This window comes from Cetorhinus maximus, chromosome 3, assembly GCF_964194155.1.
Source record: "Cetorhinus maximus chromosome 3, sCetMax3.hap1.1, whole genome shotgun sequence".
Classification (NCBI taxonomy): Eukaryota; Metazoa; Chordata; class Chondrichthyes; order Lamniformes; family Cetorhinidae; genus Cetorhinus; species Cetorhinus maximus.
In genome coordinates this window covers 98,884,978-98,957,066 of record NC_135881.1, presented here as the reverse complement: position 1 = coordinate 98,957,066, position 72,089 = coordinate 98,884,978, and the positions used below count along the sequence as shown (strand labels likewise).

Genomic DNA, 72,089 nt, shown 5'->3' with positions numbered 1-72,089 from the left:
TGATTGAATTTTATATTCAGTTTGCGGGAGAGAAGACTGAGTCTAAGGCTAATATTTTAAGCTTAAGGGCAATTTCTAGGGCAGGAAAGCAGAGTTAGCGAAAGTGAATTGGCAATTTAGGTTAAGGGATTGGTCAATAGAGATACAGTGGCACAGATTTAAGGGGATATTTCAGAATAAATAGAATAGATATATTCCAACAAGACTGAAAAATTCCAAAGGGAGGATCCACCATCTGTGGTTCACTAAAAAAGTTAAAGATAGTATCAAACTTAAATAAAAAGCACATAATGGTGCAAAGATGGGTGGCAGGTCAGAAAATTGGACAGAATATAAAAAACAGCAAAGGATGACTAAAAGATTAATGAGGGAAACATTAAAATATGAGAGAAAGCTAGCTACAAATATAAAGACAGATAGTAAGAGTTTCTATAGACATTTAAAAAAGAAAAGTTAACAAAGAGAGCATTGAAAGTAAGTCTGGGGAATCAGTAATGGAAAATGAGGAGATGGCAGATGAATTGAACAGGTATTTTGCATCAGTCTTCGCAATAGAGGACACAAGTAACATCCCAGAAATAGCTGTAAATCAGGAAATGGAAGGGAGGGATGAACTCCAGGGGCAGAATAGTACGCTCAGCTTGCAGGCACATGCCCGACACGCATAAGCGTAAAATGATGCGTGATGAAGTCGGGCGTGCGTCATCGCGCAGTCTCGCGATATTTCATTCAGCGGGTACGCGCTGGAGTCAGCTGCACGCCGGCAATAATTAATAGGCCTATTAAAGCCATTAACAATCTAATTAAATTTAAATTTATGCTGCCCATCCATCGGGCAGGCGAAAATGCCAGCAGCCTTTACATTTTTTTAGGAAACCTCATCCACGAGCGGTATGAGGTTTCCTAAAGCAAGTAAACAATAAATAAAAACTTTATTTTTGAATTAAAAGCATGTCCCAGCTCATGTGACAGTCACATGAGGGGACATGTTTTATTAAATTTTTATTCTCTTCATTTTTTTAATGTAGCGCTTCCATCTCCCTAAGGCAGCTCCGTGCCTCAGGGGGTTTGAAGTGTTCTTTCTCGCACATGCGCAAACTGCCCTAGGCCAGGCTCTCCCTCTTCCCCCTACCTGCACAGGCAGTGCTCAGTGCTGTCATTCGCGATCCATGCAGGGCGGACCTTAGTTCCCAACCATCCCCGTCCACCCTCGCCAAGGGCAAAATCCTGCCCTTGAAAATTAGTATCACCAGGGAAGTGGTACTTAGCAAATTGTTGAAACTGCGGGTTGACAAGTCCCCAGGCCCTGGTGAATTTCATCTTGAGGGTATTAAAAGAAGTGACTAGTAAGATAGTTGATGCATTGGTTTTAATATTCCAAAATTCCCTATTATTAAAGGCGGTATAACAGGGCACTTAGATAAATTCAAGGTACTCAGGCAGAGTCAGCATGGCTTTGTGAAAGGGAAATCATGTTTAACCAATTTATTGGAGTTTCTTGAAGGAGTCATATGTGCTGTTGATAGAGGGGAACTGGTGGATGTCCTGTACTTAGATTTCCAGAAGGCATTTGACAGGGTGCATCATCAAAGGCTAATACGGAAAATAGAAGCTGATGGTCCAGGGGTTAACATATTGGCATGGATAGAAGATTGGCTCATTTTCTGGCTGGCAGGATGTGATGAATGATGTGCCACAGGAATCGGTGCTGGGGCCTCAACTCTTTACAATTCATATAAATGATTTGGATGGTATAGTTGCTAAATATACTGATGACCAAAGATAGATAATAAAGTAAGTTGTGAAGAGGGAGGCTACAAAGGGATATAGATTGGTTAGGTGGGTGGGCAAAAACCTGGCAAATGGAGTGTAATGTAGGAAAATGTGAGGTTGCCCATTTTGGCAGGATGAATAAAAAAGAGGCATATTAACTAAATGTTGAGATATTGCAGAGCTCTGAGATGCAGAGGGATCTGGGTATCTGAGTGCATGAATCGCAAAAGGTTAGTATGCAGGTACAGCAAGTAATTAGGAAAGCTAATAGAGTGTTATCATTTATTGCGAGGCAAATTGAATACAAGAATAAGGAGGTTATGCTTCAGTCATACAGGGCATTGGTGAGATTGCATCTGGAATAGTTATTTAATTATTATTGGTCTCCTTATTTAAAGAAGGATGTAAATGCATTAGAAACAATTCAGAGAAGTTTTACTAGATTAATACCTGGAATGGTTGGGTTGTCTTATGAGGAAAGGCTGGATAGGCTGGACTTGTATCCACTGGAGTTTAGAAGAATAAGAGGTGACTTGCTTGAGACATATAAGATCCTGAGAGGACTTGACAGAGTGGATGTGGAAAGGATGCTTCCTCTTTTGGTAGAATCTAGAATTTGGGGTCACTGTTTCAAAATAAGGGGTCACTCATTTGGGACAGAGATGAGGGTTTTTTTTCTCTTAGACGGGTGTGAGACTTTGGAATTCTCTTCCTCAAAAGGTGGTTGAGGCAGAGTCCTTCAATAGGGATTGATTGTGGCTCCAGTGGGTTAGTTTCAGTCCAGGCACTACGCCCCAACTTAATCCATTGGCAGGGCAATTACAACATTCGGGATCACATGAACTGCAAACACCTCCCCGCCCTCAGCCCTCAGCCCCCATCCCCCCCTAACTGATCCTACTACAATGAGAACAGGCACTTGGATCTGCAAGCATCCAATGAGGGAATGAGAGTATTTTAGACGGTGTGGGGATTTCCCATCTCTGAACCTGCCAGCTGCAAGGTTTAGACGTTCTGTGGACAATAGTCATCTGCAGCTTGTCCCCTTGTCCTTTGGGTCAGTCTACAACTGTGGATCTCCCGCAAATGGGTTATTGCAAGGAATTCAATTCATGGGACGATTCGTGATTAGTCTTGCATGAATGCACTTTAACAGTTGAGGCTCCTGATTCCCTCCATTGTCATTGAAATACTCCCAACATGTCTCAGCTGTAACTTCCTCTTCATTCGTGAATCCAGATTTCAGTTGGTGCCCCTTCAACCGGCTCACAAGGGCAGTGGTCCACTCCTCCCACAAGCCCAGAGAACCCTCCCCTGCAAAGTTTGTTATACTTTATTTTTCTACTGCAAAATAGCTTCAGGTTGGAAAATGGTGGTGCTGAGGTTAGACTGCCAGACCAACTTTGACCCTCCCTGTGTGACTGTGGAAGTCCCTCCCATCATCCTGGAGGAGCATAATGTTCAGGTTACTCTCCCTCCAATCACCCTCAGACCTACCCCTCTAATCCTTGACCCCATTGCCATAGTGCTGGTTATCTCTGTCTGACTTCCTGAACCCTTTGATGCTGATGTGCCAATGCCCCAGGTAGACCTGACCCCTCTGCTTCTTGAGGTCTATTGCACAGTCACATATAGAGACACACCCCATGAGACATCGAATGCCTGCCCCTATTAATGGTTCTACTATCTTTAACCCCGGGCAAGATAAGCCAATTCTCTCAAATTTATTGTTAGCTTAAAGTCTCAACTAAAAGAGATTTCTAAGTATTAAGGGAACATAGTCTTGGATCGGGTCCTCAAATACAAGTCCTCTCTTCCAGGAGTCTCAAAGCCCACAAAATTATCTTAGGATGGGACATACATTGAGGCATGTCTTAGCAGACCCACTTCTTTGAAAGTTTACCAATGCCAGCTGTTAGAAATCTAACTAAGATTTCAAGAGTAATGTGTTTATGTGGATTCTCGAGATAGAATACCTTAGTCTACACCTTTTATATGTTTCAAAGATACATGTCTTTTATTGAAGTCAATTATAGATTACAACTTATACAAAAGGTTATAGGTAGAGGTGGTAACTAAAGCTAATCAGAACATGTCAATAATGTAGTAAAGATACATGCAATTTTGATTCCACCTTATCAGCAAAGCTTATTGAAAGATATTCAAACAAATATATGAAAGAAAATTGATATTCACAAATTCCAATATAGTTAGAATAGTATCTCTGTCTCAAAACCCAGGGAGGGGGAATTCAACAAAGGAACTTGACCCCTTTGTGTCCCAAGATGGCGGAACGCTGACAGGTTCCTGCTAATAGTGTGTATTTTAAAGTCAGTTTAGCTGAGATGAAAAAATAGCTGGCTGAAAGTGTCAGTTTTAAAATTATCCCAGCTGAGCTCAGAAAAGGCTTTTATTATCCATTGCATTTGTGTTGGCGTAAACATTATATTATCTTATCTGAGAGTGACCTCATTCATAATGTTTCAAAAACGACTTTGTTTATGAATGTTAGACTCCAGGCATACATCTAGCTATTCTGGTTGTGTCCCAATTTTCACAGACTGAAGGACATCATGTTCACTTCATACATATTGGCAACAATTCAAATTGGCAGCCATTTTCATGGCAAGGTAGCTTTTATGTAAATTCTGCGATTTTATACTGCTAACCTGCCATTTTATAAAGCTAATTTAGGATTAACACCTGAAAATCTTAGATTCCCCATTATATTTGTGAGTTTCTTCACACCCTATATTATCTGTTCCCAATCCACAGGCTGCAGATGGCTCCCCCTGACTGTGACTGTGCCATCTGCAGCCCAATATTATGCAGAAGCACCCACCAGACTGACCTGTGTAAGGTCGTGACCATGTCCTGCACACATCATGTTGGCCACGATTGACACAGGAAAGCTAAGAATATTCAGAAATTTCCATATCAGCCAATTAAAAGTGTGCACAAGTGTCCTGAGACATGGATGCATAAATACTATACAAGGTTAAGTCACTATATTCACAAAACAGGTTATGCACATTTTTCTTTTCATTTCATTTGGCGCACTCACTTTCATTGTGTGGATATGGGAGCCTAGGCTCTGGTTTCAGGTTATAATGGATATGGTGACAAATTGTCTTAGAGGAATGTTCTCTATTGATAATTGGGCTGCATTATATATAATTTGTTATTCATATTTGTTTACAGGGTTGAGAAAAATAATTTATTATGAATAGAAACATGTGAATCTGAATTGCACTTTAGTATGATAAGACATGTTTTTATTCAGCTTGACAAACTATGTGCTCTATTCTTGTGGTTTAGATTTTCTGGATGTTCTGAATATTATTCTCTTAATAGCTGCTAGTTAACAACAGTCAGTGTTTAAGGAGCTTTCTGTTGCTACTTACTATCTTTGCTTTCACAATATGCATCAGCTTGTTAGGTCTATCAGCTCGTAATTATTATATTTTTCAGTTAGTTAGTATAATACTAGTCTAGTACCTCTGAGTCATTGCCAATGACACACTCCAGTTTTAAATGTAGGTAAGGCTTCTTGGTGTCTCACAGTGTCCTCCACTCTCACTTATGCCTCCAGGTAGCTGGTAATGCACACCAGCAGACATACCCTGGTACCTCACCTCAGCTGTCAAACTAAACTAAGTGAAGGGATCACCAGCTTTGTCTGGTGTAGATAAGGGACATCATCCCTTTAAGTGCATAAAGTCTGGAATGATGGAAAAGGCAGATGATCCTAGCAAGAGGACAATGGCTCAGAAGCTGGACACCATCATGTTGTGTGACACATCCAGGGCACCCCCTTGATGAAGCGGATATGTGGTCAGTCACCTCGGAAAAGATTGGGACCTTACCGTGTATCATCCCATAGTTTGCAATGAAATCTAGTCACAGAAATGCTATTGCTTATAGCAGAAGTGACTGGCACAAGCCCCTTGGCAAGAGGAAGAAACATGAAGAAAAAGAATAACATGATGGAAACATGGATTAAGACTTAGGTTTCCAACCAGGAGTTACTGCAATGCATGGTCTGGCTTCACAGTCTTAAACCACATTTAATTAAAAACAGCTTGATCAACAGCATAAGCAAGTGCAGCACAGCTAAAATTGTTAGTTAACCCTCAGCTCACCTCAGATAGTAAAGTCTGCAGAGCAATAACAATTTGCACTTAAATAGCGCCTTTAATGTAACAGAATGCCTCAAAGTGCTCCACAAGGTGGGAGTTGGACCTGAGTGGGAGATAAAAGAAGAGATTAATTGAAGGTTATGTCAAGGAAGTAGATTTGAGAGAGGCTGGGGAGAGATGCAACAAGATGGAGAAGGTTAAGAAGAGTATTCCTGAGTCTGTGAATGAGATAGCTCAAATCGATATGGGGTTGGGGGAAAGCAAATGCACTGAAAACCAGAGTGGCAAAAATGAAGGGTGCAAGAGGACTTGGAGCTGGAGAAGATTCAGGAGTAAACCAAAATAAAGCCATGGAAGGATTTGTAACTGAAAACAAAGCTTTTCAAATTAAAGTTTTGAGGCTTTGTTTATATATGCGGTGGGATCCAAGGAGTGGAATTCTGTCAGAAATGCAGTTTGTGTAAGGTGAAGATTTGGAAGCCTACTAGAGAAGAGTTTGTTCTCTTATCGAGGAATTATTATAACAGAGTTTCTGTTCACTTCATGAACATGGTGAAATTGCAATTTCCAAAGTAATTAAAAGGATGCCATTCATTATTTTTATTCTTACATTTTGGTATTCAGCATTTATTATAGTTTGTTCTAATTCTGTGAAAGCTAAATTCATAGACTCCTAAGAAGTGTTTTTGTTTTGAGTAACAAAATATACTTTCTTATTCTGTAATTCTTAAGTCTAAAGGTGATATAAAATCTTTCACATATTTAAAATAATGGTAATAAAATCAGACAAATGTCAAAACACAAAGTTAGCCAACGTTGGCTGTAACAATCTCAGCTGCTCTAGGCCTCATCGGATGAAATAACTCGTTAATTGGTTAGAATTCTCTAGGATCAGATCACACAGGGAAATATTGAAAGCCGTGAGGATAATTGCCAGGATAGCTGTCATATGAACTGCCACATAACTCTTAAATAAGACACAACTCAACAGGGGAGTAATAATTGTACCAATTTATGAAATAATTCCTTATTGAGTAAAATTGGTGAGGCGACCACATCTTATATTATTATATTCCGCAATCCCTATATATGCAGCTTCAAGAGAAACATATATCAATGTGAAGCCAAAATCATTCTGAACTATTAGAATAAAAGAGAATTATTCTCATCTCAAGTTGAAAGAAGATCATTTCAATTATGGACTGAGTGTGATGGGAAATTGTTGTAAGTATCTGAAGCTTTTCAGATGCAAAGGTGATATCCTGCTGATTGTACAATGTGAATCCTGTTGTGTTCCCTTACATGAGTGACTTTCAATTTTTTAATATAAATAGCAATGTGTTCTTGGCAAGATAATACCAAGATCAGGAAGTTGCTTTGCATGGACAGAATTCAGGTGGTTTCTCTGATGGCGGGAGTTCCCATTGTGGAATTTTACGTCCCGCGGGCGGGTGTGTATCCGACCTGATTGGGCGTAAAATCACACGCGATGACGTCACGGGTGGCGGACCGTTTCGTGGGCCCGTCCCTCGTGCCCACCCAATGACTGGAGATTCTTGGGATACCAGTTTGAAGCCATGCAGCTTAAATAAATGCATTTATTCATATACAAAAGCAAAATACTGCAGATGCTGGAAATCTGAAATAAAAACAGAAAATCCTGCAAATAACAGTTTTGGCAGTAGTGGAGAGAAGGAAAAAGAGTTAACATTTCAGGTCAAAGAAGTCCTGACAAATGTGATATAAAACTTTTACTCTGTTTTTCTCTCTACAGTTACTGCTTGACCTTCTGAGTGCTTCATTTATTTATATTTTTGTGTTTGTTACAGTTATGAGTTTAAGAATAATTAAGGTCTGATTCAGCAACTGGTAAGTCCCAGTGAGGGGCAATGCTGAGAGGGAGCAGAGGTCAATGTTTCATGGTCCATCAGCTTGAAGAACCATGATTGCCTGATGAGGTCTCCCAATGAACACAACTCCTCATTGGTAGCACCCAATTGTGGATTAAGTCCCTCAATTTGGCTAAAGTATGATTTCAAAGAATTCCATAGTTTTTAATTCCATAGTTTGTGTAATTTCAAGTGAGGTCAGCTGGAAGCTGGAAGCTGCAAGAATTCCCTGCAAGAATGACATGTTGACGTGATATGGGATTGCAATAGCGGAAGACCAATTTTCTTTCTCATATTTCTTCTGAAGCCTTCATCAAAGGAAAGATACCTATTTCTTAAATAAGATACCTTCTTAAATATTACATTTTGTTTATTTGTTCATGGGATGCGGGCATCGCTGGCTTGTTCAGAGGGCACTTAAGAGTCAACCACATGGTTGACCAATGCACTGAAAACCAGAGTGGCAAAAATGAAGGGTGCAAGAGGACTTAGAGCTGGAGAAGATTCAGCAGTAAACCAAAATAAAGCCATGGAAGGATTTGTAAATGAAAACAAAGGTTTTTAAATTAAAGTTTTGAGGGTTTTTTTATATATGAGGTGGGATCCAAGGAGTGGAGTTTTGTCAACCACATTGCTGTGGGTCGGGAGTCAAAGGTAGGCCAGGTGAGGACAGCAGATTTCCTTCCCTAAAGGACATTAGTGAACCAGATGGGTTTTTAACAACAATTGACAATGGTTTCATGGTCATCATTAGACTTTTTTTAATTCCAGATTTTTATCAAACTCAAGTATCACCTCCTGCCATGGTGGGATTCAAGCCCGGGTCCCCAGAGAATTATCTGGGGTATCTGGAATGCTAGTCCAGTGACAATACCACTATGTCATTGCCTCCCCTGATTACTATTACTATTCTTAAATTTATTCTTTCATGGGATGTGGGTGCCGTTGGCATGGCCAGCTTTTGTTGTCCATCCCTAATTGTCTGTGAAATGAACGGCTTGCCACACCACTTCAGAGGGCAGTTAAGAATTAACCACATTTCTGAACTATTGGCCAGAATATTGCCGTTGGTGTGCAGGGGCAGGCCCATCACGTCAACGCGTAAAATGACACGAGATGACATCAGGCATGCATCCCGAGGTCATCATGCGTCATTTCGATATTGTGTTCGGCAGGCACGTGCCGGATGTGGTTGTGCGACCGCTGAACTGTCAAAGGCTTAATAAGGCAATTAGGAAAGTAATTTAGCTCATTAACAGCGCTGCCTGTCCAACCCTAAGGTTGGCGGGCAGGCGAAGGGCCCAAGCGGCCTTCGTGTTTTTCAGTAAACCTCATCCACAGGTGGGATGAGGTTTCCTGAACGTTTAATAAAATAATTAAATAACATTTGCGAAATGCACAAACATGTCCCAGCTCATGTGACGATGTCACATAAGGGGACATGTTTAAATAATTTTTTACATCAGTTATTCAAAATTTTCATTACCAACTTAACCTCCCTGAGGCAGCTCCATGCCTCATGGAGATTTCTGCGCTCTTTTCCACGCATACGCGTAAGAGCGCAGACCCTAACCCTCACTCTTCCCTCCGCCCGCACAGGTAACGCAAAGCGCTACTGGCCATGTATTATGCTGGGCAGGCCTTAATAGTCCCACCCACGTAAAATGGCGGTGCACAGCCAACCGCGGGCGGCGATTGGCTCCGCGCCCGCCCCCACCCACTCCCGCCAAGCCCACCCAACATTGGTAAGATCCACAATTACCTGGAAAAACTCAGCAGGTCTGGCAGCATCGGTGGAGAAGAAATCAGTTAACGTTTCGGGTCTTCATGACCCTTTGGCAGAACTGAAGCATAGTTAGGAGAAAGGTGAAATATAAGCTGGTTTAAGGTGGGGTGGGGGGCGGGGGGAGAGAGAAGTTGAGGGTGTGGTGATTGTGGAGATAAAGACTAACAAAGTTTTAGTTTTAGATTTAAAAATAATGGAAATAGGTGGGAAAAGAAGAATCTATATAAATTATTGAAAAAAAAGGGAGGGGGGAGAAACGGAGTGGGGATGGGAGGAGGGGGAGTTGAGTTATTTTTTTTCAATAATTTATATAGATTCTTCTTTTCCCACCTATTTCCATTATTTTTAAATCTAAAACTAAAACTTTGTTAGTCTTTCCACCCCACCCCACTAGAGCTGTACCTTGAGAGTCCTGTCTTCCAATCTTAATTAGCACTTTTCTTAGACAATATCACCACCTTCAACACCTCTTTGATCCTTTTGCCTGTGACATCTTTTGATTATCTGCTCCTATCACTGCTTGCTTATCTCCACAATCACCATACCCTCAACTTCTCTCTCCCCCCTCCCCACCCACCTTAAACCAGCTTATATTTCACCTTTCTCCTAACTATGCTTCAGTTCTGCCGAAGGGTCATGAAGACCCGAAACGTTAACTGATTTCTTCTCCACCGATGCTGCCAGACCCGCTGAGTTTTTCCAGGTAATTCTGTTTTTGTTTTGGATTTCCAGCATCCGCAGTAGCTTTTAGCTTTTTGTTTTTATATAGGTAAGATCCAGCCCATTATTAACTATCAATAAACATATTAGTTGTTTTAGCCTACAAGATTGGAACCATGGTTAAGGTAATCTATCTTGAGTTCAATATTGTAGTATTCATTATCCAGAGAGTAGCTTACACCTAGTAACTTTTCACCCTCTGGTCATTTTTTTTTAATTGTTCATGGGATGTGGGTGTTACTGGCTAGGCCAGCATTTATTGCCCATCCCTCATTGCCCTTGTTCAGAGGGCAGTTAAGAGTCAACCATATTGCTGTGGATCTAGAGTCATATGTACACCAGTCCAGAGAAGAATGGCAGATTTCCTCCCCTAAACGGATTTAGTGAACCAGAGGGGTTTTTGCAACAATTGACAATAGTTTCATGGTCATCATTAGACTTTTAATTCCAGACTTTCATTGAATTCAAATTTCACCATCTGCTGTGGTGGGATTCTATCTTAGGGTCCCTGAGAATTACCCTGGGTCACTAGTCCAGTGACAATACCACTATGCCACCACCTCCCCATGCAACTCTTTGTAGGATAGATTATGAATGAATATGCTGCTTCCAGATTATAGGAAACAAGGGACTGAATTTTCACTCCTGTGTCGGCTCCGCAAACCTGGCTCCTGACAAAACTACCCTGGAAGTTCCAATTTTCATTCTGGGAGGGTGAAATGTAATGGGATTCGGGTCTGCCTCTAGCCCTCACCCCCCTCACAACCTCTCAACTCCCAGACAATCGCCATGTCCCATCCATGCCAATCCATGTAATACCATGCCCCTCTACCAATCCCCCCTGGCCCCTCATTCCTTCCATGCCAACTTAGTGCCAACTCATGCCAACCCATGTTCCCCACCCACAACTCTTTGCCCTTATACCCTCCATACCAACTCACCCAGTATCCACCATGGGCTGAAAGCAGGACCCGTGCTGAGAGGAAATAAAATTCTAGATGTCTATTGATAAATACACTATTTTAAAAAAACCTTATTGTTAAACCCCATACGCTACAGTTAAATTATTTCAACCACTTAACCCCTCATAACAACAGATATGTAAATTCATAGCCCCACTTCCAAGACTTTATAGGCACTTGGAGCTATTAATCAAACTGTGAACTGACAGGTACACCACTGTAATAATGATAAGTTGTGAAATCAGTCATGCAAAACTAATCCTATAATGATAGACCTCAGGTTTATGTCAACAGACAGAGTGAAATAGCAAACACTTTTTTTTTAATAACAGACAGCTTTTAAAAATATTTAAAGGGTAGATTTAAATGCTTGCTCAGCTCCCTTGACGGTTCCACTGAGTTTATCCACTTTGTATGCACATTTATGTCTACTTTTAATGCTACCAAAGGGCACTTGACCAGTCCCAAAGGGCAACATGCCTCTGCCAAAGTGCACAGTACCTCTCCCAAAGGGCACCATATATCTCCCATAGGTGTTCCAGGACTATATCAAAAATAGTACCCTCCCTCTCAAAAAGGCTATCCTACCTCTCCAAAGAACTCTGCTAACTTTAGACCTTCTCCTGATAAGTGTAAAGTGCCCAAGTGGTGTTTTAAACATCCCACTAATTAAAACTGGATCTGACTGAAGGCAGCTGAACTTTAACACTTGCAGCTGTCTCTGTGAGCCATGGATGTGCACTGTACAACTCGCCCTTGTTCCCTCACCTCCCCCTCTGCTCCCCGTCACCCCGCACCCCAACAAAAGTGGTGGGGGCTAGGTTCAGGTGAGGGACTTCCGGATTTGGGCCTTCTGTGCCACTTTGGATAAGCTGGAGACCATCTGAATCTGCACAAAAATTCAGGCAAATGTTAACATTGAGGTGAAAGTGAAATCATTAAGGACACTTCTCCAAAAGCAAAAATTGTAATACATGGTTATGAATGTTGTGCATAAGACATTTAGAACTGTTATCATATAACCTATAGAAATAAATACATTCACACATTACATCATTTGCTATTCATTCAATTTTATTATTTTAAGGTTTCAGTACATATAATGTTCCCTGCTTTATAGTTAAAGTTCACAACAGGGAGTTGCAATATAGAATTTATTCCACCTGGGCAATATCTTTGAAAGTTACCAGATTTCCCTTATTCAAAGAATAAATTCTAGTAATTCATATATCTTGAATGTATTCAACATATATTTTATTACTAAAAATAGCCTATTAAAATAATTCAGTAACCATTAAACAATTATAGGATTCAAAGTGAGTCTAACCATTTAAAGCAAAAATGTAAGCTTACCGACCAAAAACATCAATGGCTTTGCAAAGATTTTCCTTTTAGAGCAGAGCTCAAGTTTCCCTTGTATAACTCTGCTCACAAATGGCACTGATCTCTATGTCCTAGCTCTGTCAGTGTCAGTCACAAATAGCCTAAAGTCGAGGTTAGAACCATTCAAATATAGTAACAGAGTTAAATTGCTGGTGTTTCTGAATTGAAGAGATAATATGAGAGGAATAAATAAATCAGAAGTTTTATGTTTACATGAATTTAAATGAGTCACCAAAGACAAAACAAGATATGGACTACAATAATATCTTTTCCAATTAAATGATTAATTAAGGAAAAAAAGATGCACACATCTTGCAGCAAGATATTAACTAATATGATCCACATCTTAAATTCCTCCATTCTAAATGTTTAGGATCAGCCATCTAACAGCTTCTATTAGAATTATATAAAAAAGCATGGAATGAAAAATGTTCAGTTGGTGCATCAAATCATTCCTTTAATTTCCTTTCCTTTTTACGTTATTTTCTTAAACAAAATTTGTGACACCCAAATAAATGTAACAGAAGCATAATCTGAAGAGATCTCTACACTAAGAATACTTTGGGAGGCTTTGATGTCAATTGTATCGCCTCTTGTCATGTTTAAAATATACGGAGCAAAAGTTGACTTCATTCTAGATTTTTAATCAAGGTTTTAAAAAACTGTAAGAACTCTAGACCTGGAGCTTTTTGCTAAGAAAGTTAAGCATTTAATTATTCCTCTTCGGATTTCTTAAAAACTGCTTTCTTCGATTTGGTTTAATTTTCTTAAGTACTGCTGCTGCAGGAGCATTCTTGATTTTCACTGTTTTACTGTCAGCTGCAAAAAAGGAAACAAAATGTCAAGGAAAATGAACATATTTTGATGTCCTATACAGCTATTATATCCAACAATCCCATGACACAAATTAAGTGTATTCTGTTTAACACGGAACTGACTTTTTTACAATTCTGTTTTGATATAGAAGGAATGTTGTTTCTTTAAATAAATGCTTCGCTCAAAAAGAAAACACGTCCTAGCAAGCATGGAAGTACATGTATATAAATAGGTAGTGTAAATAGATAGCAAATAGGTAATGCTGTGAAGAGGACATAAAGAGGCTAGAAAGGGATATAGATAGTTTAAGCGAGTGGGCAAAGATCTGGCAAATGGATTATGAGGTGGGAAAATGTGAAATTGTCCATTTAGACCGACTGGATTCAGGGATGATGGCCAAAATTTTTCCCTCATCGGGCAGGCCCGGTTGGAGTGGTCAGGAAGCCGGCTGCAACTCGCAATCGGCTCTGCTCCGCTACTTCATGCGGGCAGGCCAATTAAGGCCCACCCTGCGTGGATCGTGAGCGACAGCACCAAGCACTGCCTGTGCAGGCAGGGGGAAGATCGAAAGCCGGGCCTAGCGCGCAGTTTGCGCATGTGCGAGAAAGAGCGCTTCAATCTCCCTGAGGCACGGAGCTGCCTCAGGGAGGTTGAAGCGCTTTTTAAAAAGATTAATAAAGACAAAAATTTAATAAAACATGTCCCATCTCATGTGACTGTGTCACATGAGTTGGGACATATTTTTAATTTAAAAGTAAAGTTTTTATTAAGTGTGTATTAGCTTTAGGAAACTTCATCCCGCTCGTGGATGAAGTTTCCTAAAAAACGTAAAGGCTGCTTGGCCTTTTTGCCTGCCCGCCAACTGTTAGGTTGGATGGGCAGCATAAATTTCAAGTTAATTACCTTGTTAATGGCCTTAATAGGCTTTTCAATTATTGGCGGGCACTCAGCTGACTCCAGTGCACATCCACCGAACGTAATATCACGTGAGTGCGCGGTAACGTCGGAATGCACGCCCGACGTCATTGCGCGTTATATCACACTCAGGTGTGTCGGGAGCGCACCAGCATGCTGAATGTAAAATTCTGGCCGATGTTTCTCTGGCTCCGAGGAGCAAGGGGGTCACAGTCTCAGGGTACAGGGTGGACCACTTAGGACTGAGATGAGGAGACATTTCTTCATTCAGAGAGTGGTGAATCTGTAGAATTCTCTACCACAGAAGACTATGGAGGCCAAGTCATTGAATATATTTAAGAAGGAAATAGATAGACTTCTAGATTCTAAAGGCATCAAGGGGTATGTGGAGAGAGTGGGAGTTTGGTGCTGAGTTGGAGGAGCCAGGATCATATTGAATGGCAGAACAGGCTCCTAGGGTCGAATGAACTACTCTTGCTCCTGTTTTCTATGCTTTTCTTCGATGTTTTTTGGCAAGAAGAATAGAAAAGAAGCAAATTATCTAAATTGTGAGAGATTGCAGAGCTCTGAGATGCAGAGGGATCTGGGTGTCCTAGTGCATGAATCACAAAAGGCTAATGTGCAGGTACAGCAAGTAATTATGAAAGCTAATAGAATGTTACAATTTATTGTTATGAGAATTGAATACAAAAGTAAGGAGGTTATGCTTCATTTATACAGGGCTTTGGCAAGACCACATATGAAGTACTGTGTACAGTTTGGTCTCCTTATTTAACGAAAGATGTAAGTATGTTGGAAGCAGTTCAGAGAAGATTTACTAAACAAATACCTGGAATGGGCGGTTTGTCCTATGAGGAAAAGTTGGACAGACTAGGCTTGTAAGTACTGGAGTTTAGAAGAGTAAGAGGAGACTTGATTGAAACATATAAGGCCTGAGGGGTCTTGACAGGGTAGATGTGGAGAGGATGTTTCCTCTTGTGGGAGAGCCCAGAACTAGGGTGGTCACTGTTCAAAAATAAGGGGTCACTCATTTAAGACAGAGGTGAGGAGAATTTTTTCTCGCAGAAGGTCGTGAGTCTTTGGAACTCTCTTCCTCAAAAAAGTGGCAGAAGCAGAGTCTTTGAACATTTTTAAGGAAGAATTAGATAGATTCTTGATAAGCAAGGGGGGTGAAAGGTTATCGGGGGTAGGTGGGAATGTGGAGCTGAGGTTACAATCAGATCAGCCATGATTTTATTGAATGGTGGAGCAGGCTTAATGGGCTGAGTGGCCTAATCCTGCTCCTAATTCATATGTTCATATGTTACAGATTTCAGTTATTTTATTTCATTAGGTATTCAAAGAGTGGTCCAAGCTATTTAATTCAAATGCAAACATTTTCTGGGATTTGTTTAAATAGGTGTTTGACTGGCAGATGGATAATCAGGCAAAGTGACTTGTTATGATCCTGTTTAGGGGCTTTTAGCATTAAAAGAACACCCATCAATTATTTGACAGATATAGGCAACAAGGTTTCACGATTTTTAACAAAAAACAACTTTATGGTTTGTATAAAGAGAAATTAAACAAAGCAAACACCACTAACTTAACATTATAACTTATAAAGACATATTCTATGAACTCAATTCTACTTTTTGCTTCCCCCAAAAGTTTCCTCACCTTACTAAATCTTGAAGGTTCATTCACTTTTCCTGGGGCCAACCCAAAAGGTATGCCACAGGCCTCTGGAATTTACATTGATGCTCCTTAGTATTCCAGTTATTCCTCTGAGGTAAGATTCTATGGGTGTCCTTCCATTAGCTGTTGGCTACGTGACCCTCAACCTTCTCCTTTACTAACCTCATGATTGTGGATGCCTCAGCTCCTTGTTTGGTTGCTGGCAGATATCCAACTGCATTGCCACAGCTTTCCAAACCAATCTACTGACTGCCATGTAGCTCTGTGGGGACCACTGTAGATTTCTTCTACTAGCTGCAAGCTAGAGCAAATCCTGCAGCTGCATTTCCCTCACAAAACCAAAATTGAACTATTTACTTCTGTCAGCAAACGCATACCAGATGAATTAAACAAAAGAAATGTCTAATCCCACATCCCATTTCCACGATGATGTGGCATGCTTTGGGATGATTCAAACAGAAATGCAAAAAAATTATTTTACCTTCAACATAATTCTTTGATTCTGTAACTCAAATGAATAATTTCTACCTCCAATGGAGTTTTATGGCCCTCTTTCCCAGAATTTCTGGCTTTTATCTTTGTTTTATGGAGATAATTTTCCACACCCCGGCTCTACCAAAAGGCCCAGAAATGGTCATCTATTGCTCAAGGTTTTTTCACTGTCAATTCTGACCTTGTAAGATTCATAATTTAGCTTTAAAGTGTAATTAACTACAAGCTTTTTTAAATTGCATTTACTTCAGTGTTGCTTATCAGGTTCTCAATCAGATTCCCCTATTTTTCTAAGTTATAACTTCAATTCCCTAACCAATTGTTATATTCCAAAACATTTGAACCACAAACTAGATAGTCACAACAGGTTTTAGTTGGCAGTGCTGAAGAAAAGATTGCCATGCAAGTCTACTTAGTTTATCACAAGAGACACAGTGATCAGTTATTTCCTACTTGACTTAAGTTGTTGACATAGTGATAGCTAACCAGACCTGACCTGATCAGTTTGCAAAATCGAAACAAATATTGGGTCAACTGAGGTGTGTTGTGAAAAGTGGGGATGATGAAAGAAGAGTGGCATTGTACATGATTGACGTACACAGGGTGGATTTCTGCCACAGCATAACCATGTTCAAGTTACGCTGAATTTAGGATGTTCCAACCAACATAAAATAATTGGGTTTGGCAATTACTTCTTGTATTTCATAAAGGAGTGTAATGGCCCATGTGCTTATTTGGAGGTTGGGGGGAACCCTATGGCCAGGATATTCAGTTCGGCGTGCAGGCACATACCCGACATGCCCAAACATGAAATGACGTTGGCCGAACAACCCAATGTCATCACGCACTCGCGTGATATTTTAGTCGGCAGGCGCGCACAAGAGTCGGCAGCGCACCCACTGACAATTAAGAGGCCTATTAAGGCCCTTAAGCTGGTAATTAAGTTGAATTTTTCACTGCCTGTCCAACCTTATGGTTGGCGGGCGGGTGAATAGGCCAGGCGGCCTTTGCATTTTTTGTGAAACCGCATCCACGAGCAGGATGAGGTTTCCAACAGTGAATAAAAAAGCAATAAAATGTTTTTAAACTCATTTTCAACATGTCCCTCCTCATGTGGGGACATGTTTATATTATTTATTATTATTATAATATTATTTGTTGATTCTTCATTTTTCATTTTAAAAAGCTTCAGCTCCCTGAGGCAGCTCTGTGCCTTTAGGGAGCTTCCAGAGAGCGCAACCCCACGAATGCGCAATTGTCAGCGCTCCTCCTGCCCCCAGTGCTGAGGCTCTCAGTGGCAGCCAGTGTGAAATCACGGTGGGAGCCTGATCGCAGGCGGCAGACCGTTTCGCGGCGACTCCTGGGCCCACCCGCCACACCCGCCTGACAGGGGGAAAATCCTGCCCAGTGTTTTATGTTGTGGTCTTGGTCCCTTCAATAACTAGGTTTCTCAGAATTTCTTATAAAAGCAGTTGCTTTCCAGTAATTAATCATGTGACCAAGTTGCCTGGGAGATAAACTATAGAAAAAGGGGTCAGAAATAAGTTAATTTTGGGGTAAGTAGATTGTGTGTATGGTTCTGTTTCTCACAGGTTTTTGGAACTTTACACAATCTGGCTGCAGAACAGGGAACATCTCTTTCTAGCAGAATTCAGTTGAAATTTTGTCTGCTGGCTTAAAGAGTTTAAAACTCTGGTGAATTGACAGATTCCTAACAGTCAGTTGAACTTCCAAAAATAGGCACACTGAGAAAAGACAGAGGGGGAGAGAGAGAGAATGGGCAGCGAGGAGTGAGGAGAGAAAGAGAGGAAGAGAGAGAGAGTTTTTGTTTTAAGACTCTAAAGTGAAAGAATAATAGAACCAGGAGAGTTCTGACCTGAGCGACGCCTGTGTTTATTAGACAGTCTAAAACTATGGCATGATTGGAGGAGATTTGAAGGGACAACTTGCCAGAAGTAAATGGGAGGCCCAATAAATCTCAGCCCTTCATAGGAATCTTTGAAACGCACCAAGTGGTTAATCTTCCAATTTTGCATAATTATCTGAATTGAGTTTTGGGAGTGTAATTCAAACAGGTGTAGAGGAAAGTTAAGTCAGGAAGTTTGGTTTAAAATATAAGTAATGTGTTCATTGCAGTTTTAATACATTTAGTGTAACTGACTATTTAAGGGAGTGTAGTTATTAGTATTCACGTTCTTTGATTTTTCTGTAGTAAATTTTTTTTGATTTAAACCAAGAACCTTGTGGCTTCATTCTTTTAGTAAAAACTTGCGATTTTGGATTCTAAAAAAAAACAAGTTACTGGTCAAGATCATAACAGCTGGAACTACGAAATTCTTCAATAAGCTTCTAAATTAAGAAAAATGTAAATGCTGGAGACAGGTCAGACAGCATCAATTAAGTGAAAAGCAAAACACTGCGGCTGTTGGAAGTCTGAAACAAAAACAGAAAATTCTAGAAAAACTCAGGAGGTCTAACAGCATCTATGGAGAGAAAAAAAACAAGAGTTAACATTTCGAGTCCATATGAATCTTCTTCAGAGTTAAAGCTTTAGCTCTGAAGAAGAGTCATACGGACTCGAAATGTTAATTCTGTTTTTTGTCTCTCCACAGATGCTGTTAGACCTCCTGAGTTTTTCCAGCATTTTCTGTTTCTGTTACGAGGACACAAGTTAGCTGATGTTTTGGGTTCTGAGGAAGGATCACATGTCTGAATTATCGACTGACTTGTGCTCTCTCTACAGGCGCTGCCTAACCTGCTGATTATCTCCAACTATTTCAATTTTTGTTTCAGATTTCCAGCATCTGCAGTATTTTTGCTTTTTGGTTGTAAAGAAAGCTGCATCTTGGATCTAGAGTAGTGAACAGATCGATGCCTGAAGAGAGTCAAAAAAGAATCCTTGCTTAGCAAGCCATGAATCCATTAAGGAAGCCTGTGTTGAGATAGGTTGTATCATTTTGTACCAAAAATGCAACAAAAACTTGTCAGGTTATAGCTTATATGACCAACACCTTGAGTGAAGTGGTGCAAAAGTGTTGCAGGGCTCTGATTCTCTCCATTCCTCACTTTTGTGTTCCCCCATTATTGGCAACCATAGCCTAGCCACCTAGGCCGATTGTTCTGTAAATCCCTACCCAAATCTCACCAGCACTCTTTCCTCCTTTAATGCCCTTATGAAAATCCAGCTCATCATCTACCTCCCTCTTGGAGGTCGAATTCAACCTTTTCTAACAACTCTGTGAAGCACCTTGGGACGTTTGCCTGTTAAAGGCACTAAATAACTGCAAATCATTATTATTAATACTCAGAATGTTCCTCCCCTAGAAATGGTGTTATCAGTGGCGGGTATCGAGCAGCCACTCGAGCTTGTTCCTACTGTGTAGAAAGACACTTATTTTCCCTGTGTAATGCAGGCGCAGTTAAACCCAAACTTGTGCTGTTCGAACAAGCTGCTGAACGGACCATCATGTGTTGTACACATATGTGTTGCCTGGTGGTGGTGAGGTGAGCAGTACAGTTTGATTTTCCGAGATTGTGCAGAAATTACACTTCACATAGGAGAGTGCAGTTTAAATTGCGGAGTATTGAGCACGGATATGACACTCAAACGGAATGCTATTGCTTCAGGTTTAATGGTATTATCAGGTTAATTGATATGTTCCCCTTGCAGTTTTTTGTTGGTTTGCTTTTCGGGGTCAGCCCTGCTGCTTTCAGAGCTTCGGTAAATCAAGAACCTTTTTTATTCTTACGTGCAGCATATAATTCATTGATTTTGGGGATAAGTTAAATGTTACAAACTGACCTTGTGATAACTTTCATTTCCAGCAAATACATGTTGCAACTTTTTTTTTACAGGAGCTTACTAATGCTTTTTTCCGTGTTTAATAAATGTGCGTATCTAACAAAGGACGTGAATTGATGTTACCCAGCGGTTCAGTGTGCGAACCGGATCTACATACATATACGCAATGTAGTATCTGATGGCTGGGGAAGTATAAATAGCTAGTGATTACTAATATCATTCTGGAGAATCTCATTTCACCTTGTGATGACGTCGCTCTGTTGCATTTTTTGCTGTTAAACTTTGTGATATTTTAATCAGAATGAGCGAGGGGAAAACAGACGTCACTGAGAGATGATATTCCAGGTCACTGGACTGAAACAGTGGCGATGCATGAAATATATGTCCAATGTTAAACAAATGGTTGATTTATCTTTTATTTGTTTGGCTACACTGGGGCTTGGCTTATGTTGTAGGTCTGCACATAATTTCAGGAAGAACAATATTAGATGTGGGTGTGTTAGACGTCAGTAGGAGCGACATGGGTGAAGGCTGAATATGACATTCTGATAACTTGAGATTTGGGGAAGATGTGTAGAAATGAAGTGCTTTATGTATCTTCTACCACCTAGTAGCAAAAATGTAATTTATTGTACTTACCTGCATTTAAAATATTAATTTGTATAATAGCTATAATAGCCATTGAGCGCATTCAATGCTCGCAACGTCCAAATAAACCCTCTGGATGGAATTTTACGGCAGCGGGATTTTACGGTCCAGCTGAAGTCAGTGGGGTTTAGAATGGCTCGTCGCATTTTATGCCCCGTCCCCGCTGCGACGGAGCAGTAAAATTCTGGCCAGAGAGTTCCGCAATTGGGGCACGGTGTACCTGGGCAGTTCCGCAATTGGGGCACGGTGTACCTGGGCAGTTCCGCAATTGGGGCACGGTGTACCTGGGCAGTTCCGCAATTGGGGCACGGTGTACCTGGGCAGTTCCGCAATTGGGGCACGGTGTACCTGGGCAGTTCCGCAATTGGGGCACGGTGTACCTGGGCAGTTCCACAATTGCGGCACGGTGTACCTGGGCAGTTCCGCAATTGGGGCACGGTGTACCTGGGCAGTTCCGCAATTGGGGCATGGTGTACCTGGGCAGTTCCACAATTGGGGCATGGTGTACCTGGGCAGTTCCGCAATTGGGGAGTATGCGCCTGTGCAATGATGGTGAATTGCCCATCATTCTATGAAAGTGACAAGTTCAAACTAAAGCCAAGTTTGAATTACTTTACTGAAACAGATCAGAGAGACCTTTGGCTGCCATGTGCTTATGTGAACGAACTCTGTGTGTTCTGAAAGGGAAACATAATTTGAACATGGATTGGCTTCACAAGGGTGAAATTTTACCCGACCAACCTTTTTACCGATGATCTCGGAATTTTCACTAAACTTATTATGGAGGTTCTTCTAGATACAGTTTTGTACGAAATAAACATTTTCGGGATGGAATTAGTAATCACATGGGAAAATATGGATTGATCAGGAAGAGCCAGCATGGATTTCTAAAGGGGAAATCATGTTTAACTAACTTGCTGGAGTTTTTTGAAGAGGGAACAGGAAAGGTCGACGAGGCTAATGCTGTTGATATGGTTTACATGGACTTTCAAAAGGCATTTGATACAGTACCACACCATCGAGTAGATGGGGAGAAGCTGATCCTGTTCGTAAAAGGATCAAGAATGAGAGGGCACAGATCAAACGTGATTTGCAAAAGAAGCAAATGTGACGCAAGAAAAAAGTTTTTCACGCAACGAGTGGTTCGAGTCTGGAATGCAGTGCCTGGGAGTGTGGTAGTGTGGTGGAGGCAGGTTCAATCGAGGCATTCAAGAGGGCATCAGATGATTATTTGAATTGAAACAATGTGCAGGGGTACGGGGAAAAGGCAGGGCAATGGCACTCGATCATAATGCTCATTTGGAGAGCCGGTGCAGACATGATGGGCTGAATGGCCTCCTCCTGAGACATTAAAATTCTGTGATTCTATGATTTTTTACGCATCTTTTGGAAACTGGTCAACAGAGAGGAATTCCTAAACCTCGCAATAGGTGTTTCTCCTTTCCTGAGTACATTGGGAGAAATGTACAACATAAGTTGTTCATTCATTCACATTAAAATGCAGCGCTCAGGAGCTCACATTCAATTGACACTCTTTAGCAATTCTTTGTATCATAGCTTTGCATAACTTTTTGCCTCAAGTAGTTAAATTTTTTTGATGTAGTTTTTGAATACATTTCATCCAGGGTGATGCATAGCTGAGGGGAGGGGCTGGGTAGGGGTATTGCAAGGCATGCGGTAGCACATCGAAGGTTCAGGTGGTATCATAAAACTGAGTACGTGAATTCTTAATATTTAAACACCATAGGTATGCTACTGCTTTATGGCAGTGTCATGTACTTTTGTATTCTTTACATACAATAGAAGCTAGTGTATTCACAATACTCGCCAGGAAAATAATTGGATGTGGCTGAGGTAGCTCAGCTGAGTAACAAAACATGTGCATATTTGCTATTGAAAGTGAAATGGCTTTCTCTTTAACACAGTTGAATACCAAGAATACAAAGAGCTGTGTATCTTAGAAAACAGATAATTTTCTGTTCAACAGAAATGGAACAATTTCCGACTTCCATTTCATGTTCAATATTAAATATTATCTTAATTAGTTTCATTTTCTAATCGTCGTTTGTTTTGAAATGCTTATTAATGTCTGCTAATTCTGTATGAGATATTTTTTAAAAGCCGTGAACAGGGCCCCACTAACTCTAAATCCGATACTGGCTATCCCTTGGCACACCTGAGCATGCATCTGAATGATGAATTATGCCAATAAGGTTAGACCTGAAATTTCAATGATATTAGTACTTGAGATTCCACTGAATCTTCTGCTATACAAACCAACCTGACTTCGACACTGAATCCACTCCAAAGTGTGCTACTTTCAGTTCAGCTGACAACCAAATGTAGTTAAAAAGTTCCGACCAATCTGGGCAGGCCCTTAGTTGTTAGTTGTCGCCACTGGTTAATCAATTAGAAATACCTATGACAAGTGGATTCATATTAATCAGTTAAAACTTTTATGAGCCAAAAGTTAGTCAGATGTTAGAAGAAACAAAGCAGATAGGGATATTAGTCATGCTGTTGCTGTTATAGATGGATCAACTTGACATGCCAGGGGAAGGCTCATGTCCAACCTACCCAAATTATTGAATGAATCAGCAACTGTGACACCCAGCCCTCCATCTGGACTCCTGCTATAGGAAATGCTGGGTACACTGATCACTGAATCAGTGTCCAAATGAAGCTACATTGTGCTCGACCCACAAGCCATCATTCACTGATATCAGCTTCCTACCAGAGGTTTTCATTTATCTTACATTTAAATTTCAAACTCCAAACTAAAAATTGTATTCCTAAAACATATAAAACATGAAGTTACATTTTTGCAACAATGAGGATTAGGGTTGAGTTACAATGGTGGATGGATGAATAGGGAAGTGATGAATTGGATAGAAAGTCAAATTGAGGGCCTGAAATTTTAGGTTGGCATGCGGGCGCGATTGGCGGGCCCGGGAGTGGCCAGGAAATGAGCTGCCAACCGCGATTTCACACTGGCAGGCTAATTAAGGCCCGCCCAACGTGAAATGTGGCTTCCCAATGGTTGGGAAGGGCCGGGCAGTGGCCTGTCTGCCGCTGGGTCCAATGGCGAATCGGCGGCCGGTTTATAAATGGCACAGGCAGCCCCTGGAAGGCTGCCAGCAATAAACACATCTTCAATGTTGCAACCATGAAGCTATGTCATCCAGTGCAGCTGCAGACACCAGGCGGGAGGGCAGGTTGTGTGGGCACACGGCTCCCCCGGTTTTCAGATGAGTGCCTCACGGTCCTCCTGGAGGAGGTGGCTGCCAGGAGGGACACCCTTGTCCCCAGGGATGGGAGAAGTAGGCCACAGCACCTTATCAAAAGAGCTTAGGCGGAGATGGTAGCACTGGTCAGCAGCCATGATGTTGCCCAGTGCCGCATGTAGTTTAACGACCTGCTGCGCTCAGGAAGGTTGTGTACCGTGTTGGCATGGATCAGTGTGTTGAAGTGTTAAGGGCCGGCCATCTCCCTGTGGAGCTCAGAGTCTGAGTGCCAACTGTCAGTGATGCCGGAGCTGGCCAAAGGGGGAGCCCTGGCTGCTTGGACTGAGTGTCTTGCGGCTCAAGGGCCACGACATCTTTGTGCTCTGCAAGGTGTTCCTCAGGTGTGGTTGGCCAGACACTAATGGCACTGCAGGTAGAGAGTGGACTAATCCATGCTCCTCTGTCCTTTCAGGAGAAGATGACCTATAACAACATTGAGAGGTCGCGGACAGACGGAGGCCCCCCAAAACTTCCTAATCCTAACGAGGTACGAGCAGGATGCCCTGGAGCTGGAGAGGCGTCAAGCACCTTGGCCAATTGGCCATGGAGAGGCGGGGGTGTCAGACGAAGGTAAAAGTGCAGTGCACAAAGGTGAATGTTTTGGATGGTGTAAACGTTCTTGTGTAGTCTCATCATTGATGGGAGCTTCAAAACTGGAGTCCCCATTGATCATTGAAAGATGATGGCACCATGATGCAGATCTCCATTGTCTCGCCAGGGTGCCTGGCATGCACAGTGACAGTGTGATGGCTTTAACTAATGACATTGTTACTCTCCCTTAGATTTGTCACCACGTATCCAACTGCCGGACCCTGAAGAGCCACTCCTGACGCCAGAGGACCACCAGGCTTCACATGCACTTGCGTCACATCCACTCCCTGAACCAGGCACCAACGCAGATACTAACATCTCAGTGGGCGTTAGATCGGTGGCTAGAATGTTGGTGGCATAGCAGTGAGGTCACTTCACACTCGCTTGAAGTGCAGGTGGAGATGGAGAGTGCCCAGGGCGCAGGCAGTCAGAGGACTGCTGGAGACCAGGACGATGCTCAGTCGAAGGCTGATGATGAGCCTCTGGAGTTGTCCATTAGGCGGCAGATGCTGGATTTCCAGTGGGATGTGTGGGAGGATCTGGCAGAGATCCATGAGGGTATGCGTGTCATGGTCCCAGTTATGGAGGAGTCCATGCAGAGCATCAGCACTGCGTTGACCCTCATGGCCGAGTGCACTGCCTCCTCCATTGAGAGTGGCAACTCTTATGGCGAGGCGGCTCCAGGAACAGAATCAGGGATTCCTGGGAATCAGACCTGCATGCCCTCATACAGGCACTGACCTCCGGTGGTCAATGTCAGTGTTGGAGATGGATGAGGCACCCAGTATCCCAGCTGGGTGCCCGTCCATCAGAAGTGAGCAGGGAGGTCCAGAGCGACCTCACGCTGGCGCATGAGCTGCTTGTAGTCTCTGCGAGCTCCTCTCAGGACACTCTGGATTACGGCAGCAGCTCCTCCACCCCTCTGCTAGTGACTGTGGCATCTGATGAGGCTGTGGTGACAAGGGAGATGCCAGCCATGGCACTGGCCACTCCCTCCCAGGCAGGGCCAACACAGGCTCCATTGGTCAGAGGTTGACCACCAAGGTCATCAAGGCCAACAGGACAGCAGAGTGAGCAGGCTGCCTCCAATGCTGCTGCCAGTGAGGGGGGAGCACCTGGATGTAGTATCCGCAAACGTAAGTTTAAGGCACCATAAGCACAAGAGGAACAGGTCACGGGTGATCTTCTGTTGTGCGATGCTTTGTTTATGTTTACTGGTCTTGGGTTGAAGACCAGAGAAGGTTCTGTTAATTTGCTTAGATTGTCAAGATGAGATAAATTTTTTTGTTGTGATGGCCTGAGTGCACTTCACCTTTTATTTTTGGTGCAGGGTACACCAGCATATAGCACTGGACGTGCCTAGCTCTAAATTTTATTGCACAGGCACTGAGTGGACTTTGGGTTCAAATGAAAGGGTCATTTCAGAATCTCACGTTGGAGGTGGCAGCCCTGGGATGAGGTGGGACTGGTTCTTTGGCAGCCTAGCTGAAGGAATTTTGGATCAAGATGTCACTGCCTCCCTAGAGGTTACCGAGGTCTGGCTGCATACCCTCAGCATTTTCCTCACCGTGCTTCTCTTCAGACTCATTACTGGATTCATTCTCTGTGGCCTGTGGAGCTGCGTCAAGGTCCTCTTCCTCCAGTGGGTTCCCCCTTGCCTGTGCCAGATTGTGGAGAGCGCAGCATGCAACCACCATCAGGGACACCCGCGCTGGAGGGTATTGTAGTGCACCCCCTGAATGGTCCAGACATTGGAAGCACATCTTCGCACTCGCTTGAGATGCAGGTGGAGGTAGAGTCTCCTATTATAATGCTGATCTGCTACTGTTCTTGGGTGCCAGAGTGGCGTCATAAGCCACCTTTTCAATGGATAGCCCTTGTCACCCAACAGCCATCCGTCCAGTCGGGCTGGAGCACTGAAGAGCCTGGGCGCCTGGAAGTGTCTCAGAATGTAAGCGTTGTGGGAGCTGCCAGGGTACCTTGCACAGACTTGCAGAATCATCATCCTGTGGTCACACACTATCTGCACGTTCATGGAGTGGAATTCCTTCCTGTTGATGACCCGCTGGCACTTTGATGGCCACATGTGTGCTGTCGATTGCACCCTGAATGCAGGGGAATCCACCAATGGCCCTGAAGCCTCCGGCTCGCTTAGCCTGGCTAGCCTCGCCCATGTGGAAATGAATAAATGTCATTACCCGTCTGAACAGAACTTCTGTCACCAGCTTGATGTAACTGTGGACAACTGATTGGGAGACTCCACTAAGATCCCCCACTGACCCCTGGAAAGAGCCGGATGCATAGAAGTTGAGGGTCACTGTGACTTTCAGAGTCACTGGCAAGGGGTGTCCACCCACACAGTCGGAGGTGATCTCAGGCCCAACCATAAGACAAATGGAAGTCACAGCCTCCCTGGAGAGGCGGAGCCTCCTTCGGCATTGCACCTCGGACATATTAAGGTAGCTGCATTGCTGCCTATAAACCCTGGCAGCAGGATAGTGACGTCTCCTGCAGCCCCTTCCACCTTGAACTACCTGCTGGCCCTGTCCCCTCCTTGTGCCTGCACCTCTCCTCCCACAGGTCCCTCCCCTGGAAGCTGCATACGGACACCTGGCCTCTTCTCCCTCCTGCCCCTCCCTCCTCAGAGGAGGTGCCTCCTGCGGAGACCACAATCCCCATTACCAGGATAACAGAAGGCTGTCTGATACCTGGAAGGGTTCACACAGTCTGAATCCTCCAGGGGCCTTGGAGGCACCGATGAGACCTGAAATGAAGCCTGGAAATGCTAACAATGAAGACCCGAACAGAGATGAAGCTGCCAAGTAACAATAAGCAATCAGCAGCAAACTATCTCCAAAACTACTCACTACACACACTGGCAATGCTGCTGACCCTTTTTATTCTGCCCTTGGATGAGGTTTTGCAACTTGCCAGCTGCCTGCCTGCCAGATTTGCCCATGCAATGAGTGCAAAATTGCACGGGCAACGAAAAATCACTATCAATTGCCTTTTTAATGGCTATAACTGACCTCTTAATTGATGGCGGGCACGGCTCTGAAACCCGCACGTGCCCACTGACCAAAGTATTTCACGAGCGGGATGATGTCGGGACGCTCGCTTGACATCATCTCACGCGATTTTGTGTCCGGTCAGGTTGGTAGCATGCCCGCACGCCAACCTAAAAATTCTGCCCTAGGTGTTGCTGAAATCAAGTGGGTACAAGCAATGTGGCAATGACCAACACTTGGCGAGACAGTGAAAGGAGGGAATATAGAAAGATCAGCAAATATCCTCACTTTTCCTCATCTAGTTTGGGTATTAAACTGCTTCCTGCACTGCATCCAAAACCAGGGCAAGAAAAAGTGCTACTTCTGCTCACAGCCTCAGCTCCCTCAAGGACACCTTGCTGAATGCCATAGGGTTCTTTCAGTCTCTCTGGCTCTTGACTGCAGTCTGTCCAGTGATGCAACATTGAATCTGGGTGTTGCCATTGGTCTACAAGCACCATCCATCCCAAGCATCTCCAATTTCCATTTGTGCATTGTTCCTTAAAATACAGTTGAGATTGCCTTATGTGAGTGTGCCTCACGCCCGCTGTGCAGCTTGAAGATTGCAAAAACAAAAATACAAATTCATTGCTTCAATTCAATTGTGATCACAAATCACGACCCTCTGACATGAGTCCTGGGTTTCGCACACGCACAATTTCAATCCTCCCTGCTGTGAAGCCACTTTCATTGGGACCACTGTCTTGTAGGAAGCCTACTACTGATGTCTACTGCATTCGCTGCTCCCAATGCGGTTTCCTCTACATTGGAGAGACCAAACGCAGACTGGGTGACCGCTTTGCGGAACACCTTCGGTCTGTCCGCAAGCATGACCCAGACTTCCCTGTCGCTTGCCATTTCAACATTCCACCCTGCTCTCACGCCCACATGTCCGTCCTTGGCCTGCTGCATTATTCCAGTGAAGCTCAACGCAAACAGGAGGAACAGCACCTCATCTTCCGACTAGGCACTTTACAGCCTTCCGGACTGAATATTGAGTTCAACAATTTTAGATCATGAACTCTTTTCTCCATCCCCACCCCTTTTCCAATCCCCCTTTTTTCTAATAATTTATATAGATTTTTCTTTTCCCACCTATTTCCATTATTTTTAAAAGTATTTCCATCCATTGTTTTATCTCTGCCTTTTAGCCTATTTCGATCCCTTCCCCCCACCCCACCCCCACTAGGGCTATCTGTACCTTGCTTGTCCTGCTTTCTACCCTTAATTAGCACATTCTTTAGATAATATCACCACCTTCAACACCTCTTTGTCCTTTTGTCTATGACATCTTTTGGTTATCTCCACCTACCACTGGCCCTCTATCCAGCTCTACCTGTCCCACCCTCCCTTAAACCAGCTTATATTTCACCTCTTTTCTATTTTCCCTTAGTTCTGTTGAAGAGTCATATGGACTCGAAACGTTAACTGTGTTCCTCTCTGCAGATGCTGTCAGATCTGCTGAGTTTTTCCAGGTATTTTTATTTTTGTCTTGTCGGAAGCCTGTTTAGCAGCTTGAGTGGACTGTCTGCAGCTACCTCCTCTTAACTCACTTGTTGCAGATTATGTTAAGTGACGGTCTCTCTTATCATTGACCAAATGCTCTCAAAGTCTAGTTTGTAATTTTTGGATCAGATTGCTGTAAAAAAAAGTTTCTGTAGCATCCTTTTTTAGCCACATATCTTTGAACCCCCTGGATCCTTCTAATTAGCCTGTTTTGATCTTTTTAGCTGTTTGTGCTGATGCTGATTCTAATTTATATGAGCATGTGCTGTTCATATGTTTGAAACTCTCACCCCAAAGTGATTGGCTTAAATGTGAAAAACACCTAATCTAAACATAAGTTTTATATACTAGAAAAATGTCATGTAAAAGTCTTTATAAACGTATGAGGTTGGTACGTTATACCGGGACTGCACTTGGAGTCTATTTATCGGGCTGTTCAGCTGGTGTCTTCTGCTTGCTACAGCACAGGGAATAATGTGGGAAAATAGAATTTGGTTCAAAAGAACAAGGGGCTAAAAGTTCGATTTTCCCTGAAAAAAGCCATAGGGATTGTGATGCGGTATTAACTTGCATTCCTCCAAACTTCAAGCTGCCTGCTAAATTAGATGGAGGTGGTGCACAGCCCACTGCTAAACTCACTGTGGATTGCACATCTCAGCAAAGGGCCCAAGTTCCCATGGGCCTAACACCACATAAAGCTAGCCTACTTGAAGTAATCCTCCAAATCTTAAAAGGGAGGTGCCTTCTGGCTACCGTAAGTGCTGGAAGTCATTATGGAAGAGATAATGAGCAGAAGAAATGGTGCAACAGACCAGACAGCTGCTTGAAGGTTGTTCAATTTCAATCCTGGAGGCCTTGTTTCAGTAGGTGGCCAGGAGGAGAGATGTTCTGATCCCTCAGGCAGCCTGGGGGCAATCCAGGCAGACACTGCAAAGATGGCTAGAGCAGATAACCATTATGGTTAATGCCAGCAGTCTAGCTCTGAGGAACTGGATGCAGTCTCAAAAATTTTAATAAGCGCACACGCGTGGCCAAGGTGTGTGAATCTATCTTCACATGCCACATCCTTACAAATGAACCAATAGCCTCGCACACTGCTCCATTCACAATCCACTACTTCACTTACCTCCTAATAGTTTCTATCAAACACAATTCAAACCCTAACATTCATTGCCTCACCTCTCCCTCACAGACTCAACAGTGTTACAAACATCACTGTCACATCTAGTAGCTTCCACACACTGCCAGCTATTCAACTGTGGCAGGCACATCACCCAAATACAATGTACCACAATTGCTGATACAGTTTCCTCTTTGTTGCAAGACAAATTGGGCGTAATCAGAGACAAAAGCACCTAACTGGCAGGGGCAGGAACTGATGCATGTGTTATACTGTGGGAGCTCTGAATGATTGTATATTTAAGTGTGCGTATATATATATATATATATATATGGATGCAAGGAGGAAAAGGTGGGAAGGTGGGGGAGGATGCCACAATTCGGCAGCAGTCCATGCACTGGACATCAGTGTTCTCGATCACAGGAGTGTAATTCTGGACACACGAAAGGAATAACAATGGAATTTGAGATTGCCTATTTATTGAGAAACAAATCGTAGTATATTACTGCATTTTTAAAAATTCATTTACACGATGTGGGCATCACTGGCTAGGCCAGCATTTATTGCCCACCCCTAATTGCCCTTGAGAAGGTGATGGTGAGCTGCCTTCTTGAACTGCTGCAGTCCATGTGGTGTAGGTACACCCACAGTGCTGTTAGGGAGGGAGTTCCAGGATTTTGACCCAGCGACAGTGAAGGAATAGTGATATATTTCCAAGTCAGGCAGGAGCCATAATGGGGTAGGTTTAGCCTTCAGTAATGGGTGGGTTTGCGTGGGTGTGAAATTAAAAATTTTAAACCAGCCCAACCCACCTCGAGTCCATCTAATTCCAGTTTTAACTGAGGTGTGGAAATGGCGGGTGACCAATCTGCTGTCGGGGGACAGCTCAGTCAGTAACAGCTTTCAAGGAAGGTGTGTGCTTCCATTTGTTTTTAAATCGCCATTCTGATTTTTTACCCTTTTCAATTGGGTGTTCAAACCTCAGAAAACCTGGTAGGTAAAAGGATTTGAGAAGGTTAGTGCATTTACAGCCCTGCCTGTGTGACAGAGGGAGTAGGATTGTTCCCTCTAGACAAACAAGCTTACCTACTTCCATCTCTATTACTCCCTCCAAGATCCCACCATCTCCACATTCTTTCCCTCCCCCAGCTGCAATCTTTTTTGCCTCCATCCCTCCCTGCTCTCTGCTGTTCAGCTGTGGCTCTGAGCCACAGGCCTTACCACCCAACAAGTAGCTGACATGTCAATCAGATGTGAAACCTGCAGGAGTAAATGGAAAAGCTGTCCTGTATTTAATAGTTGCGGAACACTGAAAAACCCATACTTCCTTGCTTCTTGCCCAGAACTCCTCCCCATGCCCACCCCTGCCCCCTGCTCCAAACACATTTACACATCTTCCCAAATATCAGAGCCCATGTGTATTAGTGATTGTGTGACTTACGTGGTTGACATATCTTTTGGCAAATTTTAAGAGAAACAAAGTTATTGTTATTTCCACCACAGCCAGAGTAACTGAATGTCTCACAAGAGCCTCTCTCTTCGTTGAAGTAAAACCGCAGGATATCAGCTGCACAAAGTCCTCTGTCTTTGGGCTTGATACAGAAGGAGGGTGAAACTGTAAAGCAATCAAGAAATCATAACTTTCAAAATATCTAATATTCTGCATTGAAAACTATTATTTCATTTAAAATAGCTTAAAATAAAGAAAAATATCTTTGAAGATAAGTACCTGATATTGGTTTGCACTCCTTCAGGCAAGTTGAAATGTCTTTGAAGTTATTAAGGTTTCCATGGCAGCCACCAAACACAAAGTCCTCACACTGTCCTGTTGTAAAGTTATAGAAATACCTGGTAAAGGAAGCGCGGCATGGTCCTACATCTGCCTCCAACCTGCAAATTTTGGGAACCTCTGCAATTAAAAAAAGAATGTTGTTAAATGCATTATAGAATGTATCTCTTCATCTTGTTTCCCATTTATAATAAATCATAGTTCAACATTACTGTCAGCTACACATTTAAAATGCAGCCGAAAGAAATGTTACCCATTTGTGATTGCTGTCAACTTCACGTAACTAGTGAAGGATATCAAGGGATCTAAGAATTTACAATATCAACATACATTTATATAGTGCCTTTAGTGCAATTTAATTTCCCCAAAGCTCTTTGGAGGAGAGTTACAAAACAAAATTAATCACTGAGCCACATAAGAAGACATTGGCTGGGTTTTTCCGAACCCATCCACCAGCGGGACTGGAAATTTCCACCAAAAGTCAATGGATTTTGGCTGCCTCTCCAAATTTTCCATCCCGCCTGCACTGTTTCCCACCACAGGCGGGACCGGAGAATCCTGGCTATTAGGACAGGTGGCCAAAATCTTATATATTTAAGTGAATACAGCATGTTGGGTTCATTCTAATGAGATCCAAGATAGAAAGAATTATTACAGGACAAGTTTCCATTTTTTTTGATTTATCTCTTGAATAATTTGAGGAATAGTATGAAATGAGGCTGAATTGTACAATACCTACCTTGATGGCTGACCATTAAACCTCTGGTTTGTCTTACCTTGTTTACCTACATTATTGAAATGGATTGTTCACACCATTACCAGACAAGCTAGCGGATATGTTCATCCACAAAGCAAAGGGCTAAATCTTAATGATCACTGTGTTGGAATTTTGAACAAGTGTTCCTTGCAATTTTCATAAATTTCTCTAAATTACATGTGATTTTTGAACTGTTCAATTTCTAATTAACAGGTCATACATCTTTATAACAGAGTATGACTTTCCCTCTTAACGAGGTTAACCAAGGTCTGTGCCTTCTTAATTTTCCTCTCTGATTATAGCTAAATAAAATATCTTTCATACATCATTTTATTAAAGGATTGACTTGAACTTCTTGGTAGCTCTATTGGCAGATTAATAAACCTGTCTGAAACCAAGTCGCATGTGATTACATTTTCCACTTTTACTTTGAGTATTAAAATTAACATGACCCCGGATTCCATCTTTGGTCAGTGATGAATTAATGTGGTTTAGCTGAGGTGGAGATAGGGGTGCTATAACCTACGTTAGTGTCAGGTAACAAGCATCAGAAAGAAAGAATGCCAGGGTTCCCACCCCTGATCGTTATTCAGTGACTAATGTACTATTGCAAAGTGCTTATTTGGGAACATAAAGTAAGAACAAGATCAAGCTCATTGTGAAGAGAGGAACTCAGTTAACGTTTCGAGTCCGTATGACTCTTCAACAGAACTAAGTAAAAATAGAGAGGTGAAATATACGCTGGTTTAAGGGAGGGTGGGCCAAGTAGAGCTGGATAGAGGGCCATTGATAGGTAGAGATAGCCATAAGATGTCATATACAAAAGGACAAAGAGGTGTTGAAGGTGGTGATATTATTTAAGGAATGTGCTAATTAAGGGTAGAAAGCAGGACAAGCAAGGTACAGATAGCCCTAGTGGGGTTGGGGTGGGGTGAAGGAATCGAAAAAGGCTAAAAGGTAGAGATAAAACAATGGATGGAAATACATTTAAAAATAATGGAAATAGATGGGAAAAGAAAAATCTATATAAATTATTGGAAAAAAAAGGGGGGGATCGGAAAGGGGGTGGGGATAGAGGAGAGGGTTCATGATCTAAAATTATTGAACTTAATATTCAGTCCGGAAGGCTGTAATAAGTGCCTAGGCGGAAGATGAGGTGCTGTTCCTCCAATTTGCATTGAGCTTCACTGGAAGAATGCAGCAGGCCAAGGACAGACATGTGGGCATGAGAGCAGGGTGGAGTGTTGAAATGGCAAGCGACAGGAAGGTCTGGGTAATGCTTGCGGACAGACCGAAGGTGTTCTGCAAAGCGGTCACCCAGTCTGCATTTTGTCTCTCCAATGTAGAGGAAACCACATTGGGAGCAATGAATTCAGTAGACTAAATTGAGGGAAGTGCAAGTGAAATGCTGCTTCACTTGAAAGGAGTGTTTGGGCTCTTGGACGGTGAGGAGAGGGGAAGTAAAGGGGCAGGTGTTGCACCTTCTGCGGTTGCATGGGAAGGTGCCGTGGGAGGGGGTTGAGGTGTAGGGGGTGATGGAGGAGTGGACCAGGGTGTGCCAGAGGGAATGATCCCTGTGGAATGCCGCCAAGGGGGTCAAGGGAAGATGTGTTTAATGGTGGCATCATGCTGGAGTTGGCGGAAATGGTGGAGGATGATCCTTTGAATACAGAGCTGGTGGGGTGATAAGTGAGGACAAGGGGGTCCCTATCATGTTTCTGGGAGGGAGAGGAAGGTATGAGGGCGGATGCACGGGAGATGGACCTGACACAGTTGAGGGCCCTGTCAACCACCGTGGGTTGCCTCTGCATTCAAAGGATCATCCTCCGCCATATCCGCCAACTCCAGCATTCCGCAGGGATTGTTCTCTCCGGGACACCCTGGTCCACTCCTCCATCACCCCCTACACCTCAACCCCTTCTCACGGCACCTTCCCATGCAATCGCGAAGGTGCAACACCTGCCCCTTTACTTCCCCTCTCCTCACCGTCCAAGGGCCCAAGCACTCCTTTCAAGTGAAGCAGCATTTCACTTGCACGTCCCTCAATTTAGTCTACTGCATTCGTTGCTCCCAATGCGGTTTCTTCTACATTGGAGAGACCAAACGCAGACTGGGTGAACGCTTTGTAAAACACCTTCAGTCTGTCTGCACGCATGACCCAGGCCTCCCTGTCGCTTGCCATTTCAACACTCTTCCCTGCTCTGATGCCCACATGTCCGTCCTTGGCCTGCTGCATTGTTCCAGTGAAGCACAACGCAAACTGGAGGAACAGTACCTCATCTTCTGACTAGGCACTTTATAGCTTTCCGGACTGAATATTGAGTTCAATAATTTTAGATCATGAACTCTCTCCTCTATCCCCACCCCCTTTCCGATCCCCCCCTTTTTTTTCCAATAATTTATATAGATTTTCTTTTCGCACCTATTTCCATTATTTTTAAATATATTTCCATCCATTGTTTTATCTCTACCTTTTAGCCTTTTTCGATTCCTTCACCCCACCCCACCCCCACTAGGGCTATCTGTACCTTGCTTGTCCTGCTTTCTACCTTTAATTAGCACATTCTTTAGATAATATCACCACCTTCAACACCTCTTTGTCCTTTTGTATATGACATCTTATGGCTATCTCTACCTATCAATGGCCCTCTATCCAGCTCTACTTGGCCCACCCTCCCTTAAACCAGCGTATATTTCACCTCTTTTATTTTTACTTAGTTCTGTTGAAGAGTCATACTGACTCGAAACGTTAACTATGTTCCTCTCCGCAGATGCTGCCAGACCTGCTGAGTTTTTCCAGGTATTTATATTTTTGTTTTGGATTTCCAGCATCTGAAGTTTTTTGCTTTTATCATTGTGAAGAGAATGGTTATTTGGATAAGGTCCCAGAGGGCGTCTTGAACCTACATCAGCATCAAACAATGTCTTCAGACAACAAAATAATTGAAATGTTGCAAAGAAAGAAAGCAATCTTTTCTTATAACTGGTCTTGTGAAAACACTACAAGCAAAAATACTATCTTGGCAGCATCAAGATAGGTGGAGTTGGAACAAGGTGAGAATAAATTCTAATGGAAGAATGGGATTTTTCAAAGTTTTGAGTCATTCTTGGAAATATGTGTTCAGGAAGAAAACAATCAAAAATTAGGGGCAGAATTTTTAGCTTGGTGGGTGGGTGCGCGCCTGACCTGATCTGATGTGAAATCGTGCAAGATGGTGTCGGGCAAGCCTCCCAGTGTCACGCTGCAGTTGTGCGATATTTCGGTCTGCGGGCACGTGCTAAAGTCGGAAGTGCGCCTGCTGACAATTAAGAGGGTAATTAAGCCCATTAACAGGGCAATTGATTCTGATTTTTCGTGGTCCATCCAACCTTATGGTTGGTGGCCAGGCGAATCGGCCAGGCGGCCTTTACATTTTTCATGAAAGCTCATCCACGGGCGGGATGAGGTTTCCATGATGAAATAAAATATAAATAAATTTCTGTGAACAGCATTTTCAGTCACTAAATTTTCAGATGATTTATGATGATGCAAGGACACTTTGAGCTTCTGAAACCTTTATTTTTGATTTTTCAGGCCTTCAGCTCCCTGAGGCAGTTCTCTGCCTTCAGGTAGTTTCTCTCAGCACTGGACCGAGCCAGCTTTGATGTCAACGTCTGCTCTCTTCCCGCCTCCACCCCAGCAGCGCTGAGCTTCTCAGCATACGTTATACGCTGGCTGGCCGTTAATTGGCGGTCTATTCCCCGGCCGATCCTGGGCCTGTTGATCATGCCCGCCCACTGACCTAAAAATTCAGGCCTAATTTTTTAAAAAAATAAAGTAGTCCCACTAGATATAAAATTTCCTATAGAATGACCTTGAAAATTATTTTGAAGATGCTTTTTAAAAAAGGAAATATCTAAATATTAAAAAAAATCCACCTAGCATGGGAATAAATGCAAAATTATATTTTGTCCTCTGAATTGGTCGTTTGTAAGCACCAGTTGCACAGTTCAGTTTTTCAACTATTCAAACTCTATTTTAAACTGTTTGGGTAAGCAGGAACTCTCACCCTCCCTGTCACGGTTTCTTTTTTTCTAAATGAACATGTCCTGTTGGCAAAGCTTCACATTATTTAACAGGAAAAAATGTTTGAACAGAAACTTACTTTTAATTCTTTGGCAATGCAATGTGCACTCACTTACAGATTCAAAGTTATTTTCATTACCCTTGCAGCCACCATAGATAAATTTCTCACACCGCTGAGTGTATCTGTTGTAATAATAGCGACAGGACGAGGCCTTACAGGGTCCTGGGTCTGGTAACATTAAGCAGTCTTCTCGGTTGTCTAGAAAATTACAGATTGCTACATGTAACTTCTGTAAAATTGCATGATAACTTGAGTTATTAAACAAATGGCTTGGTGCCAAGAAGCATGAAACAATGGAAATCCAAACCATTACTGGCTGGGGAAGTACCTCCAGAATGTGGAATTGAGAAAGGTGGTAACAGACCCTTGCCAGTGCAACATCAAGTGTACTAATACTGCCTCAGCACTCTGAGCTGGGAAGTAGTCCCCACTTCTGATCATCATCAGTGACTCCACATGGATCATGCGCATGTATTTGCACCATCAATAGATTGAACTTCTTGTGATGCTGTTCTCCCCTATGGTTGAATAATCCATTAACTCTCAGTGGCACAGGTTGTGGAGGGGGAGGCAGGTAATCCTGAGGGTGAATGATGTAGGGTTCGAACTAGTAGCTAGGAGAAGGATGGGGCCTGTAACAAGAGTTGTAAAAGCTGAATAAGATTACTTTGGTCTTTAAAATCTTCAACTGAAGAAAGTTTTGCCTTCCATGTGAATCTCACAACACAAATGTGGTCATTGTGTTATGGCTGGCTGGAGAAAGATTACTGGGCAAAATAAACAATTTGAAAACCCCTTGTGACAGAATAACCGAAGCATGATTTAAAAATGGCTTTTGACACTGAAGTATGAAGGGGAGTGTGTATTAAAAAAACTGCCTTAAAAGGTGTTACAACAAAGACAAATGCTATGTGATGGTTTACCATAACCACAAAATATTGATAGCTGAAAAGAATCATTTCTCTATTCATAAAGCTTTAAGAAACTAGTCACATTCCCAGTTCTTGTGTTTGATACATAAAATAATGCTGCATTATTTAAACACCTAACTTGGAGTAAGTACAACAAACATCAGCATAAGTCTCAAACTACGGTACACAGAGCAGCAAATCCAAGCAAATGTGGACTCTTCAGTAATTGGAGATCCATGCAAACAAGAGTTTTCCAGTGGTCATGGCAGGGTCTACTAGGACTTTTTGCTGTAATTGGGTAAGTGTTAAACAAAATTAGAGATAAATTAAGCACAATGAAGGTTAGTTCCAATGTGATTTTGTTAAAAATAGGATGTATTATTGGTAAATAACTTAATACATTTGCTGAGATATCAAATGAATCCAGCAGGCCTGGCTATAAACCTCAGGGAGGCTTCATTAGAATGTGATCTCTGTAAGTCACAGTGGTCTTCTTAATCAAAATGTTCCATTTCATTTATTCTGTTAGGTTTGAAAGTAGAAAAATACAGCTGAATCTTCAGCTATTCACAAATTTGCCCTCGCATTTTAAGCTCCAGGCTCTATTGCTCCAATGTTTTCCTCACCACCCTTCCACATCCCACTCTATATAATTATCAACTCACCCAAATCTCTTGCCATGCACAACCTGCTCACTGATTTCTGCTCACCCCTGTCTTTATTGCTCTCCTCTGGTTACCCGTTCCACAATGAACTGAATTCAAATCCTCATCCTCCTGTTGAAATGCCTTAACTCCTCCAGAAAATGGGAGAAGATACACCTGGCAACTTTATATCCAAACACAAATCTGCTTTCTTATCCTATTCAACATTAAAGTTGAGCAGTTGGATGTTTTAAGTCTGAGTGACGATAAGAAACTAGCTGCGTACTGAGAACATTAGGCTATTTGGGATGCAAAAACAAAATAATCATGAACTTTCGATCTGGTGTAAACATGTGTCAGCTGCGGCTCAGTTCATAGCACCCTCGACTTTGAATCAGAGGGTTGTGGGTTCATGTCCCACTCCCGGAAACCGAGAACTGTGATTGTACTCGAAAGAGTTGCAATCTGTGACTGTTGATAACTGGAAAGAGTTTCAGAAGCTTGAGCACAAAATCTAGCTGATGTTTCAATGCGGTCCACATGGACATGACTCCAACAAGGGTTTCACAACAGCCTGTCAATATGCCATTAATGAATAGCTAAGTGTCTAGAAAAGTTCTCTGGCAGGGATGAGCTGATCCAGTATGTGGGTGATCTGTTACTATTTATACAGACGCCTGAGGAACATATGATGTCGCTGAAGGAGTTGCAGCTCTTAATGTGGTATGGGTTGAAGGTAAACACTTAAGATGCTCAGATAAACCAATAGCAGGTACAATTTTCGGGGTTTACACTGAGACTGTGACAAAGGGTCACAGATGAAGCAAAAAGGTACAAGAGCTACCGATACCAGAGGATGTTTTAGCTTTAAGGTCATTTTTAGGGCTGACAGGATATTGCTGAGAGCTTCCAATGAATTGCACAGGAAAAGCTAGACCATTGTATACATTAACACAGAATTTAGTTGAATGGGAGTGGACAGAGAAATGAGAGAGAGCATTTCACACATTTAAGGAGGAGCTGCAACCAGCCCTAGCTTTGGGGAAAATAACCCTTCACAGGGTGCGCGGCCAGAGAAGTTAGTTTAAGTACTGTAATGTTACAATCAGCCCATGGGAGACTTAGGCCTGAATCTTCTGGTCGGCGGGTGAGGGCAGGCCCCGCTGGCCGATGCATAAAATGACGCGCGGTGATGTCGGGTGTGCGTCCTGACGTCACTGCGTGTCATTCCGATCAGTGGGTGCGCACTGGAGTTGGCTGTGCGTCCGCCGAACTGTCAAAGGCCTGTTAAGACCATTTAAAAACCAATTGAAATCATTAAGAGGGCTGCCCGTCCAACCTCAAGGTTGGCGGACAGGCGATGAGCTCAGGCGGCCTTCACATTTCTCATCAAACCTCATCCACAGGCGGGATGAGGTTTCATGAAGGCTTTATAAATTAAATAAACATTTTTATTGGAATACATAAACATGTCCAGCTCATGTGACACTGTCATATGAGAGGACATGTCTGAGTAATTTTTTTAATTTTTTCCATTTTTCATCATGAAATTAATCTCCCTGAGGCAGCTCCATGCCTCAGGGAAATTTCTGCGCTCTTTTGCATGCATGTGCGAAAGAGCGCAGGCCCTGACTCTCCCTCCTCCCCCCGCCCACACAGGTAGCACTGAGCACTTCTGGATGCACATCACGCTGAGCGGGCTTTAATTGGCCCGCCCACATAAAATGGCTGCGCGCCCACCCGTGACTGCTCCCGCCCACCCCGCACAACGGGGAGAAAATTCTTCCCTTAGACTGGTAGGGTACACTTCTTGGACATTAACTCAAGTAGAAATAGCATACTCATCCTGTGAGAGACATCTTTTAGCTTCCTACTGGGCAGTAACACTTCACTGTCTTCACAGGAAATGCCTTGGTTACTCTTGCAATGGGACATTCTCTAACAAGATTATTTGTAGATGGGAGAATTAAAGAAGGAACAGTGCCGAGCCCCATATGTAGTAAATGGACTGTGTTATTGAGGTCATGTGATATGAGGATGGAAGATTGAACCACCTGACGCTTGCAGTAAATATGGGTTACGTGGGAAAACTGCACTGCACCACTGTACAGTAGAGAGGATGTGGGAAATAGGAGGAGGATTTAAGAAAAACATTCACCCGGAATGCAGAGACGTCTTTGTAGATGGATCCAGTTGCGTGGAAAGGTGAGTGGTGTGGAATTTAGGATCCAAAAATTAGCCCAGATCTTCCGGTTTCCGAATGGTCAGAGACCGAACTTGCCCCAGAGAATATGTTATGGGACACCCTCGGTAGTCCCAATGCAAGGATGCCATGGGATTTTCCCATGGAAGTTTCAAGTTCTGATGGGAAACTCCCCTGCATCCAGGTAAATAAGTCAGAACCCTCCAAAAAAGTCTCCAGCTCTGAGTTAGCATCATCTTTGAACAGTCTGACTGAATTGCCTGCATAGTTATCTAAGAAATGTTAGACAGAAAAGAAGCATGTCTAACTCCTGGTAACTATACAACTGACCACCTCCCACCCACCCCACAGACTGGCCTGACCAGCCCCTCACCCCGCGACCCTCAAAACCTCATCACCCTCCGAACCCCAGACCCTCCGAATCGCCCCTCCGACACTCTGACTCCCCCACTGACCCTCCAACTCACTCCTGTCCCTCCGACTCACCCCTGACCATCCGACTTGTCCCTGACCCTTCGACTCCACCTGTCCTCAACACCCTACCCACCCTGCCACCTACCATCTGCCACTCTACCCAAGTTGCCACCCAGCCACCTAACCCACACTGCCACCCTACCCACTTAGCAACGTGCCTCGCACACTCATTCACTAAAACACTGAAAATCTACTTAATAGCCCCAAAGCTTCTCAATTTGTTGGTGAATGAAGTCTTGGCAAAATACAGCAGCTAGTGCAGTAGAAAAGGGGCACGATTTGCCCCCCCCCCCCCCCCCACCCCCCCCGCCACTGATCTGCCCTACAAGGAGCAACTGCAAAACAGTTATGCTCCGCATTTCTGAAAGAGGCTTGTTTGGAAGTCCGGGTCAGAAATTTCGGAACTCCATTTTAGTGCAGAACAAAAGGAGCAGAGTGGCAATCTGACGATGATTACCACTCCTTAGGAGATTTGGCTTGGGCCAGTGGTCCTGCCACTGCTGGGAAAATTTGGAGAGCCATTAACTTGTCATGGCTCTCCAAATTTTCATATCCTGTCAGTGGCGAGGGCCGCTGGTGTTGAAGCCGGAAAATCCTATGCAGAATTTCAATTAATCTGGGAAAAGTGAAGATTTAGATCAGTGGAAGGGAAACCACTCTTAAGTGGCCCTATCCTGAAAATGGCGTTGCAGGAACAATGAAGGGCATTGTAACTATTTTAAACACAAAGCTAATGCTTTTTGCTTATTCATTCACAGGATGTGGGCATCACTGGCTAGGCTAGCATTTATTGTCCCTCTGTAATTGTCCTTGAGAAAGTAGTGGTGAGCTGCCTTCTTGAACCACTGCAATCCATGTGGTGTAGGTACGCCTGCAGGGCTGTTAGGGATTTTGACCCAGGGACAGTGAAGGAACCACAACCATCTTCCTTTGTGCTAGATATGACTCCAACCAGCGGAGAGTTCTCCCCCTTATTCCCGTTGACTCCAGTTTTGCTAGGGCTCCTTGATACAATGCTCGGTCAAATGTGGCCTTGATGTCAAGGGCACTCATTCTCACCTCACCTCTTGAGTTTAGCTCTTTTGTCCATGTTTGAACCAAGGCTGTAATGAGTTTAGGAGCTGATGGCCCTGGCTAAACCCAAACTGAGCGTCAGTGAGCAGGTTATTGCTAAATAAGTGCTGTTTGATAGCACTGTTAAAGACTCCTTCCATCACTTTGGTGTTGATGGAGAGTAGACTGATTGGCCGGGTTGGATTTGTCCTGCTTTTTGCAGACACATGGCCAGGTAAATGCCAGTGTTGTAGCTGTCCCTGAACAGCTTGGCTAGGGGCACAGCTCATTCTGGAGCACAGGTCTTCAGTACTATTGCCGGAATGTTGTCAGGGCCCATAACCTTTCATGAATCCAGTGCCTTCAGCCATTTCTTGATATAAAGTGGAGTGAATCAATTTGGCTGAAGGCAACCTGTGACGCTGGAGACCTCAGGGGGGTGGCTGCAATGGATCATTACCCAGCATTCCTGGCTGAAGATGATTGCAAATGATTCAGCCTTGTCTGAAATGCTGGGCTCCCCTATCATTGAGAATGGGGATATTTGTGCAACCTCTACTAATCCTGAGGACTGCGAATTATGACTTACATGCCCAGCAGTTTCAAAGTCGCTTACATTAGTTGTCTAGTAAAGTGGCTTCCCTAATCTGATTCCACGATCCGTGGTAGCCCCCATCTGGAAAATACCTCCTTCACTAGGGTTTTCGTTGTAGTTAGGGTGGTAACTACCTTGCATGGAAACTCGTGTTAGATCTTTAATTGTCCACCACCAATCACGATTGAATGTGGCAGGACTGCAGAGCTTAGATCTGGTCCATTGGTTGTGGAATCGCTTAGATCTGTCCATTGCATGCTGCTTTCGCTGTTTGGCATGCAAGCAGAGCTGTGTTGCAGCTTCACTCAAAGACAGAGCTGAGATGGGAAGGAAACGAGAAAGCAGACATGCTAGCAAAGAAAGGTATTACAGGAGGAGTGCCTTGGGATCCCATGGAAGGAGTGAGAGAAATAGCAAAGACGGCAGCAGCTGAACAATTGTGAGTGAATGACCTCATGGAAGTGCTGAAGGCGGAACCACAACTCAGCGAGGTGTTAAGTAAACTAGGAAAGGGGGACATTATTGAGAGACTCGATGGAAGACCTGAAATGGGAATTGGGGAAGGGATGTTATTTGAGGATGACAAATGGGTGGTGCCTACAAACCAGAGGGAAGATTTACTCCAGTTAGTACACAGGGGACCAAGGGCAGGACACCCTAGTGCAGAAGAAATACAGAAAGGAGTGAATGCAGTGGGGTGGGTGACCTCATCAGAGAGAGGCTGTAAAGTGCTTTTGTCACAATTGTCTGATTCGTGCCAATAATCCAGACCCACAGAGCAGAAAGGCACCTTCAGAGCACACCAAAAGGTCAGAAAGGCCCTGGTGATGTGAACAGGAAGATTTTATAGGATCTCTCCCAACTTCAAGCAGAGAGAATAAGCACTGTCAAGCTCTGGTAAATAACTTCACCAAATGGATTGAGGAATTTCCATGAGAGGTAGCCACTGCCCTAACTACAATGAAAAGTCCAGTGAAGGAAGTATTTTCTAGTTGGGGACTGCCGCAGATCATGGAACCAGATGAGGGAAGCCACTTTACTCAACATGTAATACAAGTGACTTTGAAACTGCTGGGCATGTAAGTCTTAATCTGCACTCTTCAGGAATTGTAGACGACATGATTCGAACTCTAAAAGAAAGACATAGGAAAGAACTGGATGAACAAAAGAAGAAATGGAATGAAGTGTTACCACTTGATGAATATTAAGGGAAATACTCCTTATACAACAGTCTATTCACTTCATGAGTTAATAACAGGGCGATCTATGAGAATGCCGGTTCACTTATTGATACCTGTTCTAACTGAAAGACAGGATCAAGCAGTTACTCGAGATAGGTTTGTGAGACACCTAAAGAAACAGAGGAGCTCTATAGGCAAGCTGCAGGGAATATTAGCAGAAAACACAGTGCTAACACAATGAATCTAGGACCACACAAACCACAGGAATGGGACATAATCAGGTGATGGTTACAAATTATGCTCCGCCTGGAACCACCGTATATGGGACCATATAATATAGTGGAAAAGGCGAGCCTGATGGAATAGTAAGTGTAGCTATGCAGAAAGGTCAAATGGTTCCACATCAATCAAATAAAACTGTACAAACCCCAAAAGAAGCAACATAACCAGATGGGGCAGTTATGAGTATGGTTAAATGGTGGGCCATGGAATATGAGGTTGTACCTATGATGATACAGCCGCAGGGTCAGCCACAAAGGTCATCGCTGTCAGTCTCAGCCACTTGAAAAACGATGACAAGAGGTGGCATCCGGAAGGGAGAGAGCCCAGAGGGTGTTAGCTCTACAGGCCCAAAATATAACTTGAGAAGTCATAAGTGCCAAGAGCATGACTGTATTTTTTGTAATTGAATGAGTTGCTTTTTAATCAATTGGATCTGTGCAGCCCAGATAGTATAGAAGGGGACAATGCAGAGTGAACCTTTACTTTTTTTCAGGAAGAGAAAGGAGAAGGAGGAGGTGATGAAGCATGTGTCAATGCTTCCCTTGATAATCCTTTGGTGACCGTCACCCACCTGCAGAAAATGGCTGAAGCTGAAGGATTTGTTAGTAAAGTTGGCTAAGACCTAGATCTACTTGGGCCTGAAGATCACACGAAAATAACTAAATTATTGGATGATCTTGACGTAACTCAGCGTGTACTGTGGGAATTAAAACTTAGGCAATGTGAGGTGAGGAAAGATATACAAAACACTAAACTTATCCCATGGTGGGAACAATTATGGAGTTGGGAATGAACTGTATGTCTCAGGTGTTGGTCATAACCCAATTGATCATTGTGATCTATTTGCTATCTCTGGCAATGACGGAGAGCAGAGTGTGAAAGAAGAGGCAACTAAAAGTTAATCGGTAAAGCCTTGGCTCAGCAAGGGCAGGAGAAGTTGGTTTAAAAGTGTCAGAACATCAATCGCTTGGGAGTCGACTCCTGTAGCTGGTCCTTAGCAAGAATGCATTCAACTTAAAATAAGTCAATGTTTAAAAGTCCAAAGATGGTATTGCAAAAAGGGAATTTGTGATGGACATTTTCATTGAGTTGGAGATAAGATGTACCCCAGTAGATGTGCTACAGGACACCTCGGAAGTCCCAACGCAATGGCTTTGTGGGAATTGCCCAGGAGGTTTGAACTTCCAATGAGCAATTCTCCTGCTCTCCAGGACCCTCTGAAAAAATATCCAACTCTAAGTTGGAGTTGAAAACTTTGGACAGTTTTGACTTACTTACCTGGGATAGTTACTCAGGAAGTGTTAGACAGAATAGCCCTAGGGCTAAATCATCCCGGATTTACACTAGTAGCAGGCGTAAAAAAATACATTTTACCCACCAGTCACAACAGCGGATATTTGCACTGTATCACCCCTTTCCCACCTCTTTAATTATGTAGCCACGGGAAACACGCTATCGCGCTAGAGGGTGGCCTCTGAGTCACCTGCCACGCCACTACCTCACTGTTTCCACACTCTGGGTGCCATATCTAAGTTGCAGCCACGTGTACAGTTCTCAATGCTTGCAGCCCAGAACTGCTCCAGTGAAGACGAGCCCCTGAAAGCCAAGAAGAGTTCAGTGACCCATCACTGGAATGCCTTTAAGAGGCCGGCTGTGATTTATTTCACCCCTGCTCTGGCCACAGGAAGTCCAGCGATCTCACCATTCCAACTTGGGAGGTGGTGGTCAGTACCAACGCTGCACAGAAGAGGTCGACCATCCAGTGGAGAAAGAGGATGAATGATCTCATCTGTGCTGCCAGGTAAGGCAACCATCTCATCACGCTAAACTCACACACTCACAAGCCCATCACACATTCACTGGCAACTCACTCACTGTCAGCTCAAGGGACGTCACCATTCACTCTCTCACGCACACTTTCACATCTCCATCTGGCCTCATCTCCTCTGGAGACTGCCTGCTCAGCCCTCACCACCTTGAGGCCACTAGCACAGATCAACCTGAACCCCCACACACGCCCTGGGATACCCTGCTTCCCCAGTACTGCCCTTGCCCTGCAGCCTCTTCCCTTGCCTGAGGCCTCTCCTTCCCCCTTCCCCAAACAAGCCTAGCGCTGCAACCATTGAAAAGCTACACCCACCTTACAGCTGGTCTGGTAGGTATAGACCTGCCTGTGAGCCTCCCTAAAAGTGACGTGGTGCTGCCTGCGAAGCCTGGCACTGATGACCAGCAGTGCTGCCGGAAGCAAGGTAGGTACACAACCCTCAAAGGTGCAATTGGAGTGCAGCTCGCCAAGTGCACGTTGCTCATGTAGAGTTGTGAAACATGTCAGTGTGCAAATACACTGACTTGCCTAGATGATCCAGCATGGGGGGAATGATTCCGGTGAGCTGGGCTTATAATGAGACGCTAAAGTATTGAAATTAGGTTCCTGACGCCCAGTGGTGGGAAACGTGGCCCGCCATTGACAAGTGGAGTAGATGATCACAAACTGGTTTCACGACAGCGTAAAACTGATTTTTGGTCTTCTCACCATATAGTCCGCTCACACCCGCCATGAGACCCGCCGCCAATGGGACTGGATGATTCCACCCCTAATCTCATTCCTGGGTAACTATACAGCAGACCTTCCCGACCAGACCTTATCACTCAACTCCCCCCGACCCCCTGAACCCCAACTCCGCCCCCCCTCCCGACCTCCCTAATTGTCTCGTGAATACCCCATCTGCCCCCTGAACCTTTGGCTCCATCTCTGCTTGACCTGTGTAGACCGTAACCTGACCTGACTAGTCCCTACCCTCTGCTTACACTCCCACCAGCTGACTACCTTCCTGACTCACCGACCTGACTAGCTGGTGACGTGATAACCCCTCACAACCCAACCATTCCCTGACTCTCCTACCCACTCATCCACCTGCCATCCTATCCACCCCACCCACATACCCAACTCAGCTACCCTATGCCCTTGCACACTTACCTTATCCACCCTAACCCCTCACTCAATCTACCCCATTACCCACTTAGCTTCCCTCCGTAGTTTTTCAAAGAAGCTTGGGATAACTGAGTTATTCTGAAATTGAGAAGTTAGTTTTTGTTATGATTTGTGTGATTAATGAGACCAAATGTGAAGGCAAATTTCGAATTAGAAAATGCAGATAGCAGAAAATGCAATACAACTTTATCTGAATAATTCGTGTGCACTGAAAATTCTGGAAAAAAACAGAACAGTGGGCTGAAAGATTTGTGTTTCTCTCATGCAAATAACTTGCAGAATAAATATGATAGCGATGTTGTGGTTTAAGTACTGAGTACAGGGTTTACAGTCACTGGTATTTTTTTAGTCATGCCTGAGGCAGGTGGTGAGCACCTGAAATGTAACAAGAAACTGACAGAGTTTTGCTGACACAGGGACAAGAAGCGGGCTGTGGGGATTGGGACTGAAGAGTCATGCCCTGACTCTGCCATAACTGCTGTCTTTACACTGCTAAGTACATGGGCAGCCATTAATCATTGCTGGAATGCAGGTTTCCACATTGCTTAATTAAATAAGTCAGTTCAGGAAACCACAATGTCGATTACATCAGGATCTTTCCTCAAAGTTAAAAAAAACTAACTAGCTAATATTGTCATTCAGAATGTGACAAGGAATAACATTCATCACAAATGAAATACAAAAGCCCCAACAAACATGTTGGAGGATTCAAAACCAAACATTAAATTGTTCTAAATTGTAGCTGCTTCCTTTTCTGAATGTGACCAATTCAACCAGTCTGAGTTTTGGTAAAGGACAGGGGTTGTGGCAGGATGCGGGGTGAGGGGTCGGTGGAGGCGTTCTGGGCTTTTTACTTGAACTGTAACACAGGCCAACTTATATGCATGTATGCACACCTTTTCTCTTAAAAGTTTGACCTGTCCATGTTTTGAGTGCATTCTTGAATCTGCAAAAAAATGCCCACTTTCAGCAATTCACAACTGCCACTTGTTATTAAAGGCTTTCACCAAATATTGTAGTAGAATAAAGGGTTAAAAGTAAAGAAGCAGCCCATTAGTGACAGACACCTACAGGTCTCGCTTACTTTGGTCACTGTAGGTTGCTATCAGAAGTCATTGTCAAGGATTTGGTTTGGGTTTTTATCCAAATTGAGGATAAACTATTTCTCTCTTCCAGCCTGCCTCACACACGCTGCCACCAGCTGCAGCAAATTACTCTATAACATCCCAAAGAACCATCTCCTTTAAATGATCTGGTCAAACTAGTTTAAGACATCAGTGGAAAGAAATCTCGACTTAACTCAAAAGGGAACAGGGTACTGACCTTGGTAAATTTATCGATGTTGCAATTAACTATTAAATAGAAGAATTGTGAGTCTTTTTTGACTATTTACCCACCTAGAAGATTCAGGCCAAACCTTGGAGTTAGGAGTATAAGGGGGTGGATGTGTGGGTTCACCTAACTACTGTCTGCCCTCTCGGATAACCACAAAAGTAACTCATGGCATCACTTGAAGAAGAAACACAGAATTCTCATTATGTCCTGGTGAATGTTTATCCTTCGTTATTTACCCACCGACATCACTGGAACAGTTTATATATCCGCAATCTCATTAGTGGTTGTGGATAAGTTGGTCGCACTTTGATAACACTTAATTGGTTGTAAAGCATTTTGGATGTTCTGCGGTTATTAAAGGTATCCTTTTTTTTCTATAATTGTGCATCTGATGTTCATTTTGGCAACTTAAGTGATCCTTTATTCCTTGCATATGTGGTTTAAAAGCAACCGTTAATTAAGAAATCAATTTATACCAAATTCCTCACTCACCTCAGAATTTGTGGGGTCCTGTTATATTAGGCTTATTGTGCCTAGTTTTTTTTTTAAAGCAGCACAAAAATGCCAGTCCAGAACTGTTTAACCTTTATCAGCTCTAATCATCTCAACTCCATTGACATCTACAAATAAATGGATGTCATGTGGGCAGTAATATTCTGTAGACTACAATGCAGTATCTGGAAATCATACAATATTTCACAACCCAGTGCACATTTTTATTTCACAATCTTAAGGCATGCAATGATCTTTGTACCAAAAAATACTGATCTAGCCAGTTACCCACCAGCATATTCAACAGTAGCCAATGCATTCCTGTATTTTGCCATGAATAAAAATTTTATATGATAAACAATGGCTTTTCTTCTTTAAATCTAGAAGCATAATTTAAAGTTATGGAATACAAACTAGTTTCCATTAGTTCTCTGTTTTAACTCAGGTCCCACTGCTTTAAATGTTTGCTTCCAGGAAAGATTCTGAAGACTGAACAATCTGCTACATCTGGAAACTGAGGGAACAGAGCAAACAACTGTGTTTCCTTAACAAATCAGATTGAAGGATTGTGAAATTAACAGCCCAAAGACTGAGAGGAAATTGTAAATTAGATTTTCCGTTAGTAAAATCTCCAACAGCAATTAAAACCTGAAGAAAGGAGACACCAAACTTTTAATAGTTCATTTTCAGTGCCAGAGAAGTTCACTGACAGTAATTAATACTTATTGTTGAAAGTGCACTTAAACATTAAATGATGACAACTTTCTGTGGTGAGTTTAGTTTATATCTGCTATACAAATGCAGTAACTTCAGACAATTCAATACAGTTCAGTGGTGAGGCAGACAGCAATTAGCAGTTTTCACAAAGCCAACAGTGGAGATTTGAAACAAAAAACAAAAAATGCTGGAAAAACTCAGCAGGCCTGACAACATCTGTGAAGAGAAAGACAGAGTTAACGTTTCGAGTCCGTATGACTCTTCAGAGCTCTCCTCATACTCTTCTTCTCTGAAGAGGACGGACTCGAAAAATTAACTCTGTCTTTCGCTCCACAGATGTTGTCAGACCTGCTGAGTTTTCCAGCATCCACCGTATTTTGCCTTTATCTTAGTGGAGATTTGAAACTCAGCAAACTTTGATTTTTTGAGTTTAACGGCTCATCTGCTCCTGGCCTGAAGTTGCTGTGCCATTAATGCATAAGTAACAGCTTCACTGTTACTTTGGCAGATGGCTCTGGACAGTCAAAATAAAATATGTTTGAGGTTAGGAAGTATTAGAAAAACACTCGGTCCATGCCTCTGATTGTGGGTTGGAGTACTCTCTTTATTTTGCATTTCCCTTCAATTACACAGAGATTAAAATACATGCAGGGATAATTGTCAAATACATTAACTAACTTTATGGTTACGTTTAATCAAATTGTTAGGAAAAAGGGTAGACAATAGGTTTAACTATTTTAATATAATAAAATGAATTTAAATGTAGTTGTATTAATCATTCTCTAATTTTATCTCAGACCTACGAACTCAATCTAGTACCAAGTGGGGTTGACAGGCTTCTATTCCAAGTCACATCCAAAGCTAACAACATGGGACAGTTTGAATTAGGATCTGCCATGATAGCTGCAGCTCCTGGATTCAATATGTAGCTCATATTCAAAATGGGTCAGCGTTAATTTCTGCCGTAAACGCTAAAGTGTAAATACATATCCGTCATAACTCAGCGAGCAATGCTTTCAATGCCATGCTGTAAATCTAAGCTTCATCTGCTCATCCTGCTAAAACTAGTAGTAACAGACATACCTGTTTATTTAGAGCTGTTTAAAGCTGCATTTAAAGTTGAAAATGCCTCTCCAACACAGGAAACGTAATACCCAGTCTGGAATAAAGTGTTTCCAGGGTGGAAAATGAGGGAAAACTATATGAGAGATATTATTCCACGGGTGGGGAATAGCAATGAATGCTTCAATTGTAATATAAATCGCAAATAATAAACAGGAAGTCTTGTCCAAGCGTGAACACATCCGATCGAATTATTCCCAACTGTGCCTTGAACGCCTCCCACTGATTCGGGATTTTTTGAAGTATAGTTAAGATGAATTTCACCGTGAAATCAAGTAAAAACTTTCTTCTGCCTTTAACAATCTCCCAATATCCTGCGTAAACCTACCGGGTGGAAATTACAGAATTCTGCTGATCTGGGAATTCACAGTGGACTCTACCAGTCCTCTGAGTGTCTCATCACTGATACCCTCATTCTATGAAACAGGAATGGAGTCTCGCCAGCTATGTAAGTTATAAATAAGCACGGATCACCACTCCAAATGTTTGTCCATTTTTCATTTATGTTGCTTTACTATCAAAGCTGACAGTAATTCTAGCCCTCGAGCAGCAGACCTGGGCTGTTCCCACAGGAGGTTGTAAACCCGTCTGCCCAGCTAAAGTTCCGACATTTGTTACTTGAGTCCCCGCTTTATTCTTCAAAGGCAAATCTCAATTATTTTTCAGTACCGTCGTTCCTAACATGGCTATTTTAAAACAAAGCATTGAAGAAAATAAACTCAGCTTCTGCACATTAGACTATGTTGAAACTCCTTACCTGCAGATGCAATGTCAAACTGTGGAGCCAGCAGCAAGATGCTGCAGATCACAGTGAAAAGCTGCAACTCCATGATTTTGACAGAGTGAGTGAGTTGCGTTGATTTCACTGTCGATTTCTCGCTGTGCCTCGTGACTTCAGTCTCCACCAGGTCAGCGGAATCAAGTGGACTCCTCACTCCCTGATTGAAGCTCGAAGCTGGTACATTTATAGAGCGGGGGTTCCGGCCACTGCACTCAGCTTGGCTCAGAGATACGCCAGTGTGACCCCAACTGGAAAACCAAAGACGTCAACTTCAACTATGTTATCATTTTCTCAATCCAAAATAAAGTGCAGTCAATCAGGCACATAACTTCCACGATGTTTACACTCTCCTGTGCACAGCTTATATCACTCCATAATAATAGTTTCTATTATTTTAACCAAAATAGTATTTTTGCTCTATACCGTATGCTAAGAGTGGCTGTACTTTTCAGTCTAGAGTTCAGGTATTTATTGAAAACCCTGTCGTACAGCTTAAGCAGCCTCAAAAACTGCTGACATGTGGAAGCAGGGGTTGCATATGTGAATTAAGCTGTAGGAATACCATTCCTGTGTTTGTACTGGAGGAAACTATATAAACATAACATAGGGAAGATCTCCATTGGTGGCGGTAATTTAAGAACGGATTTTGGATGTATTATTGAAATATGAGAAATCACGCTTGATAGTTTTAAACATGAGGGGGTAATCTTAATGAATCACAAAGATTGAAGTTCTTATGAGTTTATCCATGATCTTTGGCCAAGTTTCATGAACTCTCAGCTCATCATTCAGATAGATCACCTTATAGCAGCAAAGAATCCATCTTGGAAAAAAAACCCACAATGCCTGAAAAACTACTTCACCAGTCAGATGAAAGTGGAATAGCAATGATGTTGATGAAGTTATAAAGCCAAGCCCAAGTCTCCTAAACTCCTAATTGAAGGATAAGATATGAATGTGATAGGTGGTGGTGTTGGGGGTACTAAGAAAAATGATGATGGAAATTTCTGAAAATTTAACAGGATTCAAGTAATAACTACTTGGTTAGTCTTGCAAAAAAAAGGAAAGGTAATAAAATCTTTACTCAAAGGTGGAATAGGAAAATCTAGAAATTGAAAATGTAAAAGACAGTAATACAAAAGCAAAATACTCTGGATGTTGGAAATCTGAAATAAAAACAAAAAAATGGTCAACAGGTCAGACAGCTTCTGTGGAGAGAAACAGATTTGATGTTTCAGGTTGAGATGACCTTTCATCTATTAATGGGTGGGTCATTGAATATTTGTAAGGCCAAGTTAGATAGATTCTCGACTGACAAGGGAGTCAAAGGGTATAGGGGGTAGACAAGAAAGTAGAGGCCTCAAACAGATCAACCAGGATCTTATCAAATGGCAGACCAGGCTCAACAGGCTGAATGGCCTACTCCTACTCATAATATGTATGTTCATATGTTTGTAATGCAATAGACAGGATGGATTTCAAAAGGGAAGGTGATGCTTGACCAACTTTATTGAATTTTTTGAAGAGAAACAGAACTGGTACACAATGATACTGCAGTCGACAAAGATGTTATGCGAATGTAAGTGTAGTGGCTGTTCACTGAGTAAACTGTGAGTGGAGATATTCAGATCAAACTCTATGACAGGAAAGTAGCAAACCATCAATTCTAAATATGGAGGTAGTATTTCTGCGGTTCCATTCAGTATAAATTTTGTTATACATTTTGGGAGCTGTGCAGTGGATGGAGAACGGGCTCTGAATTTTTTGGTGCCCAAGGCCAAATATTTTTGATTTTGGGCTGGTTTTGAAAAAAACAACATGTATTTATACAGCTTATTTCATGACTTCAAGACATCCTTAAATACTTCATAGCCAAATATGTATGTTTGAAGTCACTGTGTCAATTAGGCAGAGGGAAATATCCAATGCTCCAAAATATCCACTGCAGATAAATGGGCTGATTCACATTAACTGATTAAGAGGAAATGTAAGCCAATGTATCAGAGAACATGTGATTAATTAATTCTATTTTTTTACTATGTAATTACTTCTGTATTAATGTATGTAGACTGGTTCTGGTGTGGGGTCTGTGGATTTTGTCAGATGGTGGAAGATGGAATATTGAGATGAAAGAAGAACCCAGACTGAGATATCTAAGAACTGTGCAGTGTGGGCATTGAGGACGGCATGATGATTAATTTAGCCAACACAAAGCCTTGGTGGAATTAGCAAAATTAATTAAACTGCAGAAGTGCTTGCATCAGGGAAAAGATACAGACTTTGCCTCTTTAAGACTAATAAAAATGTCTCCTTCTCTCAGCTTGGAGATGGAAAACAACGTGAGAGTTAAAACACAGTCAAGCTGGCTTTGTTACTACAATTGTGGCCTTGGGATTCCGGCAAGGGTCCCAGGCAGGAAACGTCTGGAGAAGGTACTCTGAACCCACTGACTTACATTGGGAAGAGCAGTGAGGTAATTACAGACCAATTGAATTGGTTATAAACAAGTTTTATCTTTTATGGCACAAGGCTAAATCCAAAAACAGTATAAAGAAAGAACATACAAAGACATTGTTGCTTCAGTGGTTAGGGTGACCTGGTCAGTCACTCAGATGTCACACATGGAGGGTTCTTTGGTGGATTGACCATCGAGATGGACTCCAGCTCACAAGGAATTAAGCAACCGGTATTATCATGAGTATATACTATTGCTTGATGGTTTAATAAACGTGTACCTTGTTTAGTGGAACAATATCCATGCTGTTGTGTGCCATTGATACCCAGAGTAAAGGCTAGAACTTTTAGGCCAGGTAGAGTATCTTATAAAAAAATACAATAATGGTTTCAGGCAACACCAACAAGATCATCTTGTATTTATTAAAAAAAAGAAAAACTTGCATAATAGCATTTACTGTGACCATTGGATGTGTCAAATCACTTTACAGCCAATTAAAGTACTTTATTTTGAAGTGCAGTCACTGTTGTTATATAGAAAACACGGCAGGCAATTTGCACACGGAAAGTTCCCACATACAACAATGTGATAATGACCAGTTAGTCTTCTTTGTGATATTGATTGAAGGATAAATATTGGCCAGGACACAAGGGATAAGTCCCCTGCTCTTCTTTGAAACTGTTCCATGGGACCTTTTACATCCAACAGAGCAGGTAGATGGGGGTCTTTGTTTAACATCTCATCTGAAAGGTAACACTTCTGACAAGTCAGCGCTCCCTCAGGACTGCAAAGCAGTGTCAGCTTGATATTTGTGCTCAAGCCCTAGAGTGGAGCTTGATCCCAGAATCTTGTGACTCAGAAGAAAGTGTTCCACCAACTGAGCCACAGCTGAGACCAAAGCACAGGAGCTTTATAAAATAAAATATGACATTGATGATTCCGCACCACCACCACCAACCCCCGCCACCCCCCCCACCCCCCCAACCCCCCACCACCCCCCCACCCTGCAAAGCACCTCACTTGGGCCTGCCTGACTGGCTCCAATGGGCCCATCCAATTTGCCTCTTTTTCTGGGGCCTCCTTGTTGCTGCTGCTCCAGGGCTGCCTGCAGGACAAGCAGTGGCCACTGGTCCTGATCACGTTGCTGGGACCGATTGCGCTGCTGGGACAGAAGAACTGCCAGCCATCTGATTGTCTGGCAGCTCTGGAGGTAGGCTCCTCACCTTTTAAGGTGCAGGAATCCTGACAGCAGGCAGATAACTGACTGATAGGCATTTAATTCTGTTGGGGCTCCCAGAAATGGCTGCAGCAGGATTGCCGCCATCATTTTGGCCATTGGATGGGGCCATTACATTCAGCTCCAAGCCTCTCTGTTCCTGCACCCCCTTTAAAACTACAATTTGAATTAAGTTGTCTCTCCTCATTCTTTCTACTAAATTGTGTCACTTCACATTTTTCTACATTAAATTTCATTGGCCATGTGTCTGCCCAATTCACCTTTTGCCTATGTCCTCCTGAAGTCTGTTACTACCCTCATCATTGTTTACTATATGTGTGAGTTTTGTGTAAACTCAACCTTTGACCTTATGCCCTGTATACTCAAGTCATTCAGGTTATTTATATATATATTGTATATATATTATATATATGTATGTGTGTGTATGTATATATTATATATATACATATATACACACACACATATATATGCACACACGCACATATTCACATATATCATATATGTACACATAAATATAACCAGTTAGCCTAATAATTGTCAAAGATAAAATGCTTGAATCCATTATTGAGGAGGTAATAATAGGACATTTAGAAAATCATAATACAATCAGGTATTTTTGATGGTTTTGTGAAAGGGAAATGATGTTTGAATTATTTATTAGAGTTTTTTGAAGAAGTAACAAGCAGGGTGGATAAAGGGGAACCTGTAGATCTGGTGTATTTGGATTTTCAAAAGACATTTGATAAGATGCCACGGTAAAAGGTTACTGCCCAAGATAAGAGCTCATGTTGTTGATATCACAATGGATAGAGGATCGGTCAGCTAATCGGAAGCAGAAAGTTGGGATATATGGGTCACTTGCGGGTTGGCAAACTATAACTAGTGGAGTGCCACAGGGATCAGTTCTGGGGCCTCAACTACTTACAATCTATGTTAATGGCTTGGATGAAGGGACTGAGTGCACGGTGGCCACATTTGATAACATACAAAGATAGGTCGGAAAGCAAGTTGCAAAGAGGACACAACGGTCCGAATTTTTATGCCTCTGCCTGTGTTGGAACAGAGGGGGGCTGAAAAATAAAATGGCAGACGGGACCTGGATGCTGAAGTCCTGCCCCCACTTTGGGCTCTGTGTATTTTCGTTTGCGTGAGAAAGGGAGTGGGGCACGTTTCGCATATGAGTTTGGAAAGAAGTCGGAGGAGCCAGTCACTTCAGTGGAAAAAGTTTACATACCCTTTTTGCATTGTTCCCAACATTGGAGTAAAGGGCTTCACAAGCACATCCTTAGTAAAGAGTCGTGAAAGCAGTTGGAGGATGGACTGAAGGTAGGGAAACTTTTTTCAAAGTTATTCCAAACTGTTTTTAGTTTGTTAAAGTCAACTGGGATTCACTGTTCAAAGTGCTGGCCTGAAATCCAGATTGGTGGAGGAGGGAGGGAATAGTGCTGGGTCAATTCAGATGCTGCAACGATACCTGGCAGCAAAGTGGGCGCTGGGCAGTCCTGCCAGGCTATCACAGAAACTGTATCTTTGAAGGAGGTCTCCTATTATAAAATAGGTGTAGGTGTCTCGCAAATCCAGGCCATTGAGACAGGATTACAGCAAGAGCAAGGGTAGAGCCTCAAGAGGCACGAGCAGGAAGAAGGATTCACTATTACCCTGAGCACAGGGTGCATTGTGTTAGGTGCAGCTATCTGGACATGCCAGAGCACCAGTGTAGGAAAAAGCTGAGCCTGTCCAGCCAGATGGCCACAGACATCTGTGCTACTGTGAAAGATGAACAAGTGCCTCAAACCAACAGACGACTAGCATTGCTCTTAGCAATCAAGGTTACAATGGCCCTAAATTTTTTTTGTGACCAGCTCACTCCAAGGGTCTGCTGCAGGCCTGTGTGCATTTCACAAGTGGCAGCCCACCATATTACAGATGCCCTTTTTTGTGTGGGTGGCATGCACTCCAGGTGCTGCTGCATGTGGCTCTCCATGAGGTTGACCATTCTCTCCTGCAAAGAACTCATGTGCTGTGCCATGAACTCTTACACTCGCAGAGCATGAACCTGCATTACCTCCAGGAACTCCACCAGATGTTCCAAACACTGAGCCCCAAACAGCAAGCCATTCACTATTGCCTTTCCATTATTCAAGTGGCCCCATGGATTATGACATACGAGGCGAGCATGCATAAGGACCCATGTGTTTGTTTGTTGCCAATCCAGAATGTCCTAGAGGATATCATCAATGGGCAGCCTGGCATCAAGTGCATCTCAATTCAGTGACCAGGAACTGGAGCTCCTGATGTAGTTAGTGAGCGGCATGAGGGACATCCTGCACCTGATGGGTAGAAAGCTCTCCCCAACCACCACAGGGCAGACTCAAAACTGCTTCTGATGACAATTGCAGCAGAGTGCAGACACGTGCTAGGGCAGCAGGTACAAATGCTAGTAGTGAGTCATCGCTGTGTGCGGCAGTCACATGAGAAATGGAGGCAGCCAGACTTACAGCTTATAGGGTAGGCAAGCTGGGCCAACTTTATCACGTTAAAACGTTAAAAGTTAAAACAAACTGTTGGCTGTCACATACAGTCAGAAAGACATTCACTACGCACATGACAAGAGTTAGAGATTACTTCCGAATGCTGGGTCAGCAATCTCATCTTGAGTCTCAATTCCCAGCAATGCCATTGGAGGCGGGCATTTATACTGGGCCACGACACGATTTGCCCACCTCCGCATCTAAGCCCCTTTCCGCCTCCGCAGAGCCTTCAGAGTTGGCAGGCCTGTTACCGTCACAAACTCTCCTCACCAGGGTGAAAATAGAACGGGTGGGCACCTCTGCAACAGAGACAGGATCACAGGTCACGACAATTCCAGACTCCGATATCCATCTCGAAGTTGAAAATCCAGGCTAAAGAGTCCGCAAAGGGATTTGGATAGGTTAAATGAGTGGGCAAAAATTTGGCAGATGGAGTATAATTTGAGTCTGTCCACTTTGGCAGGAAGAATGAAAAAGCAGAATATTATTTAAATAGAGAGAGAGAGCAGAGTGCTGCGGTACAGAGGGATCTGCATGTCCTGGTCATTGAATCACAAAAAAGCTAGCATCCAGGTACAGCAAGTGATTGGGAAGGTAAATGAAATATTGGAATTTATTGCAAGGGAAATTAAGGTCTGCATCTTCCGATCGGCGAGTGGGGGGAGGGGCCCACATGCCGATGCATAAAATGACCCGCGGTGACATTGGGCGGGCGTCCCAACGTCACTCCACATTATTTACATTTTCAGGTCGGCGGGTGCAGAGCTGAGTCGGCTGCACACCCACCGACCTGTCAACGGCCACTTAAGGCCATTATCAATGGACCTGCCCGTCCAACCTTAAGGCTGGCGGGCAGGCCGGGAGCCCTGGCGAGCTTCGGAAAAAACATGAAACCTCATCCACTGGCAGGAGGAGGTTTCATGAGGTGATTAAAATTTGTATGAAATGTCTAAATAAAAGAAATTGACATGTCCCAGCTCATGTGACAGTGGCACAAGAGGGGACATGTCAGTAATTTTTTTTCTCATCTTCATTCAATGTTTGAAACCTGAGCCGATCTCCCTGTGGCAGCACTTTGCCTCAGGGAGATCTTTGCGCTCTTCCGCATGCATGCGCGAAAGAGCCCACTCCAGGCTCAGGGAATTCCCCCCCCAGCCCTGTCCACACAGGGAGTACACATCACACTGGGTGGGCCTCAAATTGGAACCCTCCTGCTCGCGCCCGCTCCTGCACAGCTCCCCTGACAGGGGGAAGATCCTGCCCTGTGGAAGCATTGCTGCAGCTGTACAGGGCCTTTGTGAGGCATCATTTGGAGTACTGTGACAGTTTTGAGCTCCTTACTTAAGGAGGGATGGGATTGCATTGGAAGTAGTTGTGAGAGGGTGTTATTATCCCAGCTGATGTTACCACTGGACAAGACTGAACCCAGGGTGGAACCCAGCTTGATACATCCTAACTTTTATTTTTTGTTTAGAAACTTGGAGCGTGGCTACTGAGCAGAGTCACAGGATTCAGCTGATGAACTTTTAACAAAAGAATAAAACATTTATTAAACAAGAAAATATGAATTATATTACAATACTCTTCACCCACAGCCATACCTTGACAGTTATATACAGATTTGTAAGGATAACACAAGTTACAAAAGCCAACTCATACTCTAATGTTCACAGTAAGTACATGGTCCATGTAAACCAATTGGCGACCTCTCACAGACACACCACACTGAAATCAGGTGACAGATGCCACTCCAAACAGATGCTACGGATCTCTCTTCAACTTCCCGCAGACCCTTGTCACACCGTGAACCAACCAGTCTCACTGAACTCCATATTTCACATGAGAGCTTCCAATTTCCGCTCTCCAAGAACTTGCTTTGGAATCTTGTCCCAAACCAATGTTTTCTCTCAAATACCTTTCACAAGGGTCCAACTCCAGGGTTTTGAACTCTCCTTGCAATGTTCCTCTCCCCAGGTCACCACATGCATTCAAGCTTTCTTTCACGCACTCTCTCTCTCTCTCACTGACTCAGCCATCATCAGTACCCCAATGCTTCACATAACCGTAGCAAAGAGTTACAGAGCTTCAGCTATCTCTTTGGACCTCCTGGCCTCTTGCTTTAAATCTGCTTCCTGCAGCTTTCTCCCTTTAAGCTTGAAGCTTGGAGCTTTCTTCTACTCCTCACTCTTAACTTCACTTAACAGGACCTTTTCCAGGTTCCTGTCCTTCGGACTAGAAAGTCGTCCTGGGACTTTCACCTGGTTTTATCTCACTCCCTGTTCTTGGGACATTTCTTCTCAGCTTGGGACTTTCTAACTTTCCCATTTCATGTCTTGCCTGATCTGGCACTTTCTTCCAACTGAACTCAAACTGCTTTCAACCACTCTGCCTGTGTGTATATGTGTGTGTGTGTGTGTGTGTGTGTGTATGTGTTGGTGGGGCTTGCCTCTCTGGACTCCCCTTGCCAGGCAGGAGCACAGCTCTTCCTACTCTTGTGTTTGCTTTAAATTCTCTTCAACAGTCATAAAAAACTCATTAGAAATGCAGGCACCTTTTAAAGTGAAACTAAAACTCAACTTGACCTTTTCTTAACACACAGATACGGAAATACAAATCAAACTTAATCTTTAAAGCTAAAACTCATTCAGAACACCCATAAATACAAATATAACTTACTTTAACTGTCTCTATTTCCTAACAGAGGGTTCATTCTGGCCTTCTACTCAACCTGCCTCGGCAACGACCCATTGACGTTGCTGCCTTGGTCCTGCCTACACCTTCCCTGCCCACATATCACAGAGTTGAAAATACTATGAAATTGGGAGGATGAGACGGATTCAAAATCACAAAGTCTGGAAATGGCCTGACTCACATTTCCCGAAGGAGAAGGGAAGATCCAGCCCCAGGACTACATTGGAGCAACTGTGAAATCATTGAGGACACATCTGCAGGAGCTAAAATTGTAATGCAAGGTTATAAATGTTGTATAAATGTAACAGGGTCAGAACTGTCATCATATATATGATAATAAAGATAATATATATAGACATGAATCCATTCACACATTACATTATTTGCAATTCAATCAATTTTAATTTTTTAAAAGGTTTCAGCACATAAAATGTTATGTGCTTTCTAATAAGCATTCATAACAGGGAGTTGCAGTGCAGAATTTATTACAACATGGTAACATCTTTGAAATTTGCGCATTACTTATCAGATTTCCATTATTCTAAGAATAAACTCTTGTAATTCATACATCTTTATATTCATATTCTATGCACATTCTATATGTATTTAATTACTAAAAAAAGGTCTATTAAAATAATTCAGTAGCCATTAAACAATCATAGAATTTAAAGGGAGTCTAACCATTTAAAGCAACAATATAATTTTATCGACCAACAGCATCAATGGTTTTGCAAAGAATTTCTTTTTAAAGCAGAGTTCAATTCCCCTAATGTAACTCTGCTCACAAATGGTGCTGAACCTCTATGTCCTCGTTGTGGCACTGGCAGTCACAAATAGCCCAAAGCAGGGGCTAGCACCATTCAAATACAGTAAAGGGGTTAAATTACTGGTGTTTATGAATTTAGGAAATAATTATGAGGACTAAAGGAATACAGAGTTTTACATTTATATGAACTCAAATAAGTCACTGTAGAGAAGACAAGAAATGGGCTACGAGGGAATGTCTTTTCCAACTAAATGATCACTTAAGAAGAAAATGGTGCACACATCTTGCAGCAAGATCTTAATAAGTTCCACTTAGTAGATCCTCCATTTAAATATATCCACATTTTACACTTATCAAACAGGTTCCACTAGAATAATATAAAATCAAAACTGGAAAGAGAAATGGTCAGTTGGTCCATCAAATCTATCCACAAACCATATAATTCAAGTCCTCCCTTTTTACAACATTTCCTTAAGCGAAATTAATGTCATTGGTATAAATGTAACAGAAGCATAATCTGAAAAGATCTCTATTCTAAGAATACTTTGGGAGGCTTCGATGTCGATTGCATCGCCTCTTGTCATGTACAAAAAATATGGAGAAAAAAAATCATCTGTCTAGATTTGTAATCAGGATTTTAAAAATGTAGGAACTCAAGACCTGGTCCTTCTTGCAAAGAATCTTAAACATTTAATTTTTCATCTTTGGGTTTTTTAAAAACTGTTTTCTTTGAAAGTATTTTAATTATCATATGCTGTGGGACAGCAAGAACTTTCTTGATTTTCCCTGTTTTCCTGTCACCTGCCAAAAAGCAAACAAAATGTCACCTCTCATTCTTCTAAACTCCAATGGGTATGGTTCCAACCTCCTCGACTTTCCCTTTATGCCAGGAATTAAGTTGAGTGAACCTTCTTTGAACTGTCTCTAATATCCTTTCTTAAGTATGGAGACAAAAACTGCACAAATACTCCACCAAGGCCCTATATACTTTAGCAACATTGCCCTGCTTTTATACTCAATTCTCTTTGCAACAAACACCATTATTCCATTTGCTTTCCCAATCACATGCTAGACCTGCATACTAACTTTTTGTGATTCGTGTAGCAGGACACTCAGGTCCCTCTGTACTGTGGAGTCCTGAGTCTCTCTCCATTTAAAAAATATACTGTTTGTTATTCTTCCTGCCGAAGTGGACAAGTTCACATTTGCCCACATTATATTCCACCTTCCAAATTTTTGCCCAGGCACTTAACCAATCTATATCTCTTCGCGGACTCTTTATGTCATCTTGATAACTGACTTTCCTACCTATTTTTGTGTCATCAGCAAAATGAGCTACTAAACTGTAGTGATTGAAGGTATAGCTTTTCCTACTGCCTATTAGGGGTCACGTGATTGTTCTTGGTGAATGAGCCCTGAGTGCGGGGTGGGGAGGTGATTGTGGGGGGTGGGGGGGGTGGGTGGGGGGCGTGAGCTTTCTATCATGGACCTGATTCAAGCATGTATGTAACTTCTAAAGGAGCTCACTGTAACAAAGTTATCTGTTCCAAATAGCAACCTCCATACCCATCCGGAGTTTAGAAGAATGTGACCTTATTGAAACATTAAGATCCTGAGGGGACTTGATAGTTGAATGCCGAAAGGATATTTCCCCTTTTGGCAGAGTCTAGAATGAGGGGACACAATTTAAAATAAGGAGTTTCCCATTTAAGACTGAGATCAGGAGATGTTTTTTCTCTCTCAGAGGGTCGTTAGTCTGTGGAATTCTCTCCAGAGAGGAGTGGAGGCTGGGTCATTGAATACATTCAAGGCTGAGTTAGATAGATTTTTCATCGACAAGCGAGTCAAGTGTTATGGGAGGCAGACAGGAATGTAAGAGGTGACTATCAGATCAGCCACAATCTTATTAGGTGACAGATTGGGCTCGAGGGGTCTAGTACGTCAAATCAATACATTTGGTGACGAGGGTAAAATAGCTCCAACACTGCACCCAGCCTTGTAAATGTGAGTACATCAGTTCTTAAGAAAAAAAAGAAAAGTATATGTTATGTTCCTTCTGTCGGGTTGCTTTGCTCATGAACACAGTTGCATGCCTATCTACTGGTGGGTTAGTTGGCAAACAATATACAGCAGATGCAGAAACCAATATAAGATGAAACACATGCTGTTTATTTACATAATTAAGAGAGCACGAACACAATGTGTGCTTCTCCAATCAGACCCTATTCTAAGCTACTGATTAACATTGTAGCCCACGCTACACAGCAATTGGGTAATACAGTCACCTGGTAAATCTGCTCACATTCTCTTAAAGGTATATTACATCTCAGATTACCACATCCCTCCCCCTTCACTCCAAAGTACAATTTACAATCTTTACAATATATCAAATACTTAAATAAATAAACTATTTACAAATTCAGTCTCTCTGGAGGCTTCTTCAAACATGTCGAACGTCGTAGTTCTACGACTCTGGATGGTTTATCGGAGGCCTCCCTCTCGGGAGTTATCTGTCCACTAGGCTCTCCAGTAGGAACCTGTAAGTTTGTCTCTTCGACTCTCTCAGCCTCCATGGGTCCTACAGGTACTTCCAAACCAAGTGGAGTTCCTTCTACCTGTGGTGTAGACTCCAACGGGATTGCTTGCACTCTCTTTTGGGCCCAATTGCATGCACTTTTGCTGCCTCCCCCCTCTTAGTTCAACAATATGAAGGTCAACTGTCAGGAAGGTTCTCAAAATCAGGATGTTGGCAAGGCTAAATTCAAAATGGTATGATCAGCTTCTTGTGCAAAAATAAAAATTTTCGGGGCCTTGTTAGTAATTCTGTTTTTTCTTCCTACGTGTCTTCTTTTGATGGGTTTCCTTCTTGGCAGCACTGACTTTAATCTCAGCTTCCTCTTCAACTTCCCTATTGGCCAGAGTAGGCTTAGGTATGGGCTCAACCTGATGAACTCAGTGATTGAATCTTCCACCATTTCTTCATCTGTCAGCTGCTTTGAAAATTCAGGGGTCTCTTCTTGGCTTTCATGTAGCTGATTCTTCAGCTCTTCAATTTCTTTTTTATATTTGTTAGTTGTTTCCTGGAGAATTAAGTATTGCTGTATTTTCTCGGCTAATTTATTCCCCATCTCGGCCAGAGATATGATGAATTTTTTCTGTTCTTCCTCGTATCTTTTTAGTGGTACAAATTGGGATTTGAGGGAATCCTGCGATATGCAAAAGTCCTTCAGCAGGTTTTCTTTTTTTTTGGAGGTTACTGACTTCAACTCAAACTCTGAGCTGAAGCATCACCTCTACAAGTTCCTTTTGTTGAGTCTTTACGTGCTCCTTTTTCCAAACAGTAACTTTTCCTGCTTCTGATTAAGATCTCACTAGTCTCTCGATTAATCCCTCTTAACCAGTTTGGGTTAAATTAATGCTGTTGGGTGCCATTAGACTATGAATTAGGCCGTATGTTTTACTGCTACACGTCGATAAGAGGATCACTCGCCTCCTCTCCTTCCCCGATCTGTCATTGGCCGAAAAGAAGAACGTGAGGCATTTAATATAATGTGACCAGTCATCGGTTGTCTGATCAAATGGGTCAATACGGCCAAATTGTGGCATACTAGAGGGCGATAACTTTGACGCCTATGGTAAGAGCTGTACTTACAATTCGCCTGCAAGGCATGGCTGATTCACTTCAGTGGAATTTTTGCAGCTTTCCTTGGTGTCGTCGACTGGTTGTGTTTTGCCTCGTCACCAGTTGTTATGTTCCTTCTGTTGGGCGAACATGGTTGCATGCCTATCTACTGGTGAGTGAGTGGGAAAACAATATACTGCAGACCGCAGAGGCCAATGTAAGATGAAGCACATGCTGTTTATTTACACAAGTACCAGAGCACTAACACACGTGTGCTTCTCCAACAAGACCCCATTCTAAACTACTGATTAACATTGTAGCCCGCGCTATACAGCCATTGGGTAATACAGTCACATGGCCAATCTGCTCACATTCTCTTAAAGGTGTATTGCACCTCAGATTACCACAGTATGCTCTCCAGTCATGCTACTCTTTGGCAGAATCGACCATTATGACACGTCTATGGAAGACTGGAGCCAGTATGTAGGGCGCCATTTCATGATGAATTAAATTGCCATGGAGAAGAGGCAGAAAGCAATTCTTTTGAGTGTATGCGGTAGCAAAACATATAACCTCATCCGCAGTCTGACGGCCCTGAACGCACCCAATTCTAAATCTTTTAACGAATTGGTGGACTTCGTGAAGACAAAACTCTGCAGAAAGCAGAAAGAGAAAAGGCTGAAATCAGTCGAAAAGGCCAATCGGTTATGTCTCCAGAACCCTCTCTGCAGCCAAGAAGAATTATTCACAACTTGAAAAGGAAGGTTTATCAATAACATTTGGAGTGAAGAAATTCCACCAGTATCTGCATGGATGACATTTCACCACAGTGTCAGATCATAAACCACTAATGGGTTTATTCAGTGAGGATAAAGCTGTTCCACCAATAGCCTCAGCAAGAATTCAACATTGGACTTTGATATTATCTGCGTATGAGTATACCTTTATGCACTGTCCTGGCTTACATATTTCAAATGTGGATGCACTCAGTCAACCCTCATTGCCAGATAGCATTACACATGCTCTGGTACCACAAGAAGTTGTGGAATTTCTTGAACTCTTTACCTGTGTGTGCAAAGCAAATTAGGAATTGGATGAATAGAGATCCAATTTTGTCGAAAGTCCAAAACCTTGTATTGCAAGGACAGTCAAATTCACCGGTGTCTGAAGAGATGAGATCATTCTATGCCTGAAAAACAGAGTTAGGTTGTTAAGATGGAATCTTGTTGTAGGGATCAAGAGTCATCATCCCTTCGTAAGGAAGAGAACCACTCTTGACAGAGTTTCACAGTGCGCATCCAGCCATATCGAATATGAAGATGCTTGAGCGAAGCTATGTCTGGTGGCCAGGCAGTGACAGTGACATTGAAAGCATGGTCAAGCACTGTTTCCACTGTCACCAACAGAAGTTGCCTGTTTCAGCTCCACAGCATTCATGGGAGTGGCCTGGTCGACCCTGCATTAGACTACATATCAATTATGTAGGACCATTCTTAGGTACCATGTTTTTATTGATCGTAGATTTGCATTCTAAGTGGATGGATGTGTATGAAATTAGATCACCAACATTGAGTACAACCATCAAAATGCTGCATCAATGTTTTAGTCTACATGGCCTCCCAGAAATCATTGTTTTGGATAACGGTACACTTTTTACTAGTACAGAGTTTCAGAGATTCATGAGTTTAAATGGAATCAAACACATTAAAACAGCATCATATCATCCTTCATCGAATGGGTTAGCTGACAGAGCAGTGCAAACTTTCAAATCAGGAGTGAAGAAGTTATCAGAAGGTACTCTAGAAACTCAACTTTCCAATTTTCTTCTCAATTATTGTATGACTCCTTATTCAACTATGGGTTCAACTGTGTCTGAATTACTGATGAAACGCCGCCTACGTACAAGATTAAGTCTGGTGTTTCCAAACTTAAGGGGAAGGTAGGTAGAGAAGAATCAGTGTAATCAAAAATTGAATCACGATATTCAAAGCAAAGCTCGAAGATTTACTATAGGAAACATAGTATTTGTGCGGAATTTTGGAAATGGACCTTGTGGGGTTCTTGGTACAATTGTTCCAAGTGGAAGTGGAAGACCAAATTGTTCAAAAACATGTGGATCACCTAAAGAGTAGAGAGGCATTCCAACAACCAGCTATTCCACCTGTGATTGACATCGAACCATTAATCCCTGAGATGACAGATCAACCTAGAATAGACATACCTGATGCCTCTGTAGAGTTGCCTAACCCTGAACTGCCACTTTCTAATTGTGTACCTAATGCTGCAGTTCCTAATCATGTCGATCCAGTGGAAGAACCTCAAGTGGTAGAGTTATGCTGCTCTAACCGAATAAAAAAACCACCTCAGAGACTTAATCTTTAATCACCTGACCTATATATATGTATATGTGGTGGATTGAAATATTCTTTGTAAATAGGAAATGTAATAAACTAAAGAGGGAGGAAATGTAGCGATTGAAGGTATAGCTTTTCCTACTGTCTATTAAGGGTCACATGATTGTTTTTGGTGATTGAGCCCTAAGTGCAGGTAATCTGGGGGCGGAGCTTTCTCGTAGTGGACCTGGTTCAAGCATATAGCTTCTAAAAGAGCTTTGCAATAAAGTTATCTGTTTCAAATAGAAACCTGTCCGATATGTCAAGTCATTCCACACACATTTGGTGAATTTATCCAGGTCATTAATTTAGATTATAAATAGTTGAGGCCCCAGCACTAATCCCTCTGGCAATCTATTAGTTACAGCTTGCCAGCCTGAAAATGATGCCTTTATCTCTACTACCTGCTTCCTGTTAGCTAACCAATCCTCTACTCTTACTAATATGTTACCCCCTACAAAATAAGCTCTTATTTTGTGTGGTAACCTTTATTGTGGCACCTTTATCAAATACCTATTGGAAACCCAAGTACACCATATTCATAGCTTCCCTTTTATCCACATTGCTTCTTACTTCCTTGAAGAACTCTAATAAATTAGTCAAACATGATTTTCCTTTAACAAAACCATGCTGAATCTGATTGTCTTATGATTTTCTAAATGTCCTGCTTTCTGTTCTCCCTCCTTTCTGGAAAAGTAGTGTCACATTTGCAAATTTCCAAACCACTGGTACCTTTCCAGATTCTAGAGAATTTTGCAAGATCAAAAACAATACATCTACTAGTTCTGCATCCACATCCTTGAAGAGCCTAGGATGAAGCCATCCTAAGACTTGACAGCCTTTAGTCCTGACAGTTCCCCAGTATGTTTCCTCTAGTGATTGTGATTGTTTTAAGTTCCTCCCTCCCTCTTACTTCTTGATTTTCAAGTATTCTTGGGATTTTTTGTACAATTAAGACAGATACAAAACCTGCTCAACACACCTGCAATTTCCTTGTTTCCCATTATATAGTCTCAACCTCTAAGGGACCAATGCTCACTTTAGTTTCTCTTGTCTTTCCTAAATACTTGCACAAAGCCAAACTCCCTGTTTTTATATTTTTAGCTAGTTTGACCTCATACTCTAATTTTCCCTCATTTGTTTTTAGTCAATCTTTTCTGGTAAAACATGTCCCCGTTAGCTTGCAAGTAAATGTCACAGATTTTAGTCATTTTCTTTCAACTAAGTATCTAAAGAAGGATCCAGGTCATTCAATTCAAATACACACATCTTCTGGGATGTGTTTAAATAAGTGTTTGACTGGCAGATTCATAATCATTATGGTTTCAGTGGGCAGCAATAAGGAGGGAAAAAACAACATGCAAGGTGCACATGGTTGACATTTTGATAGGTAGCCAAACCTGATCTGATCAGTTTGCAGAATTGAAGCACATATTGTGTCAAACGAGGTGTGTTATCTTAAAGGTGAGACGAGAGTGACTGCCCTTGACATCAAGGCAGAATTTGACTGAGCGTGGAGTTGATGGGAATCAGGGGGAACATTCTGCATTGGTTGGAGTCATACCTAGCACAAGGTATGCAGAATCCGAGTGCTATCTTGTGGAAATCGGAGCCCACTGATCCCCAGGATTGCTCTTTGTCTTTGGGCAGAATTCCAAAAATGTTTTTTGACCAGAAAGACTCCTGCAGTGTCTTTCCAAGAGTGGGTAAGATACACGCACTTCCCTGATGGTGCATGTTATATAAGCAATAGCCTGATAGTTTTGCTTGCATTTTTGGGATAGAATTCTGCTGATCCTATTCATGGTTCATTCTGTCTCAACATAGATTTCCTTAATAGTGTCATGACTTGCAAAACAAGGATTCTTTTTTGGCTCTTTGGCCATCAGTCTGTTCACTACATTTGCTCCAAGATGCAGCTTTCTTTCTGACCAAAAGGAAAAATACTGTAGATGCTGGAAATCTGAAACTAAAATGGAAATAGTCGGAGATACTCAGCAGGTCAGGAAACATCTGCCAAGAGAGCACAAGTAAGTCAATAATTCAGGCATGTGATCCGTTCTCAGGTGGCAAAACATCAGCTAATTTGTGTTCTCTTTACAGATTCTGCCTGACCTGTCTCCAGCATTTACATGTTTGTTCTAGTAGTTTATTTATAATTTAAATGGTTTCAGCACACTCCTCTGTGAAATGCCAGAAGTAATTGCACAAACCCAGGAAACTCCTTTGTCTTTCATGTTGATAGGTATCTCTAAATTCAGTATAACCTGAAGATGGTTGTTCTGCTACAGAAACTCACCCTGTGTACGTGTGTACGCCACCCATCGTTCAACATGATTCCCTTTTTTTTAACTCAACATGGGATGTGGGCATCCTTTGCTAGGCCAGTATTATTGCCCATTCCTAATTGCCCTTGAGAAGGTGCTGGTGAGCTGTCTTCTTGAATTGCTGCAGTTCATGTGGTGTAGGTACACCCACAGTGCTGTTAGGGAGGGAGTTCCAGGATTTTGACCCAGCGACAATAAAAGAGCGGTGATATATTTCCAAGTCAGGATAGTGAGTGGCTTGGAGGGTAAGTTCCAGGCGGTGGTGTTCCCATGTATCTGCTGCCCTTGTCTTTCTAGTAGTAGTCATGGTTTTCGAAGGTGCTGCCGAAGAAGCCTTGGTGAGTTCCTGCAGTGCATTTTGTAGGTGATACACACTGCTACTACTGTGCATCAGTGGTGGACGGGTGATTGATCGTGGAGGGGGTGCCAAACAAGTGGACTACTTTGTCCTGGATGGTGTCAAGCTCCTTGAGTGTTGTGGGAGCTGCGCTCATCCAGGCAAGTGGAGAGTATTCCATCACACCCCTGACTTGTGCCTTGTAGATGGTGGACAGGTTTTGGCAAATCAGGAGGTGAGTTACTCACCACAGGATTCCCAGCCTCTGACCTGCTCTTGTAGCCACACTATTTATGTGGCTAGACCAGTTCAGTTTCTGGTCAATGGTAACCCTCATGATGTTGATAGTGGGGAATTCAGTGATGGTAATGCCATTCAATGTCAAGGGGTGATAGTTAGATTCTTTCTTGTTGGAGATGGTCATTGCCTGGCAATTGTGTGGCGCAAATGTTACTTGCCACTTGTCAGCCCAAGCCAGGATATTGTCCAGGTCTTGCTGCATTAGGAGATGGACTGCTTCAGTATCTGAGGAGTTGCAAATGGTGCTGAACATTGTGCAAACATCAGTGAACATCCCCACTTCTGACCTTATGATGGAAGGAAAGTCATTGATGAAGCAACTGGAGATAGTTAGGCTGAGGATACTACCCTGAGGAACTCCTGCAGTGATGTCCTGGAACTGAGATGACTGACCTCCAACAACCACAACCATCTTCATTTGTGCTAGGTATGACTCCAACCAGTGTAGGGTTTCCCCCCTGATTCCCATTGACTCCAGTTTTGCTAGGGCTCCTTGCTGCCACACTCGGTCAAATGCTGCCTTGATGTCAAGGGAGTCACTCTCGCCTCACTTTTGGAGTTCAGCTCTTTTGTCCATGTTTCAACCAAAGCTATAAAGAGGTTGGCTGCTGAGTGGCCCTGGTGGAACCCAAACTGAGCGTTAGTGAACAGGTTATTTCTAATCAAGTGCCGCTTGCTAGTTGATGTTGATAACCCCTTCCATCACTTTACTGATGATCGAGAGTAGACAGATTGGACAGTAATTGGCTGGGTTGGATTTTTGCTGTTTTTTGTTTACAGGACATAGCTGGGCAATTTTCCACAAAGCTGGGAAGATGCCAAAGTGGTAGCTGTACTGGAACAGCTTGGCTAGGGGTGCAGCAAGTTTTGGAGCACAAGTCTTCACTACTATTGTCGGAATATTGCTGGGGCCCATAGCCTTGACATTATCAAGTGCCTTCACCCATTTCATGATATCACGAATTGGCTGAAGACTGGCATCTGTGTTGCTGAGGACCTCCGGAGAAGACTGAGGTGGATCATCCACTCAGCACTTCTGGCTGAAGATTGTAGCAAATGCTTCAACTTTATCTTTTGCACTGATGTGCTGGGCTCCTCCATCATTGAGGATGGGGATATTTGAGGATCCTCTTTCTCCAGTGGGTTGTTGAATTTTCTACCACCATTCACGACTGAATACAGCTGATCTGATCTGTTGGTTGTGGAATAGCTTAGCTCTGTCTATCACTTGCTGCTTATGCTGTTTGACACGCAAGTAGCTCTGTGTTATAGCTTCACCAGGTTGACACCTCATTTTTAGGTATGCCTGGTGCTGCTCCTGGCATGCCCTCCTGCACTCCTCATTGAACCAGAGTTGATCCCCTGGCTTGATGGTAATGGTAGAATTGGGGGATATGCTGGGCCGTGAGGCTGAGTACAATTCTG

General features: G+C 42.7%; 1 protein-coding gene across 1 annotated transcript; it reads right to left on the bottom strand.

The window, feature by feature from the left end:
- Positions 1-12,322: 12,322 nt before the first annotated feature.
- LOC144678814 (tissue factor pathway inhibitor 2-like) lies at positions 12,323-52,227 on the bottom strand. Its single transcript, XM_078538757.1, has 5 exons — positions 51,982-52,227; positions 37,242-37,421; positions 32,280-32,459; positions 31,992-32,165; positions 12,323-13,471 (listed from the first exon to the last, which is right to left on the bottom strand). Exons 1-5 carry the CDS (start codon positions 52,052-52,054, stop codon positions 13,362-13,364), a joined length of 717 nt encoding a protein of 238 aa, XP_078394883.1. The 5' UTR covers positions 52,055-52,227; the 3' UTR covers positions 12,323-13,361.
- Between the last annotated feature and the right edge of the window lie 19,862 nt (positions 52,228-72,089).

Bases quoted from the DNA above. Each gene is read 5' to 3' on its own strand.
- LOC144678814 (XM_078538757.1), bottom strand. From the start codon at position 52,054: ATGGAGTTGCAGCTTTTCACTGTGATCTGCAGCATCTTGCTGCTGGCT. The intron at 32,460-37,241 runs GTAAGTTTCTGT...TTTTAATTGCAG, and splicing joins GCATTGCCAAAGAATTAAAA to AGGTTCCCAAAATTTGCAGG. The intron at 13,472-31,991 runs GTAAGTCACACA...CCTTTTTTGCAG, and splicing joins CCAAAAGATATGTCAACCAC to CTGACAGTAAAACAGTGAAA.